Genomic DNA, 72,089 nt, shown 5'->3' with positions numbered 1-72,089 from the left:
ACACTATTCCAACTCACCATCTGAAGACCACTAACAATGAAAGTTCAGAATTCTCTTTTCTTCCTTTTAAAATAAATCATATGCAAAACTAAATTTACTATAACTTTCTTGGTAATGCACAACTAGCTAAAAAAATTTAAGGTAGAGTTAGCTTCACAAGTTTACATTTATTCAATTCTTGGCCTTTTCCGATGATGCTAACAGGAATAGAAATGGAGTATATAGCAATTTCAAAATGCTTATTTTCTGGAAAGCTGAGATTGCTGGGTTACGAGATGTGAACTGGACATGCTGGAATAAATGAAAAAAAATTTATATTCAAAAGAGTTTCATATTATAAAAAGCTATAAAAAAACAAAATGAAAACTATTCATGAAATGTTCAGTGTTAAATAGCACAAAGTACAGAATAATACATTGGATATGACCCCAATTTTCAAAAAAGGAAAAGCTACTTCTACAAACACATCTAACCTGTTTTTGTATTTGTGTGTGTGTGTGTGTGTGTGTGTGTGTAAAGCATATATATGTATATAGAAACATATACATTCAAACAAAACTAACATAAATTTATTTTCTCTGGAAAGCAAGATAGCAGTATTGGGGGAATGAGGGATATTTTCATGGTTTATTTTATGTATAATTGTATGGTTTTAATTTATCTCTTAAAAATGCCTTCCATTTGTTATTAGAGAGGAAGAGTATATGCCATAAAGTTGTGCTTTCACTGAAGATGTTATACTAAAGCATATGTTACAGTCTTGAAAATGTAGCCAGTACTTGAAAACTCCCAGAGTTTTCAGAGAGAAACAACGTTATTAAAATGAAATATTAAATCTTATGGGAATACTCTTATATACTATAGATGGCAATGTGAATATGTATAAATATGTATGTTTATGTATGTAAATATGTATGTTTTCTGGGAAAACAATTTAATATTAGATATTAAGCACTTGAAATTTTAAAAATTATTCTGCCTCCATTTGAGGAGAATAAATTGAAAGTACTCCAAAGCATATAATGAGTTGGCAAGGATATTAAGTATTCATATTCAGGGTGGACTGGATACAAAGTCATAAATATTCACTGCACTGTTATTTATTATAACCAAACACTGTAAACAATCTAAATTTCCTGCAGTAGGCAGATGGTTAAATAAATTGTAGTTAAGTCTCCACAAAGTCTTTTAAACCAGTATTTATTGACATGAGAACAAGGTCATGAAAAAACAATTTTGTTTTTTAACAGGCTTGCAAATGATAGTCACAAAATGCTATGTCTTTTATAAATATATACTCATATGTAGGAAAATATGGGAAGAACATATAATAAGTTGTTACTAGCTTTTATCCCTGGGTGGCAGTGAGTTATATGTGGTTTTTAATTTATTTTGAAAACAAATTGGTGATCTCTAATTAGAGAAGATGAGATTGTATTTCTTTTGTCATCAAAAAATCAGAAAAGAATGTTTTTCAAAAGGGGGAAATTATAATACATTTCCCATAGGATTTATTTTCAATTCATAAAGATTAATAGATTTTTAAGGCATATATTGTCTTGAATCATATGCTTTTCATGAAGTTCTTAAGGATCAACATTATTTTCCATATTTATTCAGAAGATAAATGTTATGACTGATGATATTTATGTAGAAAAATAATTTTTCTTTACTATTTAGCAAAAAGGAGCTATTTTTCATCATCCACAGAAGAGAAAGACAGTAAATCTCAGGTATTTTACAATATCAGGTCAATGCAGCACATTTTTCTATCAAAGAATGCACCAAACTGTGAGAATGTATAAGCCCTGCAAATGCTTCTATAGAAAAATGCCAATAGCTTCTACTCATAAAATGAGAGAGAATGACGCATTGTCATGAATGATGAGAAGAGGGAAGTACTATGTCACTAGAATGACATTTTTAGAATCTCAACTGCATAGAAAGAGAGATGTCAGAATAGACTTTTTTTGTTGATGTTTATAAGAATTTATAGTCTTGGACGTCACGTATGTTATTTTATTACATTAATTTTTGAAGCCCATTCACATAATCAGAAAACATTTCATGATATTTATTAACAACTGCCTTGTGCCAGGCACTGTCCTAAGCCTTGGGAATACAAATTTAATTGGCTCTAGAGAAACTCACAGTCAAGAAGACCTTATTGCACCTATGTTCAAAGAGGATTCAAAGCAATTACAGAAAAGAAACACAAGGCAATTTTAATACCTGTGCCTGCCTTTGTTACCAGGAAACAATTAGATTTAAAGCATCATAAATATACCCATATCCTGAATCAGGTCTTGTTCTTTCTCCTTGAGTCTCATCTAGCATCTTGATATAAGTGGATTTGTTGATACAAAACAATAAGCAAGGTAAACTAAATTTGGTGGCTGGTATGTGAAGGAGGCAATTCCCACTTCATGCATCCAATTATCAGAATGTCCATCACCTCAGTTACAAATGTTAGAAGGTTGGACTGCATAGGAGCTTTGTGGGCTGAACAGCATGCCCCATGTAAGACTTGACTCAAGGGAGCATCGTGGAATTTCTTATTTAAAATCAGCTATTATTATTGCAATATCTATTGTCCATTCTTTTACCAATTTACAGAGAAACAAATATAATTTATCAATAGATGTATGAAAAGTCTTTCTAGCTCTTCAATATAAAAATAAAGCAAAATAAGATTATTATCATATTAGTAAACATTTAAAACACTCCAATAACCAGTGTTGGTGATGGTAGGAGAGCTATTTATTTTCATATACTGTGAATGGGTTTGCAAATTGATAAAACTTTTCTTTGCAGAGCTGGTTGACAGTGACTCTCTCATTCAAGTGGAACTTCTACACATCCCATCACTAGGATGGCTCTGTTTTCCTTGTGCTCTCATCTCTGATCTGTTTTATCATTGCTATCTGCCCTATTTGCTACTTTTAGAGCCCAAAATGTTGACAAATTCCTTAACATCATAGGAGAGAGTACACTTAATTCCTTTTGCTGTGGAAGTTACTTTTATCCCAATAGGATATTCTGCGTTTGGAGTCATTTGGGGGTACCTCCAGAGTGTTCCTTATCTCACTTTGATTCTATTCCCTATTTATATAATCAGTACATTTGTTTCAGCCACTCTTGACAATGATCATATCAGATTGTAGTAGGAGAAAACATTTTTTTCTTCTCTCCAGCTCCAAACAATTTCATTGCCTCGGAGTTGAGAGGGGCCTGGCATTTCCACTCGTGCTCCTGGGTTCAAGCTAAAGTTATTTCCCATGTGACTTGGGCTCTCTATAGCAGACATGTGGGCCTCCTCCCTGAGGACAGGAAGACCTTACAGACAATGGGACACCAAGAGATAGAGAGTGGAGCCTGCATTGTCTTTGCTGTGCTGTTTCTCAGAATGCTTTTGTATTGGTGATCAGCTGCAGAAAGACAGAAATTCAGTGCTTGGGGAGAGAGAATCTTAGCAGATCCTGAGAACTTGACAAAACTCAAGGTGAAGAGGATGAATCTAAGCCAGCACATTTACCGAGAGGTCCCAGAGTGTCACTGGGGCAGACGGTGCTCTGATCTGAGCCCATGTGCAGGGTAGTGAGGGTACAGGCGAACACAGTGATGGCAGAAGCAAAATCGGTACGTTTCTCTGAATGGGTTGCAGGCACCAGTCCTATAAGACAGGAGGATGCTAAGCCTCAGGGCACATGAGAAAGAAATCTGACCAGTGGAGAGGCACATATAACTTTGACAATGTGTGAGTTGTTTCAAAGATAAAAGTATTACTCATAGTTATGGTGATGTTTGCTTTCAAACTTGGTATCATTATAAGAGAGATGAGTCCAGGATTTTGACAGTCAAAATTCTCCTGATCAAAAGGACCCGTAAACATTAAAACTGTCAAAGGCAATGACTGTTTTTCAGCTGATCTTGGTTCAATAACAGAGTTTATTTCTAGATAAAAGTAAAGACTATTCTCTCCTACCAAGGGAGCAAGTGGTTCTACTGTGCTTTGGTAGATCACGCAGAAAGCAGGTCCTGATCTGAGAAACATACTTCTCAAAAGACACTGACATAGCAGCGTATGTCCCTAGAAGGGCTAGCATGGGAAATGCAGGCTAGGCTTCATCATGTGGCATGTGGTTATTGCTTTGGTACTTTTAAGCAGATTGCTGAAGAATTGTTATGTGGAAGAGATACTATATGCATATATATTATGTAAACAAAAAATATAGCTATATGTACACCATGAATGTGTGTGTGCATGGTGTGTATAAAGAACATAAAATGTAACTGTAACACCAAAACACAAATCCATCTTTATTATTCAGTACTCACCTGCTTTCTGCTATTCCCAGCTGCAGGGGAGGCTGGGAAAGGAGCTTTCGGTGATGGAAACTGGGATTCCCATGATGGTTTAGACCAGTCACAATTCATCCACCAAGGCTGTCATTTTACTACTACCACTTAAAAAAAAGCAAGCTGTGCTCTGAGATGTAGGAAGAAGGGCAAGAGTGGGTGGTTGCCTGCTGTTAACTCTGCCTATGCTCTACATTGGTTTTTTTTGCCTGATTTCACTTTTTCTCTCCAGTGCCTCATGAAATCCTCAAGGGGAAGACTTGGTCTTGAGAAAATGTTGGCCAACTAAGCCAAGTGTCCAGCACACAGTCAGAAATATTGATGATTACAGGGATGAATAAGTTAATAAAAATGTGTATTGATGCCAGGATCTTTTTCAAAACCTCTGAATCACTTCTAGGAAAAGTTTGCAAGCTGCCTGAGCAACTGTCACATGCTCTGCTCCCAGCTGCCAGTCTTTTTCCATGCTACTGCCTCTACCTGGAATGCCTTTGCTTAGCGGATCTCACTGATGGCCCACTCTGAACGGTCATGTGCCATCTACATCTATCACACCCTGCTCTTCGTTCTTCCCAGCCACCTCTTTGTTAAGCTCACTCTGGCTGACCCAAACAAAATGTGTGGGCTTTCTTTCTGGGCTACTCTGTTCCTTGCCCTTCGTGTGCTTTGCTGTGTCCTGATGTTTATCCCCTGCTGAACTCTAAGCTGTTTGAGGGAAGGGTTAGAGGGATCCCTAACATTTAGTATAGGGCCTGACACACAGTAGGAGTTTGAGAATGATATTTTAAAATCACATACTTGGCTAAGTATGAGCAACCAGTTTGAAAATCCTGGATGCTACGAGTACTAGGAAAGAGAGGTTCAGAAGAGTTGTACTTCCCTCAGAAAGGCACAAGAGTCACAGATTTATTACCTTTTTCAAATCTATATTTTTGTGATTGAAATATATTTTTTCCCAGCTTCAAGACCTTGTCATCATCAACCATATTTTTTTAGAGAAACACTGTTAAAATTTATGTTGCTAAAGCTACCACCTTTAGCTTGAGCCAAATTTTATGAAAAGCTTAATTGTCTTTACTTTGATTTTTTCATGCTTATTTAAATTTGTAGAGGAGTTTCTATTCTCTCATATTACCAAAGTCTAAACAACAATTTTTCTAAAGAGGAATGCCTCCGGGCCAGTTGGTACAGCAATTATCAATTATATTTGACTTCATTTAATTGTTTGCAAAATTAGCTTTTTAAAGTACCGTTTAATTCTCTTTCCAGTCTCACTTCTCAAGAAGGTAATTAATGAACTAACTATAATTACATGTGAATGATAAAGCATAGGGAACTTTTAAATTAAATCATCACTGAACTTTTCTATGCTATCTATCATTGGAACCCAGGTATTGCAGGGTACTGCCTATGTGAGAGAATTCAGGGCTCTCCCGTTCATGTGCCACCCCACTCATTTGTCACTGCTTGCAGTCACATGTCTATCTCACGTATTAATGTCCTCAAATGTCTCACCTGAGTTAATTTCTGAAGCCTATGGGTAATCAGGAATGTATTTGAATATGCTCTAGGAACCACAAAAAAATAAATGTCAGTATTGATCTGTCCAGACCCTGTGAAATAAGTAACCCATGACCCTGAAGCTCAACCCCTGGTGAGAAAAATGTGTCCAGAGGCTGTCTGCACTCATTTCATACCTCACTTACACTTGCATCTGCAGCCCAGACCTCAGAGCTCACATTGAGATATAGAACTTTAAGAAATAAAAAAAAGGAGCTTCTCTCTAGAATATTGAGCAACCCACTAAAAATTATCTGTGAATCTGGCTTCTGAAGGGTTCCAGATATACGAAAAGATATTTTCATTTATGGCAGCATTAAAAAAATGGAATTTATTAGGTATTGTTTCTTTTTTATTGCAAATAGTAGCTACTATTTTAGAATTGATAAATACAGAAAAGCACAAAAATGTTCCAATGTTCAATAATCCAATCACCAGAGCTAATATTTAATAATTTTTTGAAATATATATATTTGCCTGTGTGTGTACATATAATGTATATGTACATACATTACTACATATAGATCACATTATTCATATGTATGCATTTCTAATGGTGTTTTTTAAACATATTTTAATGGCTATGGAATATTTCATCCAGATATGCCACAGTTGATATAATCAATCACTTATCGTTAGATATAGAGGTTTTAAACTTTTCACTATTTTGAAAATGTTTATTAAGTAACACTTTTGCCTATATTCTAATTATTTCCTAAATATCAAATTTTAGAACTCGTAGGTCTAGCTAAGGAGTTTGTCAGTTTTATTTATCTTAAAAAAAAAAAAAACCTTCTTAGTTTAATTGCTTTTTTTTCTATTGTGTTTGTATTCTTTGTTTCATTTATTTCTACTCTAATCTTTCATTTTCCTTTAGTCTGCAATTTTTGGTTTTGGTTAATTCCTTTTCTGCTTCCTTGAGGTATAAAGTAAGGTTGCTTAATTGAGCTGTTTCTTTTTTAACGTGGATATTTATCACTATAAACTACCCTCTCAATATTGCTTTTGCTGCATCCTCTAAGTTTTAATATGTTTTATTTTCTTTTTCATTTTTCTCAAAGTATTCTTTAATTTCTTTTCTGATTCCTTCTTTGAACCAATATCCGTTCAAGAATGTACTGTTTAGTTTCCACATATTGCGAATTTTCCAATTGTCTTTCTGCTAGTGATTTCTAGTTTCATTCCATTGTGGTTGGAAAAGATAGTTTATGGTATAAACCTTTTTAAACTTGTTGAGACTTGTTTTATGAACTATAATATGACCTATCCTGGATAATGTTCTGTGTGCTGTTGAAAAGAACATGTATTCTGCTGTTTCTGTGTGGAACGCAGGGTATATGTGGGCTAGATCCATTTGGTGTGTAGTATAGTCCACTATTTTATTGATTTTCTCCCTAAATGTTCTATCCTTTGTAAGTAGGGTATTGAAGTCCCTTCTTTTAGTATATTGCTGTCTATTCCCCTCTTCAGATCTGTCAATGTTTGTTTTATATATTTAGCTACAGGGATGTTGGGTGTTTATAGGTTTATGATTATTCTATCTTTCTGATAAATTGAGGCTTTTATCATTATACATGATGATATATATACATATATCATTGTGATATTGTGATTATTTTTTACTTAGAATCTATTTTGTCTGATAGAAATATAGCTGCCTCTGCTTTCTTTTTCTTACCATTTGCATGGAATATCTTTTTCTGTCCCTTTCCTTTCCACCTATGTGTGTGTGTCTTTAATTCTAAAGTGAGTCTTTTATAGACAGTGTATAGTTGGATTTTTTTTAAATCATTCAGCTACCCTCTGATTTTTTATTAGACAGTTTAATCCACTTACACTTAAAGTAACTATTGATAAAGACTATTGCCATTTTGTTCATTTTTTTTCTATTTCATTTGTGATTCTTTTGTCTTTTTTTTTTACTTGTTACCTTTCTTTGTGATTTGTTGATTTTTTTTTTTTAGTTATATGCTTTAATTTCTTTCTCTTTTCTTTTGTGTGTCATCTATAGGTATTCTTTTGTGGTTACCATGTGACTTATACAAAACATCTTGAGCAACAACAGTCTGTTTTAAGCTGATAATAATTTAACTTCAATTGCATATAAAAACTCTATACTTGTATACTTTTACATCTCCCTCCTGTACTTTATGTTATTTAAGTAACACTCTACACCTTTTTATATTATACATCCATCAACAAAGTTTTATAGTTATTCTTAGTACTTTTGTCTGTTAATTTTTATACCAGAGTACAATATGGTATATTATATAGTGTATATTTTACCTAGCTAAAACTGGAGGACGTTATGCCAAGTGAAATAAGCCAGTTACAGCAGGACAAATTCTGCATAAATCTACTCAAAAGGCAGTAAACAAAGCCAGACTCAAAGAAATGGAAAATAGGATGGTAGTTATGAGGGGCTGGAGGTAGCCCCCTATGAGGGAGGGAGAAATGGGAGTTGTGCTTCAGTGGATATAAGGTTTTAGTTATGCAAGATAAAGTACATAAATTAGAGATCTGTTGTAAAAAAAAAAAAAGGACACAAGGAAACATGTCTGGAGGTAATGGAAATGTCTATTACTTCGTGGCGATAGTTTCACAAATGTATGTATATACTCAAACACATCAAATTATATGCATTAAATATGTGCAGGGTTCTTGTATATCAGTTATACCTTCATAAAGCTGTTTAAAAAATAAAATTAATGCTGGTAGGTGTATTAGTTTTCTGTCACCTTTAAAAGTATTACCACAATTTAAACAGCTTAAGACAAAACTTGTTCATTAAATCACAGTTCTATGGGGCAAAAATCTTGGCATAGTGTGGCTGGTTTACCTGCTTAGGTTTTCACAAGGCTGAAATCTCCCTCCATGTCTGCTTGCTGTGCTGTCATCTGGATCCTGAGGTTCTCTTCTGAACTCATATTTGAGTCAGAATTCAATTCCCTGCAGCTGTAGGATTAAAGTTTCTGTTTCTTTGATGGCTGTCAAAGAGAGGCCACTTTTCCTAGTTCTTGTCACATGACCCTTTCAATCTTTAAAACATGAAATGGACAGTCTCACTATGTTATTCTGCTAGCACTTCCACGACAAAACACCATAGAAAGAGTGACTTAGACAACAGAAATTTATTATCTCACGATCTGGAGGCTGGAAGTTTAAGATCAAGGTGCTTTTTGGGTTGTTTTCCAGTGAGGCATCTCTTCCTGGATTGTACATGGCTGCTTTTCTGTTGTGGTTTCACATGGCCTTTCCTCTGTGTCTGTGCAGGTCTTGGGAGAAAGGGTCTCTGGTGGCTCTTTCTCTTCTTATAAAGACACTAGTTATATTGAATTAAAGGCCCCATATTTATGACCACATTCAATCCTTATTATCTCCTGAGAGGCCTTATCTCTAAATACAGTCACCATAGGGGTTAGGGTTTCAACATATGAATTTGGAGGGGAAAGGGAGTGATCACTGCACTGTCAAATTCCCTCATGCTTTGAATTGTTTCATGAGAGAAAATGTAGATATAATAAGGGCACATCTGATTAGGTCAGACCCACTAAGAATAATCTTCCTGTCTTATAGTCAAGTGATTGGGACCTTAGTTACACCTGGAAAAACCCTTTGGAGTAGCACCTAGACTACTTTCAAACTGAGAAACTGGAAATTCATAGTGTAAATGCAGAAGTTATGTTACATTGGGGAAGGGAGGAACCTTGGGGGTCTTCTGAGAATTTGGCCTACCACACTGAGTCAAAGCCTATTGCCATGGGGCACTGTTGTGAAACTTTAGAGTTAGGAGTGAGCTTGGACATTCAATGTCTGCTCTGCCACTAACCGTGCAAGTCACGTTACCTCCCTGGACTTCAGTTTTCTTGTCTGGAAAACAAATCTAATGACGACTGTAGTTCTGACTTTCTGACCCGATCTGTTACTTTTTAGGAAGCAAGAAGCCCCTTTTTGTGTTGCTTACCAGCTTTCTTTTCCTTTGCACTTTGGCCGACACTTGTCATTTACTGCTAGATACTGACAGAAGTGGCAATTTCCTCAAAGTTTAAAAAAGAATGACTACACAAAGGTGAAAAAAGTAGAGCTTAATTTTCTTCTTCTTAAAAGCCTCACAATGGTGAGCATTCCCAGGGCACTTGTAACGTGTCCACGACTCAAAATGTGCCCCTCTAGCTTCTTTAGATGGTAGTAGCTCATGTCCATGAGGCTGTATTTCAACACTAGATGACAGGCATTTGGGGAGATTTTAGTATTTTTTAGTATTGTCCTTGTCATTTAATAGGTCCCTTCAAAAGAGCAGAACACAGCATGATAGTACAGAATCCTATCCCAAGAATGTCTGATCTCTTGCTTTCATATTGAATGACTACTACATAGCTCCTAGGGGGTTCATAATGCCTGTTTTCCCATTCTAATTTATCAGCACCACCTCTGCTTTTCCTTTATGTGCCACCACTCCCCTGCAGTGCTCACCAATGCATTGTCAACAGCTATTTTTGCATTTACACAGAACTGGCAGTCATCCTGACTGCCCAACGCAAAAGAAAAACAAATTCACCTCCATCTTCCTTATCAGCTTGTAGTGATTCCTGATTTTTTTTAAAAAAACCTCTTTAGCTTTGTAAACAAATAAAGTGTGCATTATGCATTACATTATCCAGTTGTACATTTCCTCAAGTTCTTTTAGGAGCATAGGGACTTCTACATATTTCAATGGACTCTGAGCACTTGTCTATGATAGGAGATTATATTTGGGACCAGTACAGAGAAAAATGTTTATGATGCTTCACTTGCTTTATTTTTTAAGGTGAGTAATTGGCATTTGATTATTCCAGTGCACAATCATAATTTCCATCTTAACATTTGCATTTTATTCCTGGTTTCATTTGCCAAGTGTAGCAGGTGACAATAATAATGATATATGCTAACTTCTAATGGGTATTTACTAGGTGTCAGGTACGGAACTAAAGCATTTTACACATATTATCTCATTTACTCCTAAAAAAAGCACAATTAAGTGGGTATTGTGATTATCCTATTTTAGGAAACTAAACATAGAGAGCCTAAGTAACCATGTCCAGCTTACAGAAATAATAAGTTGTAAAGATAATAGATGAATCAATTATTTCTGTGACCAGAGATTGTTCTCTGTTGGAATACATTATGAAATATTTTAATAGATCTTTGGGCTTTGTTTTTGCCTAGAAACATAATGTGGGATGGTAGACAGAGCAAGGCTAAGGTTCTCCACAAGATTGTATTCAAATTCCATTTCAGTCACTTACTAGTTCTGTGTCTAAAGTACTTACTCTCTGTACTTGGTTTTCTTATCTCTCAATGAGGAATAAAACATTCTATGATGGGTATATTGTTTTTGTTTCACATGACATATTAGTCAATTAAGAGTAGCTCTCTGGATCTCTGTACTGAGATGGATACTATTGCCACTTCAATGAGAAACTATTGTGGTAGATTAGTGATGTCCATGGTGGATACTGAATTGGGTAGAGTCATCATGGGTACTACATATTTGCTATCCCTACTTCGTCTGGTGCATAATGGAACCTAACAGTTAGAAGGTAAAGATTTCCTTCTCCTATTATCAGGTTTTCTAATTCCATAAGGGTATATTTAGAATGCAATTCAGCATTTAAGCTTCTTGTATTTGTCAAACATTGAATTAGCTGCAATGTGAAATAAGATGAAGTGTCATCACTGTTCCAAGAGTTCGTGTTTGAGTCTAACTGTGGGATGGAAGAAGAGAGAAAAAAGTCAAGTGATGGCTAACTCTAGCTGAGGAATAGAATCATAAAAATGCAAAAGTTCTCAATCCATTATTATATATCAGAGTAATCTCTTACACCATAAGTTTAGAACTTGCATAGAAATTAATAGGTAAAGTGTCAGCAGCAAAGCATAATCTGACAGGTAAGAATTAATTTACTGTCCTCGAAAATTTTCAGCACACATAAACTCTGTATTATCTCTACTTTCTCCTAATTTATTTCCCCAGCTGCTTGTCTTATCCTCAAATACTGACTCAGGATACATGAACCGAGATTTCCTAGAGAAAGAATCAGACAAAAAAATCCCCAAATAAACATGCATACAAGATTTCATTTGTCTTAGGTCCAGCCTTGGCCTAAAACAGGCCTCACTCTCCTCTGTTCTATGGGAGTGGGCATCCACCTTGTGCTCTGGTTAGCCCATGTGCAGGTACAAGAATCTTGGCAGGACAACTGACAGATGGGCTTAGAACGACATTTCCAAGCACCTTCCAGAGGAACTCTTAGGCTCTCTATCTAGTGCCCCAAGAGCAACAGTACTTTATCTGCCACTTCTTCACCCTGGTGGGATTGAGCACCAGCTCAGCTCTCTTTTCTAAAATGTGATTTTTTTTCAAGTGGTTGTTAAATTATTGGGATGTATGTTCCCAGGGTGAATGAAGCAGGTCACATTCTAGACTCCAAGTATGTTAGGAGAGGAAGGTAGTGTCTTTTCTTCAGACTAGTATTTTCTTTCCAAGGACTATATAGGCACTAGATAGTCTTGAATATGTATAGTGGCTTCACCTGACCAGAGGTAGATAGGTAGATAAGTTATCATTCATCAGCTCTGGAAAAGTCAAATCCCCTATCAGAACTGTTACTGACCCTTGAACAATGAGGATTTGAACTGCACAGGTCTGCTTATATGCAGATTTTTTTTTTTTCATACACTACAGGGCTGTCACTATATTTTTTCTCAGGATTTTCCTAATAACATTTCCTTTTCTTTATTGTAGGAATATAGTATATAATACACGTAACATGCAAAATGGGTGTTAATTGACTATGTTGTCAGTAAGGCTTCTGCTGAGCAGTAGGCTATTAGTTGTTAAGTTTTTAGGGAATCAAAGGTTATATGCAGATTTTTGACTGCATATGGGGTCCTCAGCCCTAAGCCCTGCATTGTTCAAGGGTCAGCTGTACTAGTTTCAGCTTTTTTACCTAGGGGCTTGATGAAATAAGTTGGTTCTGAAGGACGGATATGCATGTGTTTGTGTACACATTTGTGTTTATGTGTGGTTTATGCATTCTTTACCTAGCATATCTCACTTGGTGTTTGGGTGTCTTGGTTCTTGGAGGCTATTATACTTGAAATGTATAATTGAAGAAATGAATGACTCTGGCTTTAATCTACATTAATTATAAAAACAGACATTGAGTTCTTTTGTAGTATTTTTAATTTTATGAATTACTATATTTATTTTAAGAGACTTTGCCCTATTAATGCATTTGAAGTTTTTCAGAGGAATACCGAGTTTTTCAGACATTTTGTTGTTTGTTATCAAGCCTTAATAATGCCACATTTCTTTCAAAGACTTGAAGAACAATGACAGCTTGGGTCTCTTGGAAATACCCATTCCCAATATGACCTCATTAACTTTCTTTTCCTGAGCTATGAATTACTTAAGTCTAACATAAAAGTACAAATGTCTTCACTTCAGAAATGTCATAAGGATGGTTAGATTACACACAAATATATACTAACATAACAATCTGGCTGTCCTTGGAATAACTTTGCCTGATTTTAGGCTCTAAGTATTCGCTGCAGTTAAAGAAGTTTATCTCTCAAATATTTATGTGCTTCAGTCCGTTTATGCACCCTTGCTCTAAGTGTTAGGGATACTGTGCAAACATATTATAAGCACATGTGTACACATACACACACACACTATTGAGCTGCCCATGTTAGGTTTTTAGTATTACCACAAACCTAGTGGCTTAAAACAAAGCATATATATCATCTCATGATTTCACAGAGTGGCTCAGTTGATTCTCTATTGAGAGCCCTACAAGGCCAAAATCAAGGTATCAGCAAGAGTACATCCCTTTCTGGAGGCTCCAAGGGAGAATCTACTTCTAAGCTCCTTCAGGTTGTTGAGAGAATGCAGTTCCATGTGGTTAAAGGAAGGAAGGAAGTCCCAGTTTCCTTGTTGATTGTTCCCTCTCCCCCTTCTAGGGACTTCTGGTATTCCCTTGTTGCCAACCCCTTTTGAAGCCAGGAAGGGCAGCCAGATTCCTCTTCATATTGTACATCTCTCCAACTTTCCTTGCTACCTCATTTCTCTTGCTCTGTTCTTCTGCTGCACCTTGTTCTTCAGCCTTCTCTTCTGCATTTAATGGCTCATGTGATTATGTCAGCACACCAGAAAATCTAGGCTAATGTTATTTAACAGTCAACTGATTAGTAATTTTATCTGCAAAGTCCCTTTACAATAGTGCCTAGCTTAGTGTTTAGTTGAATAATTATGGGGTCAGGATCTTGGAGGAACACTAGAATTTTGTGTCCCATACTGCCTATATTCTTTATGAAGTATTGAAGTTTTGTTTGCGGGTAGTTGTTTGACACAAAATGCATGCAACAATGAGAAATGACTTGCAAGATTTTTTCACTGCCATTTTTCATCATCAACAAGTATCTTAGAGGCATTGTTACATTTACTTATAATAAGTATACTAATAATGGCATTGTCAAGGTAAGCTCATCTATTTTTTCTGGTTCTCAAAAATAAAGTAATGAATGACAGTGAGTCAGTTTTAAAAAAAATAGAAGATATATAATGAATGATTAAGGGGAATACAGTGTATTGTGAAGCGATATCTGACTCAGACTGGATCTTAATTGTTCCAAAAGCTTTCCAAAGGAATTTTCTTTGCATGAGACTGAAGAATATTTGGAGAGTGAAATCAATGTACTGTGAATCATTAAAGAAGATATTTAACCCTATCTCATAGATATTTCTGATCTTAAATATTTCATGTGACAACTACTTCCTTAGGGGACCAGTGGTTAGAGGGGTGATTGTCATACTTCTGCTGAAAATTATCTCAAATTGTTCAAAATAGGTTTTGCCATATGAGTGGTCAAGATTATATATATCCTTGATAAGCCATACTCTAATTTGTCGTCTCTGTAAACATAATTTTGGGGGTTGGTAGAGGTGGTGGTGGGTAATGGTGTTAATTAAGACAATGAGAATGAAAGAGAGGGGGGGATATCTATGGTATGTTTGTGTGTGTGTATTAGATATATGTGCATAATGGAGTATTAGAATATTAAAAATGGAAAATGGAAAACATTTTGGATAAACCACACAATTAAAATGCAAAGCTAATTTAAGGGCAATGGTTATTTATAGTGGTTCAAATAAGTAAACTGTTGATTTTTTTTACATTTTTATAAGTTAGTTTTCACAGAAAATAATCTTGTGTATTTTGTAGGTTATAAAATAGACATAGTGTCTCTTATGTCAAGGAAAATATCTGGTTGCTAAATGTAGTCTCCCTTAAAGTATTTTCTTAGCCCTGTGAATATTTTTTCTCCTTTCAAATTGTATTAATAATATCCTATGATCAAAATATTTCACATCCCATAAAACTACTCAACATTTCCAGTGCTGGCATTGGTATTGTGAAAGAAACCTTCAAATTTACCATTCTGAAGAAAAAACTTAAATAATGGAAACTCAAGCTATCGATTTTTGTACATTTTTTTTATTACACAGAAAATAACCTGTGAAGTAAGGGCGTGTGTGTATCTGTGTGTGTGTGTGTGTGTGCGTGTGTGTGTGTGCACATGTGAGGGAGAAGGAGAGGGATGTGAATGTGGATGCATGTCAGGGTGCATCTAATATTAGAAGTGAAGTTATATATATATCAACATTTAAAATAAGTTATTGAGTGTCTATAATGTGGTTTTACGGGGCATGATTTTGAAAGAGAGACACGATCCCTGACCCTTGAGAATTAAAGAGTAATGGGGTGAAAAATAGCTTAGAATAAAAAAGCCTCGGTAAGGACACGTGTGTGAAAGCTTATAAAATCAACATCAGACTTACCAGTCTAAATTTTAGGAGCACATAAAAAATAATGTAACATAACATCACAATGTTTTTCCCTTTATTTTGATTACCTGTTTACTCTTTATTTTCCCTTAAATATAAGAAAGTATTCCAAAAATTTTTGTAGGCGCTTGTTTATGGAGAACACACGCATATATGAGATAAATCAGTTTACAGATGACCTTCAATTACTTTAACCAAGGCAATTATTTCAATTGACTTTTGAACAAATGTGAAATAATCATGAAACTGAACAATGGCCAGTGCCCATTACTGAAAGTTTCATTTGGCATTTGAAGATAATAAGGGGAATATAGAAGCCACTGACTCATTACGGTCAATTTAAATAAATGTCTTTTCAATTCTGTGTTTTCAGTGCTTATCCAGTCTCTGTAATGAATAGAACTTCTAATGGAAATAATGTGAATTAGTACAGAGGCTGAGACTGAATTAGCATCACACAATCTTTCATTGGTGAGCTTTCTAAGGAAATAACATGTGACACAAGCAGCATCAGGAATATTGTTTAGAGCTCCCACATAAAAATCTCAGGATGAGTTCAATTTATTTTCACAAGTCTTAATACCATCGAGGAAAACCAGCAATGCTTCAAGATGGGTTCAGGGAGTTGAAAGACCATGGTAAATATATAAGGGTAACTGCTTGTTTTTCCATGAAATGTTGCCTACATTATTTCATGTAGAATTACAGATTACAGAATTGTAATATGACTAACAAAGACCAACTGCCTACTGAAATCCTTTATCCTGATTTTTGAGAAGATATTCTGTATTTCCCCAGTCTTCCTTGCTGTTAAATATGGCTTATTTACAAATTCTTACCAGTGACTGAGTACTAGTGAACATCTTCCCTTCATAGACCATAAAACACCACAATAGACCTTCCATGCTGCTTTTTCTTCTCTGCCAACTGGATACTGCCGACTAGAGAAGGGGCCAAGGAAATGGTAGAGCCAGAGATGAAAGGAGGCTGTATCCCTGAATTACTTCAGGGAGGAAAGTCACCCTACTGAAGAGAATACACACAAGATTGTTACATGAACAAGTAATAATTTTATTTTTTAAGCTATTCAAATCTTAGAATCTATTTATTATCAATAAAATATTACCAATCAATCCTCATTCAATTCAGAAGAGTATCTTTTTCAAAGTCAATAAAATATTACCAATCAATCCTCATTCAATTCAGAAGAGTATCTCTTTTTCAAAGTTAATATTTTTACAATATATTAATTACATTCTGGAACTGAGAACTTATAAGATCATTAATCAAAAAGCAGGCCTAAAAAATGCAGCTCTAACTGGTAAGGAAAATTTTATTTAGTTAAGCCTAGATTTGTCTATTTGCAATATGTATAACTGGTTCCAAATTTTAAAAAATCAGTACAAATAGCTGTGACTACTTCAACATGATATTGTTTTTCTTATTTTGTCCCTGTTTTCAGGTAGAATAATACTGAATATTTTACCCATGAGTTAATATACTTTGAGCAGATCCTCTATCAAATGCTATAAGCACAGAGTGACCAAGGCAGTCATGACTATGCCTTCAGGAAGTTTGCAGTCCTAGAAAAGAGATATTAAAACAAGTAATTACTATTTGTTCTATCAGGGTTGGTGCAAAGAATAATTAGGTACCTAAAACTTGCCTGCTTTCATCACCTCATTAAAATCATAGATTACACAGACTACAAAGTAATAAATATTACCTAACCAACTACTACAATTCATAAGTGAGAGAACTGAAGCCTAATGAAGGTAGGGGTTAATCTTTCATTTAAAAATATATTTAAACAATGAAATCACAGTGCCCAAGTTATATCAATAGAAAACTTGGACACATTAAACTGAATTGTTAATATTGTTAATCTTTCATTTAAAAATATATTTAAACAATGAAATCACAGTGCCCAAGTTATATCAATAGAAAACTTGGACACATTAAACTGAAGCATGATTTTATACAAGCTCTATTTTATAAACATTGATAATTTCTCATTTCCTTAGTGAGATACTTTCATTTTATTAATAATTTGATTATCACATTATGTTTTGAAATGTCAAGTATGTAGGGTTTGACTCACAGTTGTTTAGAATTGATTGGAAAGTGCTTTGTGAATCACCTAGTTTTAGAGTCAGGCCATTATAGATCTAAGTTCCAGCTCTGGCATTAATTGGTCTGTTATTTTGGCCCATGTATATAACTTCTCCTTAACTCATTTTGTTATTAATCCATGGGGATATGCATTACATTGACTAGAAATGATTCTAATGATTTTCTTCTAAAATAAAAATGAGATAAAACTCTTTGGAAATCAGTTCAAAGAACAGGCTTATTTAGCTCATGTAATAGGAAGGCCAGACGTGAGTGGCTGCTGGCATCAGATCAGCATCATCAGCAATGATGTCATGGCCAATATTTCCATGATTATTTTCCCAGCCCCATGCTTCTTACCTCACTGTCCCCAGGTGGCTGCTATATCACTTGACATCATTTCTGCCTCCTGCAGAAATATGGAAAGAAGATAAAATTCTGCCTTACTTAGTGATTTTTTTTTCAAGAAGTGGTGCTGTATTCCATGTATCATAGTTCAGGCAGATGTTTTTTACCTGGTTCCTGGTAGCTATAAAGATAATGTGAACTTTAAACACTGTAACCTTGAGTGAAATCTCAGCTGTGTTGGCTGTGTTGGTAAAAGAAAAAGGAGGGGAAGGGATGGCTGCTGGAAAGTCAAATAGCAGTGTCTGAGATGTAGCTACTTGCCTTAGAGGCCAATATGAGAATTAAATGAGATAATGGGAGCAAAGTCCTTAGCAGAGTGCCCTGAACAGAATAAGCCTTTGCTACAGTGAGCTATTACTGTTATTCTCTACCCAGTACCATTGAATGCATCAAAATGCTATAATATATATTTTAATATTACGTAATATTATAAAATATTTATATAAAATGTTTCTGGTCATACCCTGTAGCGTATGGTAGGATTACACTTCCCTCTTGAAATATTATCAGTGAAATATGAGCAGAAGTGACGTGTTACTTCTGAAGCGAAACTTTAAAAGTCAATATGCAGCTTGCTGCACTGCCATTTCCTTCTTTGAAGACTGGCAACATTCTAGATGGTGGATACTGTGTGACCCTGGGTCCTGAGAGAGGAGGGCAACATGGAGCAGAATGACCAACTGCCCAACTGTGGCATGCCTGGAGCATGAGTGGGCAATAAAATTTGTGCTTTGAAGTCGCTAAGATTTTGGAGTTGTTTATTGGCCAAAGCATAGCCCAGCCTAAACTGATTAAGCAAAAGAATTTAATAAAATATATGTGCTAAACCAGCCTTGCTAATTTGGCCCATTACAAATGAGTTTATAGAGAATCAGGGGTTAATGATCTGCCTATTATCACACGAGTAGCAAGCAAAATAATTCAAATTTGTACCCTGGTTTTCTGTTTTCACAGGTCATTCTAGTGAGTACTGCTGGCTAGCTTTAGGATAGTAATTGAAATGGAAAAAATGATTTTAGTATGTGAATTCTCACTCTGTATTTTTCAATCTAGACCTTTTTGTCAGTCCTGGATTCAATATTTCATTCCTCAATGATAATTTCATGATGACAAGGCCTTTTAATATTGAACAGTAAGATAAAAATAATGAGAAATAAAGCAGCTTGAGATTTATGATTGTATTAACTTTCTTTACCTTTTTCTATATTCTCATACCTAGAGTAGAGGCCATTCTTCTTCATGTATGTGCTTTTTACAAAGTACTTTTAGAATATCATATTAATGATTTATATTATATAAACTATTTTCTTAAGTTTACACATGCTCTAATTTTTTTCAAATATGTGTAAGTTCTTTTTTTTTAAGATTTTATTTATTTAATCATAGACACAGAGAGAGAGGCAGAGACACAGGCAGAGGGAGAGGGAAAGTAGGCTCCATGCAGGGAGCCCGATGTGGGACTCGATCCCAGGTCTAGACACAGAGAGAGAGGCAGAGACACAGGCAGAGAGAGAAGCAGGCTCCATGCAGGGAGCCCGATGTGGGACTCGATCCCAGGTCTTCAGGATCACACCCCAGGCTGCAGGCGGCGCCAAACCGCTGCGCCACCGGGGCTGCCCACATGCTCTAATTTTTAAGTTATGCCCAACCATTAACCATCAATTTAAAAGTAAATTATTAGAATTATTATTTAAAAATTATATCTTAAATGACCAAGTTTTTCTTCTATAATCGCAAATAACAGGAAGCAAAATGGCAAAAGCAGCATTTATTTTCTATGCAGATAGAATATATTTTACCTTTTTTAGGGTGAGTAGAAACATTTACAAAGATTGAATGCCATTAGAGCCTTTTGAGTTTATGATTGCACACTGGACTTTAAAGAGTGGAACATTTAGGGTATTCTCAATGCACCGAATTACTTTTCATCATACCTGATTTAGGAAGTATTTTCTAGCTTCAAAGTCTTTAGAAGATACCCAATGCCTACTCCCTTAAAGAAAAAGGGAAACTATTTTAACTTTGATTGCAAATGATCTCTATTTGAGCAAGAGTCTTCAGGAAAAGAGAGAAACTGATCATTACTTTAGCAAACATGTTGAGAACCGTCTGTGTGCCAAACACTGTCCTAGGCTCTGAGGATATAAACACAAATTTGAGCTGGCTTGTAACCTCAAGTATGGCAGTTGGGAAAAATATGTAGAAACATAATTATTGTGCAATGTGTTAAGGGCTATCATGGAAGTGTATGCTTGGAGATAAAAGGAATACACATCTAGGTTTTATTGAGTCCTGGAAGGCTTCATGCAAAAGACAAAACGAGCTACCTTTTTCAAGATGTGTTGGTGACTGATGAACATGAAAGGAAAGGGCCTTTAGAGAAGATGTACATATCTTGGATTAAGATTTGGTGGTATATTAAAATACCATGTTCAGGAAACTAAGAAGGTAGTTATTTATGAGAATTAGAATTCATGTAGAAGAATTGTTAATGATAAGATTTAAGAGAAAGAATGGCAAATATAGGATACTCAGACTGTGGGAGGCATATTATGTTGTATGAGAATGGGTGTAATTTTGCCTACAGGTAGTAGAGATACATGCTTTTACATATTGTTGCCATGAACAGATTTGCCTTTCAGAAAGCTTACCAGGGCATTAATTAGTATGAAAGTTAGATTTGTAGAGAATGAGGTCTAGAGTCAATGGGGCCAGATGAAGTCTGTTCCAGAACTTCAGATGAGGTATAATGAGGGTAGAAATAGTAGATATGGAGAGGAAGTGTGGATCAAAGACATAAGTAAGAGATATAAGCAAAAATATCTTTATTGTTTTTCATGAGGAATGGAGAGAAGTTTTTAAGGATGAATCACATTTTTCTGATTTAGGTGACAGAGTGAGTGCTAAACCATCTACCAACACAGGAAATACAGAATGAGCCACACATTTGGGTCAAAAGAAGAATGAATTAAGTTTGGCACATATTGCAAACTGGGAATATACAGCAGGAAATTGATCATATAGATTCTAATAGTCTGACCAGCAATACACATAGGAGATTCACTGCTTTAAAGATGGTAATAGAATCTTTGCTTTTGTATATGATAACTAGTAAAGCATATAGAATGAGAAGAGAAAATATGGGGAAGACACGTCTCAAGTAACATAAAATGAGGAGATGATGTAGAAGACTAAGGAAGGTTAACAGGTAGGAGGGACCACAGCAAAGTGGATTCATACAAACTAAGGAAATTCCCACCATTAAATGTCAACAGTGTAAATGCCTCCCAGAGAGCCTGTTTGATAAGAGCTGAAGAGGGACCTGTGTACATAGCAAAAGGAAATCACAAATGCTGATACAAGAGCAGTTTTAGTGCAATGACTAGGGCAGAAACCTGGCAGTGTTGTGTTAGGGGAGAGGAAAATGAAAAAGTAGGTAATTCTCTTAATAGTTTTGTAGGGAAAGAACAAGGCAAGTTAGTGTTAAGTTGTTAGAAAGCTATGTAGGCTCATAAAAGTGTTATTTTACTTTTTATTTTTAGTAGAAGAGACTTGAACTTGCACATATGTGAAGAAAATAAATTGGGAGAGATAGGGTTTGAATTTTTAGTATTGCTGATGCAACAAGAAACATGAGGACTTAGAAGGGGATGGGACCTAAAGCTTAAATAAAAGGATGTGATAAAAGAAGAAAGAAATACAGTGAGTATGGAAACAGGTGATATGGCGGTAGAACATTTAAGACAGAAAGCATCATTACTTTCAATGATTTTACATGTAAAACCAAAAAGGAGTCATGTACTGATAGTAACTAAAAATAGGTTGTAGACCTAATTTAAATCCTGAAATGATAAACGTCCTAGAAGAACATAAGAGAAAATCCTTCTGACACAAAGTTAGGCAAAGATTTCCCAGATGCAACACCAAAAGCATGATCTGTAAAAGATGAAGCTGATAAATTGACTTAACTGAAATTAAATTTTTCTGCTCTGTGAAAGATACTAGGAAGAGAATAAAAACATAAGCCTCAGACTGAGGGACCACATTTGCCAATCACCTATTTGATAAAGCATTTGTGTAGAATATATAAACCACAATGAGATACCACCTCACACCAGTGAGAATGGGGAAAATTAACAAGGCAGGAAACAACAAATGTTGGAGAGGATGTGGAGAAAGGGGAACCCTCCTGCACTGTTGGTGGGAATGTGAACTGGTGCAGCCACTCTGGAAAACTGTGTGGAGGTTCCTCAAAGAGTTAAAAATAGACCTGCCCTACGACCCAGCAATTGCACTGTTTGGGATTTACCCCAAAGATTCTGATGCAGTGAAACAACGGGACACCTGCACCCCAATGTTTATAGCAGCAATGTCCACAATAGCCAAACTGTGGAAGGAGCCTCGGTGTCCATTGAAAGATGAATGGATAAAGAAGATGTGGTTTATGTATACAATGGAATATTACTCAGCCATTAGAAACGACAAATACCCACCATTTGCTTCAACGTGGATGGAACTGGAGGGTATTATGTTGAGTGAAGTAAGTCAATAGGAGAAGGACAAACATTATATGGTCTCATTCATTTGGGGAATATAAAAAATAGTGAAAGGGAATAAAGGGGAAAGGAGAAAAAATGTGTGGGAAATATCAGAAAGGGAGACAGAACATGAAAGACTCCTAACTCTGGGAAACGAACTAGGGGTGGTGGAAGGGGAGGTGGGCAGGGGCTGGGGGTGACTGGATGACGGGCACTGAGGTGGGCACTTGACGGGATGAGCACTGGGTGTTATTCTATACGTTGGCAAAATGAACACCAATAAAAAATAAATTTATATTAAAAAAGAGCTCTTATAACTCAGTAATGAGAAAACAAACAGCCCCATACAAGATGCAAAATATTTGAATAGACACTTTAATTTTGGAAATAAGCATATGAAAAGATGCTTAACACCACTGTCTTAACATAATGCAAATTAAAAAAATATAGTCACATGCTGATATATATATAACTATCAGAAAGTCTAAAATTAAAAAAAAAATTGACCATAGCAATTTTTGTTAAGGATATGGAATTCTTGACCTCTGACAGGAATGCAAAATGGTACAATGTTGGAAACAGTCTAGTAGTTTCTTAAAAACTAAACAAGTACCGTATGACCCAGTCTTTTTAATCTCAGGTATTTACACAAGATAAAAAATTGTTTAAAAAGTTGTAAATAAATGTTCATGGAAGTTTTATTTGTAATAGTCCCAACCAGAAAACAGAGCAAATATCCAGCAATATGTGAATAGATGAATTAACTGTGGTACATCCATTCAATGGAATATCAGCCAGTAATGAAAAGAAATGTATTGATACAGCAACAAAATGGGTGGATCTCAAAGAAATTATGCTGAATAAAAAAAAAAAAAATCCAGGCCTGAAAGAGCACATTTATATAGAATGCTAGAAAATTCAATCTAATCTATAGTGACAGAAAGATAGTCAGTTGTTGCCTGGTATTTGTTTGCTAGGGCTGCCCTAACAAAATACCTCAGACTGGATGGCTTAAACAACATCAATTTATTTTCTCTGGAGACTGGTTGATTTCATTCTGAGGTCTCTTCTTGGTTGACAGATGACTACCTTCTTCTTGTGTCCTCACATGGTCTTTATTTTGTGTGCATGTGACCTCTGTGTCTCTGTGTGTCCAAATTTCCTCTTCTTAAATAGGACACCGGTTCTAATGGCCTCACTGTAACTGAATCACCTCTTTGAAGGCCAGTGTCCAAATATGTTCTGTGGTTCTGCAGGTTAGGGTTTCAACATGTGAGTTGTGTTGGTGACAAAATTCAGCCTGAAGCACCTAGGGAAAAAGGATAGAGAGAGGGATTACACAGTGGCAGGAGGAAATTGGGTGGGTGGGTGGGGTGTTGGAAATGTTCATTGTCTTGGTTCTGATGATGGATTCATGACAGTATAGATATGTTTAAAATGATCAAATTATACACTTTAAATATATACAGTTTGTTATGCCTCAATTATAGATCATTAAACCTGTCAAAATATGTTAGGGGAGATGTGGCTTGAGTTTCTGTAAGAGGCATTACAGCACAAAAATAAGTTATATAAATATCACTTTAATATAGCAGGATATATTCCAAGCTAGATACCAGTTTATGTGGTAGATACCAGCTATTCTACTGAGTGGCTATTATGGGCAAACCTTTGTTAGTTGAAGGTATACAAATCTCCTTCTGAAATCAGAGATCTCACAACCTGATTATGCAGACATTGCATGATGTATGCAAACATGAAATGAGAAATTTTATTATAAATTAGTTCAACATATTTATTGTATGCCCAATCAATGAAAGCAATCACTGGAGCAAATTTTAAGAGAGATAAATTAATAAGACAGGGCTTTCGTGCTCAGGGACCGTAAGGTATAAGGACATGACTCCCTTTTATAAATTCCATGCAGGAGAACTCACTTAAGTTTAGATTAAATACATCCACAAATGCATAACTTCCTAAAGCAGCTCAGTCCAATTTAGGAACATGTCAATATCTATACTGCAATGGAGGAAAAAAGGCAAGAATCAATGAAAGTAGGCTGAACATAGATAATACAAATAGGGATGAATAATGGCTGAATTGTACCATAGATCATTTTGCTGAGTGACATTACCGTGGGCAGCATGGTCTCAACCCAGCACATCACACTGTTGAGAAATACTGCCATCGTAATCTGATGGGCTGTTATTTGTGGGATCAGTCTTAACAGCAAAATGGCAGACTATTACATGCCGAGAAGACTGATATTTTTTCTTGACAGGTTCAGTTCAAAAATAAATAAAAGCTAGGGGAGGTGCAGAGAGCACTTAGTGCTAGACAACACATTTATATCTCAGATTACTGAAGAAAGAGGGCACAGGTTGTGTTTTCCACTGTTTTCTCTATGTTAATTTAGTCTACTCTCCGTGTTAGTACAGACTGTGCATTGCTGACACTAGATGGTATTGTGGCTCCTTCAATTCAGCAGGCTTCCTGAGTGAGAGACACTTTTTTGTCTATGTCTAATTGGGGTGCTGCACAGGTATCTAATATGAGATCAGTACTTTCTAGAAAAAAATACAGCTCTTTGTTTATGAAATATGGTTTAATAAAATATAAGGCTAGCCTCTTTTCTGGTTTTAAACATAAGAGAATGTGTTTGTGACACTCATAGTCTATATATCCTCAAATACTATTATTTATATTTTGTCAATAAAATACTCCAGAGAATATAGGACAGAAGGACTCTAAAAGTGCAGATGAGAACAAAAATTGTGCTTTTGATGTTATCTTTTTAAAGGTTTATTTATTTACGTTAGAGAGAGAATGAGAAAGTGACAGTTGAGGGATGGACAGAGTGAAAGGGAGAGAGAGAGTCTTAAGGAGACTCCCACCCGAGTGTGGAGCTCCACGCAGGGCTCAATCTCATAACCCTGTTGTGAGGACCTCGGCTGAAACCAGAGTCTAATGCTTAACTGCCTGAGCCATTCAGGCACCCCTGTTGAAATGCTGCCAAAGAAGCTAAATCTTTCTCTAAAACAATACCATAGAAAGAGCAGTTGCTCATTTATTTCTGTTTTTTAAAGCTTAAAGAGCTCTTTAAATCCGAATTTTATCTTGTAAATGAATTAACTAGTATTTAAACGTAATGCCAAATTTTGAATACAAGACTGACCAAATAAGTTTATTATTGACCCGGATATTATTAAGAACATTTTGCAGCTGCATTATGTCCAAAAGTTAGTAACACCAAACCATTAATCTTTAGCCTAGAGATTTGATTTAGTTAGTTGTCCCCTTGATCTGGAAAACCCTTCTTGTTCATTTCCACTTCAAAAAATGTCTGCCCATAGTTCAAAGTCCAGTTTAATGTCACTTTCTCAATGCACCCACTCAGTATTCCCATCTAAGTGAATTTCTTCTGCTCCCATCATGCAAAATATATTTCTTGCAGCACTTAGTAAAGCCTGCTATGTCACAATTGCCTCAATAAATAGGTGTCTCCTCTATAAACACATAAGCATTTTAGAGCTAAGGTTAATACCTTGTTCACTTTGATTCAGTGTTCTTAATACAGGGTAAAGAGTAAGCTTTTATTAAACATTCACACATTGACCTTTTACTGTACAAAAATACACAAAAGATAGAAATCTTGAATCAAGCTCATGTTTAGACTTTGAGACTATAAAAATTAATCTTTACCCTGTGCTCATAGGTGAATATTTCTTTATAATGAAGGACCTGTTGCTTATTAGAAAAGGCTAGTTTACTTCCACACTCTTCAATATATTCAAGTGTAAGCTCCATGAAGTCAGGATTCTTTTGACCCTATTCAAAAATTCTATGTGTTTCTATGTGAAATGTTTTATTCCTTTCTGAATAAGCCTTTTTCAAGGGCAATTAAAAGTGACCATTTTCTAAGTGTTGCTAGGACACATATAGGAGATTCAGTTAGAGAACTAATTAAGCTTTTGGTGTAAATTAGTTCAGGCAGAAAGGAAAAAGGGGAGAGATTCCATCATTAAAAAAAAAAAAAGTATAATGTAGGAAATTGCCCTTTCTTGATTAGATGTTGTAGAGGAATAAGGTCCAGGAAAATGAGACCAGTTCTACAGCCAGATGCTGTGATAATTAACCAGAGCTTGATATTAGGACACCTAGAAGTTTTGGGTTGACATTGCAGCAATGCCTAATATTAATATAAATGAGATAGGAGTCAGCAAGTATTTGCCATTAAAGACCAGAGAACAAAAATTTTCAGATTTTCCAGCCATATGGTTTCAATTACACTGTCCAAATTTATGTCACTATTACAAAAGAGCTTTTGACGATAAATAAGTGAATAGGGTAGCTGATTTGGATTTTGGTCTGTATTTTGCCACCTCCTGGTAATAAAGTATAAATAAACATTTATAGTATTTTTAGCAAGTCTGCACAAAAGAGTGGATTTAAATGTGTTGATGGATGCTAAATTTTATTCAGAAAGTGCCTGTATTTTAATTTAGGCAATTACATACTACATTTATTTTAATTCTTACAAAGGTTTTATGAAATCTTTTTAAAATTGTCCAGTCTGGATTAACCTCTTCTCATTTCTTCCTATGATACCAAGCACCCTGCTGCCATAGTATGTTTTTATTGGTGTCCTCTTCATATATATATTTTTCTTTTTCTAAAATGTAAACTCCTTGAAATCAGTAATTATGTGTTATTCATCTTTGCTTACAAATTTTGAAATATAAAGACCATATTTTAATATCAAAGTATCCTGTGGAATCCCAAATGCTTACAATTACATTTTAACAACCATTTGAAAAGTACATAAAAACAAAAGATTACAAATCTAGAAATGTTTAAAACAAATTAATTAGTTATAATATCTAAAAAGCACTAGAAAAGGCAGAATATTATCTAGGAAACTATTTATTAAGTTCATAAATAATACTTGGTGCAATTATGAAATTCCCAAACTCCGCAGTTCCCCAGGGTTAAATCAAGCCCAAGGAGTGATAACTTCAAATACAGTGTCTTCCTCAATGACGGTAGGAAAGTGTTTCTGTAACACAATTTGCCACAATACCTGTCTATCTGTAGTAAGACTTCATAAATACTTAAATATTTCTAAATATCTAGCCAAAATAAGTAATGAAAGATGAGGCAATATATACGTACAAAAGTGTTTCCATAAAAATGAAAAAAAGTGAAAGTGTTAGAAATGTCAAAAGCCATTGCAAAAAAAAAAAAAAAAAAAGCCATTGCCGTGACTATAGAGTATTAAAGTGAGAGCAGGGGTATGGGTTAGAAGTACAAATATTGTTAAAATGTCTATAGTACACAAAGCAATCTACAGGCTTAATGCAATCTTTATCAAAATACCAACAGCATTTTTCACAGAACTGGAACAAACAATCCTAAAATTTGTATGGAACCATAAAAGACCTTGAATAGCCAAAGCAATCTTGAAAAAGAAAAACAGAACTGGAGGCATCACAGTCCCAGACTTCGAGTTAAATTACAAAACAGTAGTAATTAAAACAAGATGGTACTGGCATAAAAATCAATGGAAAAGAAGAAAAAAACCCAGAAATAAACACACAATTACATGGTCAATTAATCTTTGGCAAAGGACAAATGAAATACAATGAGAAAAAGACAGTCTCTTCAACAAATGATGTTGGGAAAACTGGATAGTCACATGCAAAAGAATGAAACCATACACAAAATAAACTAAAAAAGGATCAAAGACCTAACTGTGAGATTTGAAACCATAAAAATTCTTGAAGAGAGCACAGGCAGTAATGTCTCTGACATTGGCCATAGCAACATTTTTTTTAGCCATATCTCCTGAGGCAAGGGAAATAAATGCTAAAATAAGCTGTTGAGACTACATCAAAACAAAAAGTTGCTGCACAGTGAAGGAAATAATAAACAAAACTAAAACTAAATAATCAACTAAAACTAATAACTAATTCCTACTGAATGGGAGAAGATGTTTGCAAATGACATAGCCATTAAAAGGTTGGTATCCAAAATACATAAAGAACTGATACAACTCAACAACCAAAAAACAAATAATCCAATTAAAAATGGGCAGAAGCCATGAACAGACATTTCTCCAAAGAAGACATCCAGATGGCCAACAGACACATGAAATGTTTCTCAAAACATCACTCAGCATCTGGGAAATGCAAATCAAAACCATAATGAGATATCACTTCACACCTGTCAGAATGGCTAAAATAAAAAAAAAAAAACACACAAGTAAAAACAAGTGTTGGTGAGAATGTGGAGAAAGGGGAGCCCTCTTACACTGTTGGTAGAAATGCAACATGGTGCAGCCACTCTGCAAAACAATATGCATTTTCCTCGAAAAGTTATAAATAGAACTCCCCTATGATCCAGCAATCACATCACTGGGTATTTACCCAGAGAATACAAGAACACTAATTCAAAGGGATATATGAACCCCTATGTTCATAGTACCATTATTTACGATAGCCAAGATTTGGAAGCAGCCCAAGTGTCTGATGAATGGATAAAGAAGATGTGATATATATATGGAATGGAATATTATTCAACCATGAAAAGAATGAGATTTTTGCCAATTGTCACAATGGGTGGTTAGAGAGTATAATGCTAAGTGAAATAAGTCAGTCAGAGAAAGACAAATACCATATGATCCCCCTCGTATGTGGAATTTAAGAAACAAAAAAAATGAGCAAAGGAAAAATTTAAAGAAAAAAGGAGACAAACCAAGAAATAGGCTCTTAACTATAGACAAAAACTGATGATTACCAGAGGGAAGTTGGGTAGGGGGATGGGCTAGGTAGGTGATTGAAATTAAGAATACACTTATCACGATGGAAAAAAAATAAAGTGAGAACAGAGGTATGTTCAAAAACTTGCTTAAAAATACAAAAGCATTAAAATGTCACAGATCATGGTTAAGCAACCAAGAAAAGTGCAAAAGAAGTGCAGAATGCAAACCCTCAGTAAAAAAATTAGTTGAACTCAATGTGGGTGGAGAATAATGTCCAATGAAATCATGTATCTAAACTTGCATTGTGAAGTGTTGGAACCTTGGCAACTCCAGTTGAGGTATTTGGTATAAAAAGGACTCAGTGTATCCACCAGTGTGCTGAGTGGGGACCAAAATCAGTTGCTTAAGGGTTAAAATAATTTTAGACCATCTGAGATAGTAATTCTATTTTCTTTAAGTATGCAAGGTAACAATTTGAGTATGGGACTGGTAAACTAAATCCAGTAAATACTAATTTTATATAAATTCAGAATGATCTATGTGTTTCTTTTTCAATGTCGGTTGTTTAGAGAATCTAGCATTTTAATCTTGAAACTTCAATTTGAAATATGTCTTTGATATTACATTTGTTGTTTAGAGAATCTAACATTTTAATCTTGAAACTTCAATTTGAAATATGTCATTGATATTATATTTGTGATGTGAAGTTAGAAAAGATAAAGAAAACCTGACTAAATATATCAACTATTGAACGTATACAATAAATTGTTTTATTTACTTTACACTTCACTTATTAGATTTATAAGGTTTGATTAAATGTTTTGCTTCTTTGGGTTATGTTCTATCTGATGTTCCAAGCACTTAAGGATGAAGGAGATTAGGAGTACACTTATGTTGAGCAGCACTGAGTAATATATGAATCCTATATTGTTGTGCTGGAAACAAATGTAACACTGTGTTCACTACACTGGGATTAAAACGATAAAAAACAAACAAAATAGAGAATCTTAAAAAAAATCAAAGTTTTTAAAAGAGGAAAAATCAACTATTTTAAATCTATAACTTTGTAAAGAAACCCCTCTCTTTCAATGGAAACTCTCTGAGCCTGGGGGAATAGGGGAAATGAGGTGATGTTGGTCAAAGGATACATACTTTCAGTTATAAGATAAGTAAGTTCTGGAGATCTAATGAATGGAATAGTGATAATGGTTAACAGTACTGCAGTGTTTACTTGAAATTTGCTGAGACAGTAGGTCTTAAGTCTTCTCACCACACATATAAAAAAGTATATGTGAGGTGGTAGATATGTTAATTAACTTGACTGTGGTAATAATTTCATAGTGTATGTTTATTAAATCATGTGATACCTTTAAAAAAAGGTCATGTCCTACAACCTGAATATATACAATTTTTGTCAATCATATCTCAATAAAGCTGGAAAAAAAAACATATTAGCATTTACTAACCCATATTATCTCCTTACAAGTAGCTAAGCACAGATGAAACAGGACATTTTCAATTTTCTCAATAGTATTTTGAGGTATCTGTTGCCATTACCTTTTCCCTTTACGGAAGAGAAACTAAGGCTTATGATGATTAAGTAGCTTGGCTAAAGTTATATAACTAGAAGGTGGTAAATAAAAGAGGGAATAAAATAAGACCTTAGGGAAAGGGCAAATGCTTAAAATTTCTCATTCTTCCAGTAGACATTTTCTAGAAAATGTTTAAATGGAACATATTGAGCTTTCAAAAATGGTAGCAAAAGAAACTGTTTTTTCCTAGAAATTCTAAAGAGAAGAAGGATTTATAAGCCTGAATTTCAAAACCACTTTTTGTTTTTTGGTAATTGTTACTTATTATTTCAGAGGAAAGGAAAGTCTGTGTTAACATACAGAGTGGTTTTGTCAGTTTAAGAGTCATGTTAAGATATATAAATTATTGTAGACAGTTTACTCCAAATATTTTCTAATAAAGGAACTAATAACCCAGAATGAATGTACAGTTTGTATTGCATATAAACAAATATCCTACTTTCCTCAGATATTCCATAGTGATGAGAATTATATAGGTAAAGTTAATTTTTAAAAACAGATTCATATACGACAAATGATGACATTCACTTTGCCCCTTTTTCATCTCACCTCTAATGTTACATATACACACATACTATAGTTGATCAGCATAGATATGAATATAAGAAATTTTAGCTGCATAGGTGTGCATGTCCTGCTATATTTGCCCTCAAAATTGATTTGTAAACAGAACACAAAGGAAGACCACACAGTGCTATGAATAAAGATGACGTGCAACGATTGTTTGGCTCCCCTGAGATAGAGTAAGAACTTTCAAGTCATCAGTCAACAAGTGTTTATTGAGTTCCCAGAGTTCTCTTACAAATGTAAGAAATAGAAAAGATCAATAATGCCATCTACCCAGTCCTACAACAGTTCCAGGATAAAAAATTCTGAAAAATACATACCTCTGTCACATGATTTTTTTCCTAGAAATTTACTTCCTTTTTTTTCCAAAGATCAATTACAAACTCTCTCTAAAGTAAGCACACATGTTTATTCATAGCAACAACATCTGTTAAAAAAATGATCTCAGTTGTATGAAGATTTTTCTTCAAGTAAAATGAGGAAAGGTAGGATTGAAAGAGCATATTGGAAAAAATTCTAGAAAGCATAAATGGACTCTCCAGATGTAGGGAAATGAAGGCAAAGGCAGAGGAATGAGATGCCCTAAGAGAGCATTAAAGATACACAACTGAGAGAGATACAGAGCCCTTAGCAAGGCTGGCAGACCACCGGGCACAAGGCATTTGATGTCATCTTTGTTTGATCACTAGCTGACCACTAAGCGAACCAAGCAAGGGTTGCGTTGGCCACACATTACTAACAGTACAGACTTCACAGGATTAATTCAGAAGAGTCACTAACCAAGCCAACAGCAGCATCACTACCAACAACAAGCAGAAAAAAAAATACCAAAACCTGGGAAGCAGAGGGTCTGATTTACAGTATACTCAACAAAAACTCATGAGAAATGAAAAGAAACAGGGAAGTACACTGACTCTTCTTTAAAAAAAAAAAATAGGCTATTCAAGGAAGGAAATGAGTTCAGACCCTTTTCAGAAAGGAGAGACTCTTCTTACACTGGCAGAGACTTGAACATGACTGAGATTCTTAAATTTTTATAGAAAACAGATGCAGGAACTATTGTGAAAACCCTAAGCAGTTGTTTATTTAAAATCATTAGGCTGTTAGTCTGGAAATATTCATTAAAAAGGGATATTTAGGGGGATCCCTGGGTGGCTCAGTGGTTTGGTGCCTGCCTTAGGCCCAGGGCGTGATCCTGGAGACCCGGGATTGAGTCCCACATCAGGTTCCCTGCGTGGAGCCTGCTTCTCCCTCTGCCTTTGTCTCTGCCTCTCTCTCTCTCTCTCTCTCTGTGTGTGTGTGTGTGTGTGTGTGCATGTCTCATGAATAAATAAATAAAATCTTAAAAAAAATAAAATAAAAAATAAAAAGGGTTTTTAAAAATAAGGGATATAGAAAGGGGAAAACAAATCTATTAGAATTTAGTGCATGATGGTATATGTAACTTAGTGTTGACTGCAATTTTGGCACTTCTATATATTTTATTTTACCTGCTGTTATCTCTCATAAAAGATTGTATATAAAATTTATCTGAATCAGCATTTAGGGAATACAATCATTTAGCAAGAAAATTCACTAAACTGACACGATGTATCATATAAAAACATAACACTCCCAAATAGATTAAAGAAAACTGGGAAGGAACATTTTTCTTTAAAAAAAAAATTTATCTATTTATTAGAGAGAAAACACTCAGGGGTCAGGGGCAGAGGAAGAGAGAGAGAGAATCTCAAGTAGACGTTCCACTGAGCACAGAGCCTAATATGGGGCTTGATCCCAAGACCCTGAGATCATGATCTGAGCCAAAACCAGGAGTCAGATACTCAACTAAGTGAGCCACCTAGGTGCCCAAGGAAAGGAAATTTTAAAAAATCTTAACTTTAATACCTTTTTTAAAAAAGTCCAAGGAAAATCTTTTATAATAAGTGAAAATTTCAAATAATGAAAATCTTATTATAACTGCTCCAAATATCTGTGAAGTATCTGTGATGTACTTTTCTTTTTTATTTAAAATTCCAGCTGTGAAGAGAAGATTGCTTTGTCTTACAATGAGTGAAAAGTATGATTAACTCCAGTAATTCTAAATATATTCACTACTTTGAGTTGTTTAATCTTGAGAAGTCTGAGTCCCCGAGAGTGTGTGTGAATGTGTGCATGTGTAAACATGTGTGTGTTTTTATAGTCTAGGTTTGATATTGATGCCTCTGAGATTAAGTCTCTTTTGATTAGGATTTTTCACATGTGACTTACATTTTACCACATCCTTAAAAAATTTGCAACAAGTATAATGGGATTTTGGAGTTCAAGATGAATCAATCTTCTTGTCCAAATATTTCACATAAAAAAATGAAGAGATCCAAATTATTTAAATCATCTTATCTAAATCACCATCAGATATTAGCTTACTTGACACTGAAATCCATATATTTTGAGCTCAGAGTTAATGAATCTTGATCATAATATAAATATGTCTTGGTTAGAGGTCTTGAAACTTTACTGACTTGGAAGCTCACATTCCCTTTGTTTGGGGGCCATCTGATTTTTAACTCTTAGTCATGGTCAAGTCAGGAAAGGGAAGCCATTCCAGTTATGTTAAAGAAAGAATTTAATATAGGAGGTTGTCAAAATACATATTGGATACCTAAGTAGCCAAAAGAGATTACAGGGGTAGCAGCAGAAAAAAATCTATCAGCTTTTAGGCTGAGAGAACAAAGTTGAGGTCCAACCAGTATTGTTGCCTTAGAAGCTCAGAACCTGGGTCTCACACTCTAAGTATGGATGTTGTCTTGCATGTGGTTTGTATAGCTGAAAGGGTGGAATGAAGTTCTTTTGAGGAGTCTGAGAAAATGCTGGAAATTGGAACCATCCTCTAACATAAGAGCTCACCACCACTACCAGGGTAAAAGTTCATGGCTGACATGAGGCTGGCAGTAGTAATGGGCAACCAGGCCCAAGATCTTTCTTCTCCCTCTGTCCTACTGGCTCCTTCTAGTGCTTTCTGTTGGCCCAGCCTAGCAGACTACCAGCCAGCAAAGAAGAAATGTGATTCTGACTCCCAGCCTGGCATCACGTGATAGAATATTAAATGATTGGTTTGGAACAGAAAGATGATTGTTTTTATGACACCAACATTTTAGTTTAATATTGACATTACCCTCACTGCATAAACCTACTAAAATTATATAATTCTGTTATGACTTAGGATTTTTATAGGATTTATTTATAAAGTAATACAATCCAATACTATTCTTGAACAGGCTTAAAATTTTATTCTTATGAATCTGTTTTATGTAGGTCAAATCTTTCATTGGTAAGCTAATAGTGTTCTGATTATAAAGTAATACACAATTGTGTTTATAATGATTCTTTTAAACAAAAATCCTTTATTTAAACATGTGAAGAAGCAAAACATGGATTTCTCAGTGCTGGTGGTAGATCCTTGCCTTTTGAGACTCTTAACATACATGAGAATTAGATCTGTAGTCTTTGTTAATTGCTTTGATCTAAAAGAATAGTATAACCTCTTATCCCCTAGAAAAAGCCAAATGGTTACAGCCTAGACAAAGTCCTTAAGTGAACCGCCCCCCCATCCCAATAAATATCCCAATAAATATATCCCAATAAAGGGTTCTGCATCTAATTCCAACATGTGTGTGGTTAAAGGGGAGATTTCCCACAGCATCAAGCCATTCTTTGACACCAGCTGGGTGTCATACAATTCAAATCAATTCTGATGCTATTTCCATGCAGATAGCATCAGATTCCACTGGATAAGAGCCCAGTCATGCAACACTGCCCTGTACTTCAAATGCCAATCACCAGTCCAGCCAGTTACCTCGGATTCTGACCGAATGGCTTTAAAATAGAGGTTCCCATGACTTCCTCCTTGGGTTTGGGTTAATTTGCTAAAGTGGCTCACAGAACTTGGGAAGCCAGTTTACTTACTGGATTACTGGTTTATTACAGAGGATATTAAAGGATAAGAATCGACAGCCAGATAAAGTGATGCACAGAGCAAGGTCCTGAACAAGGGATTTTTGTGGAGTTTGAGGACTGGCATGTGGAAGCAATCTGGTTTACCAACCTGGAAGCTCTCTGAATCCCATCCTTTTGGGTTTTTGTGGAGGCTTCGTTACATATGCATGGTTGATTAACTCATTGACAATTGATTGAACCTCCAGCCCTTCTCCCGACCCAGAGGTGAGTTGGGCTGGGACTGATCTTTCTAACCCTCTAAACACATGGTTGGCTCCTCTGGCAACCAACCCCCATCCTTAGCTTACCTCCCTGCTTTCCAAAAGCCACCTCATTAATACAATAAGATGCACCTTTCTAATTCTCATTACCTAGGGATTCCAGTAGTTTTAGTAACTCTGTGCCAGAAAAGAAACCCAAGACTAAATGATGCCAGAAAGGCTAGATTGACTGCCTTTCTAAGTATTTATGTGTCAGAAGAGATGTAATCTAGAATTTGGAGATATCTCTGGGTCATAAAAGCTGGAGACTCCTAAGGCTACCTAGATCCCACCAAGAAACTTTATTTACACAGTGAATGACTGGAGTAAGGAGAAGCCCCTTTTAGGAGAGGAGCAGAACAATAGTCTCCTTCCCCTTTTTAAGAAGAGAAAGATGATTTACCCTATTGACCCACTGATCATTGTCCAGCTACATGCATAGGGTACTTGCCCTGGCTTTCGTTGCATACTTTAAGGGTGAGGCTTAGTGCAAAGGGATTAACACACTTATCATTTACCATGAGGCATTTAATGAGAAATCTTTCTCTGACTCAAAGCACCTTGTATGCCCATGTACAATAAAATTAATGAATATAAACATTAAAAACCCAGCAATATGACCCACTAGGCAAAATCATCCTTTCACCATCCAACTTAATTACCTAAAAAATTTAGAGCCTAATAGTCATTCAGATTTATTCTCTGTAACAGTTCATAAAATCCATGTAGATAGGGGAAAAAATGCCTAACTATAATGGCCTCTTTTGTTTTCTCTTTTGAGATTGCTCAATGTGATTCTGACATTTTGTAGTAATATTTTTGTTGTTATTTTTGCTTTTTCTTTGAGATGAAATAATTCATTAGCTAACTGTGGAGGTGTCTTAACTGTCTAGGGGAGAAAATATATACTCTTGGATGGCGTGGCAAAGGAAAGCAGATGTATACAGACAGGTGGGGAGGTGAACAGTTATGACAAGGTGTTACCAGTTTGTGAATCTAAGTGAGAGATAAGCTTAAATTCTTAGTACATTTTGCAACTCTTTTTCAATTAGTTGAAACTATTTGTACTGCCTATTTGTACCTTTCTCAAATCAGATACTGATTTTTTTTTAATCCAATAAATATCTACTAAACTCCTACTATATTTCAGGGTCTGTACTAGTTACAAGACATACAACTATGAGCAAAACAAGCAAAATCTCCTCTGTTGAGCAAAAGAATAAATGCAAAACAAATAAATATGCTGTATAGTAGCTTCTTACAAAGTTTTTGAAGGAGAAAACTTCAAAGGAAAGATATGAAGTTGCATTTGCAGAAGGTCCTGAAACAAATGAGGTGCAATATGGTTCTCTGGGAAAGAACATTCCAGGTAGAGGGAAACTGCATGTGGAAAAGCCCAAGACCTTAAACTTTTAGATAAGACCTATGCATTCCCTGCATTCATTTCTCCTTTTTTCTTTTATCCATAACGTCACTCCTCTATCTTTACTCTTCTTTCTTGAAACTCTTTTTTCCTCAGGCTCCTTTTGTTGGCAAATGACTGCAATAGGTTAAGGGTTGTACATATCCATGAACTAATGGTTTAGGATTGGATTACACACTCCATGCCTCAGGACATGGGTAAAGGAGAGGTGCCAAGGGGGATCATCAGTTAAGTTACCAACTCTTGATTTTGGCTCAGATCATGATCTCAGTGTCATGTGATTGAGCCCCACATCAGGCTCTAAGCTCAGAAGGAGTTTGCTTGAGATTCTTTCCATTTCCCTCTCCCTCTCTCTTTGCCTCTTCCCCTGCTTGTGTGCTCTCAATCTCTCTCTCTAAAATAAACAAATAAATCATAAAAAAAAAGATATAGGTGGAGGAGACTGCATGAAGTGCAGAATCTGAAAATCAGAAAGTGGATGATATCCCACTGGGAAATCAGTGTAAAGTTTACAAAAATGGATGACAAACCCCTGGAAGCCAAAACTAATGGTTTATTAAATTGTCCTTAGAATTCCCAGTTTTTCTCAAAATATAGTAATGTGAAGGAAAAATATGCAGTATGAGTAAATTCTTTTCAAAAATAGTTTTCCAAAATATGTGTCACATAGAAAGAAACTTGTTGGTATAAATACAGGATTTTTTAAGGTTCTATTTAGGATATAATAAATGGGGAAGCCAAGAAGATTTTTCAAGTCATGGCAGCAAAATGGGAATCTAGTGTTATAAATAAGACACTGAGCATAATTTCTACTCATGACTGCCGTACTACCACTTTACTAGAAAAGTCACATAAACACTTAATTACTCATCTAGGTTAGTAGCGTGTAAATATTATGTACAGTGGGAAATTCAGGTAATGATTTTTGACCATAAATATAGTACATGCATTAGAGTCTAGAAAGCTTTCCTGTTGTAAATTTCACCCTACAAACCTGTTTCTCCTTAGATCTCTTACTTTTCTTATTCATCAATCAGATGAGCAGTGAGAGAGCCAATCTATCACACTAATGTTACTGAGTGAGTAAGGGTTGGTGTCTATAAGGGGAGGAACTTGCCAAGTCATTCCCCCAGAGCTCTGACTTCAAACTGTTGTAGATAATTTGCTCAGAATGAATAAGACAGGTAAGTGATAAAAAGATTTTGTTGCTGTTGTTTTCATAAGTAAAATATTTTGTAGGGAAGACATCCTTTCTCCTCTTTTCCTTCCTCTACCAATGATTTTGGAAGTTCAATTACCTAAGAAATGTGACAGAGAGAGCTTCTGATTATTTTCACTTCACACTCATTTCTCTTTACTGAAGATCATATGATCAATGATAAATGATGGGGAAAAAATGGGAAAAACACTACTGAATGGGAAGAAGTCAATGTGTCCACCCCCCTTCTTACCTCCCTTCCTATTCCTTTATGTGGCTTGCCATAGTTGATATGTGCTACTTTTCTCTGCTACTGCCACTTCTACATTATTAAGGAATTAATTGGGCTAGTTCTACCTCTGCAAAGTAAGTGAGCCATTGCCTGGTGGGTGGCCAGGACTAATGCATAAGACAACTGAGGGAATAAAAATAAGTAGAAAGATAATGGATGCATCAAACCCAAGATCTGTTTTCTAGCTCTGTTTTACCAATGATTAAGCTGCTATTTTTGTCTTAAAACTTCTGTATTTCTTTTTAGAGTTCAGAATTTATAAGGGAAAACAATGAATTTAATCATCATTTTCATACATCTAACAATTTTGTGTGTTTTATCACCTATTTTGAGTGATGGATATCTTTTAGTATGGTAATATGTAGTACATAGTAGTAGAAGCAATTATCACAGTCATTGTTAATAGCTTAGTATGTCCCATATATTGTGATAAGTACTGTGTATGCATAAATTTATTTGATACTATAATAATTTTATGAAATTTGAATATGCAAATGGAAATGTATTTTAACTACATTAAGTAGCATGTATTTCCAGGGCTTACTATTGTAGTCACTAATTTAGTGACCCATAAAAATGAGAGCATGGATTTTAATTTAAGTAAGTAGCAATAAAAGTAGGGTAAATTTAAGGATATTGTTATGAAGTCATCAGGAGTTACGTTTCGAAAGTTGAAGGGTGATTGTCAGAATTTAGCAGGAAATGGATATGTAGTAATTTCCATGTGTGTGTGTGCACATGCATGTGTGTGTGTGGGGGGAGATGTCAAAGGATTGAATATAGAGATGTGGAGGCCAAGTTTTGAAATAGGCATTAAATGGATAACAGTGAGTTCAAGGAGAAAATAAAAGCTAGCAGGAAGGAAACATTAAAGGGAATTAGGACCACGATGTGTCTTTTTAAATGATGGAAAAGGCATTCTTTTTAGCTTATGCAATTTATATGTCAAGAACAAGCACTTTTCTATTTGAATCTCTTAAAGTCACATACCTATGATTCAGTGATCTTATTTAAGAAGTAATGTGTGTTGTTTTGATAAAAGAAGCATGGATTTGGGTAATGCCATAAGAACTCTGAGAATGGGTTTTGAGTCCTGTGTTGAGATGGAAGGAAAATGTTTGAAATAATTTTTTGTCTGTTAGTGGGAGAAAGTTATTACAAATAAGGTTATCTCTGAACCTGAGGAAAACGGGGTGTGACAAGGGAAGTTTTCACTTTTTTTGAGGGGTAGGGGGAAATTTTCATTTTTAAAAATAAATTAACAAAGAATTAAACAGGCAATGAACAAATATCAACATAGGAGGACAAAAATATTAAAAGAGTAATTGGATATTCAGGTTTTATTTAAAGACAAAAAGCAGAGTATCTGAAAGCAACGAATGATTCCATCAGCCATCTTTCACTGAACCCATCTATATGATTATAGAGTTTAGAAACTGTGGTTTAGAAGTAAAAGAAAAACAAATAAATACTTAATGATAAAGATATAAGGTCGATGAACTTTGTTTTGTTATTTTGCCTATTTCCATAGAAATATTTGCAAGAATTTGTCTTTCTGTTTCTCTGATGTACTTTGGGAATTGGCAACTAGGTCAAAGGTAGAGGAAAATATATTCTATATTTTTTAAGAAAGGTTTTTTTTTTAGTTATTCCCCAGAGGTACCATTCATTGAAACCTGCTTCAGGTCAGAGATCCTTGCTAAGAAATCCTATGTTTGTACATGCTAGCTTTGCTGGTTGCTGATTTTTAAAAATTATTAAAACTTATATTTGAAAATAAGTACACACAAGTTTAATCTTTGCTTTTTATAATTTTTGCAAGATTGACCAATCCTATGTGGTTTTGTGGGCTTTTTCAAAATTAAAAATAATTTTTATCAATTGAAATGTAGCTTTCCAATGCTATTTCTGTATATACATTTTTTCATTATGTTAAGATTTTAATTTTTGTGTGTGAATTTTTAAATCTAATTAGCCAATAATTTTCTATATTTCTTTTGGTTTTTAAAAATTATTTTTATATAATATTCAGTATCTCTTTACTTCATTTTTAAACCATGCATTGCCTACCTTTTGTTCCTTGTAATCTTATTGTGCCTCCATGTAACTTATTTTTTAGCACAGTACATGTTGTTTGAGTTGGTAGGTTGCCTTAAGGTCATAATTAGAATATTCTTGTGGAATACAGCAGAACAATGATTATATCTCAGTTCTAATCAATAAGGTTTCTTTTTTCCTTTCAATTACTAAATTGGCTTAATAACTTAATTAGAGGCAGACTCTGAGTAATCCTGTGTGCCATTAACTTGTTCACATTTGGCAAGCAAGACTAATACTGCTATCTACATTTTCCAGATGGAAAACATTTTTATTTTCTTTGATAGTCAAAACTCAAACAATAGTAAACAGCCTATATCCAAGACATCTTCTTTCAAAAAGTCACTCTAACTCTATAAAGATAGAATCCCTCACTTTGTGTTTTCTCCTAGAACCCCTGCTTTCTCATTGCAAAATTAACGATATCCCATCTTATATCATCAACTGCATGCATGTCTGTCTTGATCCACTAGATTATAATTTTAATGAGGTCAGAATTCATACCTCTTTTCATCTTGTTATCTCTCAGACAGCTATCATCTGCCTCTTGCATTGTAAGTACTTGGTAATTTTTTGTTAAATGAATGGTGTATTGATTGACCCAGAACACAGAGACTTGGTTCACCAAAGCTTTGGTCTAGGGCTCTATTATACCCTGACACCTCTCTGTTCCTTAGACTTTTAGTAATGCCTCATAGAGGTGTTGTGGGATTTAGAATAAAAGACTAGATTTTGAGAACTTTGCATAACAATTTTTAACTGCATGATCTTATGAAAGTGGTTTAATTTTTGAGAAACTCAGTACCTGTATCTATTAAAGAGGGATATTGGCTTTCCTTATAATGATTTGTAAGCATCAAATAAATTAGTGAATGTTAAAAAAAATAAAAAATAAATAAATTAGTGAATGTTATAAATTTGATATGTTTTAAGAACATTAGGCTTAATGTTTTTAAATGAATATTAGTTAATGACAGCTAAATTAAATTTCAGAGTTTTAATAGTTTTATATGGATCAGTCATGAGAGCTGGATTTTTGAGGTATGTCTATTCTGTGGTATTTATACCTGTACATCAAGATTTTTTTTTTAAGATTTTATTTATTTATTCATGAGAGACACAGAAAGAGAGAGAGACAAAGACACATAAGAGGGAGAAGCAGGCTCCATGCAGGGAGCCCAATGTGGGACTCAATCCCAGGACTCCAGGTTAATGCCCTGAGCTGAAGGCAGATGCTCAACTGCTGAGCCACCCAGGCGTCCCTACATCAAGATTTTTAAAGATATAATCATTATCCATTGGGTTCTAGATTGCCAAATATTATAATATCTTTGTGCCCAGGAAGAAGCTATGAACAAGATACCAAAAGCCAAGAATATTCATGATGAAATAATCTCTCCTCTTTTTAATCCTTGTTTATATCTGCTGTGGAGACCTTGGGGGTTGAAAGAGGAACATCTCATGCACACACATGCCTCTGGGTTTGGAGGCATAGGAATATGGAGCTTCTCTGACAGCTTCATTTTTTAATCACTTAGGTGCAGTTCCAGAGGGCTAATTTAAATTCAAAATTTCACCCAGAAGAAATTCTTAGCTGGAATAATATCGTTTTTTGTTGATTAATATGATAATGGCTAAATGAAACAAAGGCAGACATTAGAATTCCAACAGAGATTAAGATGTATAAACAAAAATTATGCTCATTAATCTCTATCGTCCAATTTTGATGGATGCAATTTGACAAGTTGGTATGGCTGATTTGGCTGTTCACTCTTCCAGCTCACCTGTGCATGGATATCCATTTTGTAACTTTATAATTAGCATATAGGAAGAGTGTTCACAGGTAGAAAAATATCACTTCATATAGGGTATCAAGTTCCTAGTTATAGTTATGTACCCTTACCTTGTTAGAATTATCTTTAGATTCATATATAGTGATATTAAGCCTGGTGGTTCAATTCAATAGGCTTACTGCAAACTCATAAATGTTAGAAGTTTAATATATATATATATATATATATATATATATATATATTTCTTTTTACATTCCTTCTATAACAGTCCTATATCTACCACTCCTTCTCAAACCCCAACTCTTAAAATACCACACCCAAGCAAATCTATTTCATAGATGAAAGCCAAGTATGCAAAAGGGAAAAATAGAAAAAGTTCATCAATATGTTTGCACACATTCCCTCTGTAAAAGGTGCAGTGAAGATAGTGAAAAATCTGCACTATGCTCTATCCTGCAGAAATAAGCACTTGTTTCTCATGTCTTCAAGTGTTTTTCCCTGGAATACTAGAGTATTTCTCTCTTTTCCACTTTAAAAAAGAAAAAAAAAACCCTGAAGATTAGCCTTTGTAGGGAGCCTCCCTCAAGTGTCCCAGACTCTCCTTCAACAACCCCCCTTCTTAATTCCTGAATTTGTCTTCTAGACCCTCTTTTTCTTCAGTTAAACCTTTTGTTCTTTTCTGCATCCCTCTTTGGTGTGGGTAGATATTTTATATTTCTTACCACTCTGGAATTTCATGTAGTTTAGGAAAAGTGTCTGTCCTCAGGGGGTCACTGTAAAAAGCATGATCCAATATCCCCTCTAGTCATGGCATCAGTGATTGCCACTTTTATACCTTGACCTTAATTATGAAAGAGCATGTGCTATGAACCAAATTTTGTCTCTCCAAAATTCATATGTTGAAGCTTTAAACCCCCAAAGTGATAGTATTTGGAGATGGGGCCCTTGGGAGATATTTAGGCTTAGATGAGGCCATGAGGGTTGGGGTCTTCATGATGAGATTAGTGCCCTCATAACAAAAGACTCCAGGGAGCAATGCTCACTATCTCCCTCCAATCACAGACACCAAGGAAGGGCTGCAATGAGAAAGGGGCTGTCTGCAGGCCAGACAGAGAACCCTCGCTAGAACCTGACCATGGTGGCACCCTGACCTTAGACTTCCAACTTCCAGAAATGCGAGAAGATAAATTCTTGTTTTTTAAACCAGCCAATCTATGGTAATTTGTGATGGCAGTCCAAGCCAACTTTCCAGTGCCCAATATCTAACACCTTAAATAGTTCTGTATAGTTTCAAATTTAGTTTTAAATAAAACATTGAAATGTATAGATACATTAATATTTTGTCATTAATTATTTTTTATTTTTATTTTTTATTTTTATTTTTTTATTTTATTTTTTTGTCATTAATTATTTAAAGATGATATGTATAAGGGCCATTATTAAACATATCTCAATTATCTATAATAATTCAAAATACTAAAATTCAATATTTCAGACAGTGAAACAATTCTGATTATTTCGTCCTTTATGCATTCACTTTCTCAGAAGTCAAAATTTTTGTTCTTTTAGAAGAAAATACTTAATATTTAATATAAATATTTGTTAATATTAAATATCCATTATGAAAATATTTTGATTATTCTTAGTGTACACACTTTTAGAAAATATTTATTTTATGATAGAAACTTGCAAATTACCTTGAATCTCAAGCAAATGAAAATTTTATTTGAAAATATAAACATTTATTTAAAATATTTTAATACTTTGTTGCCTTACTGCTGCTCAAACTATTGTTACTTCTTCAGTTTGTTGCTGCTGTTACTTAAAGAGGACCTCATCTATCAAATATTATTTTAAGTATGATTAATTTTAAAATGATGGGCATCTGGGTAGCTCAGTGGTTGAGCATCTGCCTTCAGCTTAGGTCATGATTCTGGGATCCTGGGATCCTGGGATCGAGTCCTGCATCAGGCTCTCCACAGGGAGCCTGCTTCTCCCTCTGCCTATGTCTCTCTCTGTGTCTCTCATGAATAAATAAATAAAATCTTAAAAAAATAATTTTAAAATGACAAGTAAGCATGGTAGATTGGACAGTCCTGACATTTTGTAGTATAAAATAGTTGCTTGAATTCATAGTACTTTTATTCTTTTTTAAAATTAATAAAGGACTGCAGTATTACCTCATGAGTATAATTGTGTACACAATTTTATTTTATATTTCCACGGTGGGCTGAAACACCCAGAACGATGTCTGACCACATACATATCTGGAGCATCGCTAAGTTGATATATAAAATCAGCCATCATACTATGTCTGCTTTTCACTACACTACCCTGACGCTCTAGATCATATATGATTATGTAACATGGTAATTGCTGATATGGTGGACTACAAAATGAAATAATTGCCATAGGTTGATGTATACGTTGAAGAGTCATTGACTTCTGTGGTGCTCAAATTCAGTTACCACAAGGAAGGAGAACTCCCACTTCATCTCTCTGATGGAAAGCTCCTTCTCTGACCACAGGATACATTGTCTTTCACTTCACATTGCTTCAGGCAATTCACTCCTACACTTGCAAAGTGAAACTTGCCCACCTTTGTAAAATCAAAGAAAGATTCAGGCTATGAGAATGCAGAGTATCTCTTCTGACCCTTCTGTTTAATGGAGGCAGAATCCTGAAAACAGGTGAAAAGGGGAGTTGAGACCCTTGAAAATTCACCAACCTTGGTAAGGACTCTCTCACCAAGTCTGGATCTGGATTCAGCTGGGTGCCAATGACACGAATGCATAGTATAGAAAAATACTCCACTGTTCTGTCTCCCAAATGCCACAGGCTTTAATAATTTAAGTTGTTCTAGCATTCCTTCTGCTTCCACACTTATAAAAAGGGTTTGGGCTATTTTTTGTATATGTGTTAACATACCATTTTTATGGTCCCACATTGTATAATCCACATATCCATGCTTACATTTTTAAAGCCAAAAATTCACAAAGGAATCTGTGCTTAATGTATTGATATTAGCAAGATAGACATTGGACTGAATTCTGAGAGACACACTGTCATGGTGAAGATCATTATGTTACAATACATATACTGTCGTGGAGGCGGAGAAAAAGCAAGGCCATTCCACCTCAAGTTTAGCGTTAGCACAAGTACAGCCATCCCAGGCCCCTGTGAATAAGGGGCCTGAAATACTTCAGTTACAGGAAGAAAACAGCTTACAGCTTAATGTCCTAGAAAGCCCCATATTAGAATAAGAACAGAGCCCAAGCCAAGGGCATGAAGCCCCTATTAGAATAAGAACAGAGCTCAATGCCCTTGAAAGCCCCATATCAAAATGTAAACAGAACTTGAGAAATTCCTCCACCCCTTCTGGAGGTCCCCTAGACCAGCCTATAAAAAACTAAGCTGAAACCCACCTCGGGGTCCAAGTCCCTGCTCCGCTCTGTCGGGTATACTTGGACCCAAGCTCGAGCTTGTAAATAAACCCTTGTGGGTTTGCATCGGTGTCGGCCCCTTGGTGGTTTCTCAGATTCGCGATCTTGGGCACAACACTCTGTAACGGGATTTTTACTTTATTGTTTTGTCTGAAAGGAAAGCATTTGATATCCAATGGGAAATAGTATTACATTAGCTTTATTGTCAGGGTACTATCAAAGATTTAGTAACTATTTCTCAGGATATATGGATACTTTGTACCTAGGTATAAGAATTTTAGTTGATAACTAAACAATTTCTATTTTCATAATTTCCAAACAGAACACATTTCCAGAAGGCACATTCCAAGTGGGTAAAAAAGTCCTTGTTAAGAGAGATCATAGGGAAGCACTGATTTTTTTTTTTATTGGCGTGATTTTTTAAAGTTTTTATTCAAATTCCAGTTAGTTAATATACAGTGTAATATTAGTTTCAGGTGTATAATATGATTCAACATTTCCATATAACATATGGTGCTCAGGAAGCACTGTATGTTAACTTCTGAAATTGTTGTATGTTATAGGAAAAATTTCCAAAATGAAAGTAAAAGTGTTATATATATTATAACATCTAGAGTATTGATAAAAGGAGGGGTATATCATGGAAATTAGGCCAAACATAGTTTTACTATATGCCCATTTCAATGAAGTGTATATTAAAAGCAATAGAAGTTTTTGTGAATTATATTTTCTGAATAGAAGTATCAGCAAGTGAAGGGAAATCTGTTTTTTTAAAAAACAGTAACTATATTTTCAAATATAACTCCTTAACTAAAGGAGCCAACAGCCTAATCTCTTATATAACACATTAATTCAAAACAGAGAGGTGAAGTTATGTTAAGGTGAAAGAAAGTTAAGATATCTATTCAGATGGAGCATGACCATCCACTTTCTTTTGTCACTTGAACTGATCAAAAGTGGCCTTTATACAAGAAGATGACATAGTAGAAGAGCAGTTGAGTTATAGCTGTGTGCTCTTTGGCCCAAAGGAAGCTTTGTATGATGGCGAATTCTTATACCACACCTGCCTACTCATTTCTAAACTCCAAGAAATTCAAGCCCATCTCTGGCATTTTAACACTTAACATTAATGGAGAAAATCAAATTATTCTCACATTTATGGCTTTTAATTACAATCTGGCCTTTGATGTTTGCAATCTCTATATCCTTTTTATTACCTCCTTTTCTCTTTTCCCACTTGGGATATTCCAAACTTTGATGTCAAAGTACAAGTTACCCATCCGTCATTCATCCTCAGAAGTGTGAATGCTTCTCAAAAACAATGTCATCTAAAAAGTCTAAGAGACTTTTTAGAAAAAATGATGTAGCTATGGGCATCAAACACTGTTTTTTTTCTCCTTTCTGATGGCAAGTCTTTTAAGCATGGAGTGCTTCTCTATGCTGTGGGGTAAATGGGCCAGAGTAACAGTATCCCATTGGTCCTTGTCTGAACCTCTTCAGGCCATCCTGCAGCCCTGTGCAAAATCCTCATCCAAAGAATCACTCACATGTGCTCTCAGACTAGCCCAGTCAGGTACCATACGGCATCTGTCAGATACTGCTTTTGTTACCTGTGCTAGGAAATGTCTGCCCACCAGGCATCTCTGCTTCTCCTGGGCCCCAGTGCCACAGCCATTATGCACTGCTGTGTTGGCAATGTGTCAGCCAATTGCTGGGCACTTCTGCTGCTTTCATTCAATACCACCACGCTTGCCAAGCCTTGCTGACATCACCTGCCAGGCACATCCATGGACCACCTGGCACTATGGCCTCTGCCATTTCTTTCTGAGAGCTGCTGGAAAATAATGCTCAAAATTTAAACATACAAAGCGGTCTGTGAAAACATGGGGGGCAATGAACCTCATTGCATACCTCAATATTATACTCTGATAGTGGGGGTCCCAAAGTTCTTAGTTTGTACTGAGATTTATGGAAATTTGTTCATTTCTTACTCAAACCCCTGTTATTGCCTAAGTCCTAGATATGAATTCATGGAAATTTAGAGATGGTCAGATTTGAGTGACTAAACTTACAAGAATGATTTGATGTATGAGGGATAATGAAAAAAGAATGAATAAATTCATTAACTGCTTGCTTTGGGTCAGGATTCTCAGGAAGCCCTGGGACAAGGATTTGTGATCAAGTAATTTAAATGTTCCAGGGAGCTAACATTAAGGGAGTGCAGAAAACAGAACCAGAAAGGGGAAGAGGCCAAAGAAAGGTGTGATTCAGGTAGTCTCAGCCTCAGTATGAGCCCATGGGAAGCTGGGATGTGTAAAGTATGGTTTTTCCTAAGAGGAGCTGGGATTTCATATCTTCCATTAGTCATTGACTAAGGCTGCCCTGGGGTTAGCTTGGGGGAAGTCAACTCCCAAGGCATTTTTAGCTGTCTGAGTAGGCAAAATGGCTTCAGCAGCCTGGGGCAGTCACTGGGGTCATTGGAGTCACAGATGCTGGACATGAGAAGCAAAAGCATATAAAATCCATGGCAGGTGTGCACAGAAGGGGTAAACAGTATCCCAGGGGATTGTGGCCCAGCACTGACAGGGTTAACACACTCATCCATTAGTAGGTGGCTGTCTTTGTTTCCTAATCTGAGAACAAAAGAATCCTGAAGCCAACAGGGTCATAAAAGGCCCAACAGCTTTTAGAATTTCATATGCATTAGAGTTCAAAGGAGACCATTTTTTTTGGGGGGGGGGGGGAAACTAAACATGATATAAAGTATTTTCTAAGATTCATTTCATAAAGTCATATATTTCAGAAACTGAAAGAACCTTAATGACTATGGACAACCTCCCACTAGCTTGAGATCTCCCCTCTTGCAAATATCTAGGCAAGCAGCACTGTCTAGATGTTGAACAAGTCACTAATAGGATAGTTATAGTAGCTGTCTTTGTTAGTCTCTTTTATATTGTTTTTGTAATAGTTATTTAACTTGCAAAACATTTCAAACATATACAAAGAAAAGGAAGTGATATAACACATTCTCATAGTCTCATCATTACTATAAATAGACATTAACATTTGGTCAAAATTGGTTGAGGGGTGCCTGGGAGGCTCAGTCAGTTGAGCATCCAACTCTTGATTTTAGCTCAGGTCGTGATCTCAGGGTCCTGAGTTTGAGCCCCACCTTTGGCTCTGCACTGGGTATGATTCTGCTTAGGATTCTTTCTCTCCCTCTTCCTTTGCTCCTCCCTCCCACTCACAATCATTCTCTCCTCTTTGTCTAAATAAATAAATAAATAAATAAATAAATAAATAAATTGGTTGACCTATTTTTTCTGTATCATGAAAGAAAATGTTACAAATTCACCTGCAATTTCAGACTCTACCTTTACTCATTCTTCCAGTAATTACCTCCCCTACAGAAAGAATCACTCTCTGAAGGCAGGTATTTTTCCTTAACTTTTGTGTGTGTAATTTTGCTACCTTTGTATCTAGAGATATGCACACTTGACTATTATCTCAGTGCATGTATCCTTTTGCTACTAACTTGTTTCACTCAACATTCTTTTTTAGATTTATTCTTTTGATATATATATATATATAATTTATTCATTTGAGCAGTATATAGTGTGGTGGGTATTTCGTAATATTTACTGAGTAAGGGGCAGTCATGTTGTGTTCCTATTTTATTGTTTTGTTAAACAAAACAGTGCCATTGGAATTTTACACCTAAGCAAAATTTTCCTATAGCGGTTATGGCATTGTAAGATTGTGATGTATGCACATCTTCCAATTTTCTAGGTTTATTTTTTTACAAATATATTTTAAAGGAACTCATTCATAAAAATAATTTATGAGTCATCTCCAACATATCATAATGTTTACTTTAAAATACTTTATTCCTCAATGATTTGGTGGCAAGCCTCACCTCTAAAGGGTTAGTAGGTAGTTATTCCCATTTCACAGATTAGAAGGCTGAGGCTCATAGAAATTAGATCATTTGTCTAAGACCACAGAGCTTGGTTCCAAGGTCAGTCATTTTATACCTGGCACTCAGAGCTTAATACAATCTGATGGCATTTAGTTTTTGAGAATTATGTTACAACAAACCTTGTTTATACCAGTTCAAGGTATGAATAGCATCTTCAATTTTCTTTCCAACCCCCTCGCATTATATCAGCAATCTTGGCCCTTATATGGGATTCAAATGGAACTCTTCGTTTTTGCCATCTTTCTTGTTTTCTGACTTCATAGGCAAAGTCATGTGGCTGGGACAGGATTTAAAAACAGCCACATTACAGCCTATCTAGAGACAATAAGGTATAGGATCTCAAGTCTAGATTCAATTCTTAGTTCTGTCATCATTATCAATGTGACTCTATACAAATTATTTAATTTCAATTCCCTCATCTGTAAAATAGGGGTTATAACAGCACCCACTGCACAGAATTGTTGTGATTAAATGAATCACAGGGTGCAAGAGAAGAGTGCTTGCCATACAGTAGGTGTCATGTGTTTGTTTAATATCATTATTATTCCAATTTCACAATATTGTGATTAGGTCATACATATTTAGGCATAGGTCTTCTAGGGGATGATGCTGGTCTATACTCTCCAGCCTGTACATCAGGATCATATTTGTAAAATGGCTGACAAGTCTTCCCCCAAAGCTTCTTCCTCATGGACTTTTTTAAAGCCAACTATGTGGAGTTGAGATGACAGTTATGACACAAGAGTATGAATGAAATAGTTTCCCAAATAGTCACCCCAAGTTAAAGTAATATCTAGTAAACACAGACAAACTCAGAAAAAAAAAATGCAATATGGTTCTGCTACTTGGGAACCAGTGCAATGCTTAACCAGACATTGGAATTATGTTCTAGTGCTGACCTATTCCATGACTGTCTCTGTGAGGTATGGATTGAAACAACTGATGAAGTTTCCAGGGAAATGTAGATGGAATTGAATTTTCATGTATGGTTTAATAATGAAGATAAAAACAAAAACACACATCTAATCACATATCCTTGCAAACTTTCCTTTCTTCACAGACAATGCTTCCTATTCATCACCCAATCCCCTGCAATTTGGCTTCTTTCTTCATGGCTCTTTTCCAGTAAAACATAAAAGAAAACAAACAACTCTGAAAGCATTAACAATTAAACTGAACCAACTGATCATTTGAGTGACAGGTTTTTGTGGTAATGAAGGGATAGGCAGCACATAGTTAAAATAATGAGCTGTTTCTGTCCTCATTTACTTGATATTTGGGTGCCATTAAACACTGCTGGTCATCTCCTCCGTAGGGCTCCCTGGCCACTTGTTTCATCTTATTTGAGATTTCATCTTCATCTGCCTAACAAGTATACTGTTCGCTCACAGTTTTTTTTTTTTTTTTTTAATAAGTAGGGTTTATTCCAGGCAAACACGGTCAGTTTTTATTATAGGAAATATTAGGAAATCATTCTGTGAAATTTATTACACTGAAAGATTAAGGAGCAAAAGCCATGTGGTTATTTCAGAAGATAGCAAAATAATAGTTTACAAAAGTCAATGACCACCCATGTTTAAAAAACAGAAATTCATAGCAAACCAGAGCATACAATCTGCTTAGACTTTTTACCTTTTATACTGCCAAATCCTATAGATATTCAATGTAACTTATGTGTTCAATACTTGTCTCATTAAAAAAAAAATTAACAAATCACACACATATGATCAAGTTATATGATCTAATTTATTGCATAATTTTTTCCAGCTCTCTACTTTCATGTCTAGGTTGGCACAGTCTTTGTGACAAGATCAGAAATAATACAAACTTCTTCCAAATGTGTAAAGATAATTGGAATGAATAAATATGATCTGTATAAATTATTTCCTTTTTGATTTTTAACACATATCTGTATACTAATTAGAATTCAGGGCCCATGGAGCATTTGCATCCTCCCAAATATTGTAAGTCATCAAATTTCAGTAGCTTTACACACATCAATAATTAGATTGAATAATTTCATTGTGAAAAACCTGAAAATAGTAAATGCTATGGTTCTGGCATACAGCATTAAAGTCATTCTTAAAAACTTGAATATTTTTGGCACATGGAGGACTGCACTAGAATATCCAGAATATGAAGATAGAATAAGGAAAAGGACACCTGAAAGTGAAAATTTTTGGCAATATAATCATAACCCTGAAAGCTGAGGAGACAGCTTACACATGTTAATAGAGGTGGAAAATGACTAATCTCCATGTTAAAGAAGACATGGTTTAAATGTCACTAACATAAAATGAAACTATTTCCAATTGCTCTGTCACTTTCCTAGCACATTGAAATGATACCTGTGGAATTTGTCACCGTTTTTCAGTCCTATCCAGGAGATGGGTGAGTGCACTCTAGAAGACCAGCAGCTCTTACCTTGACAGAAATGTCCTAAGAATAAAGAAAGCTAATTTTCTTGGCTTAGGTGGCTTACTGGAGATAAATTTTCTTTTTTTTTTCTTTGTGGAGATATATTTACTTATTCTGCTGTCTTTGTGTGTATGTGTTTTGACATCTTCTAGTATCCTTATATTTTTACTTCTTTATCAAGTTTATCAAGGATTTTCCCTGTGGTCACCATGAGGCTTACATAAACTTAAACTTACTGCATCCTATTTTAAACTGAGAACAACTTAACTTCAATAGAATTCATATATTTTACACTTGTACTCCTCCCCCTCACATTTTAGGTTGTTGCCATTACAATTTACACGTTTTTATATTGTGTAACTAATAACAGATGATTGTATTTATGGTTAATTTTGCTATGTTTGATTTCTTTTAACTTTTAAACTGCAGCGTGAGTTAAGCAACACTATTACCATATTGCAGAATCTAATTATGACTCTATTTACCATTAGGAGTGAGATTTATGTGACTTCTTTGTGTTTTTATGATGTTAATTAGCGTTCTTTTATTTATACTCAAAGAACTCCATTTAGCAATTTCTTGTAAGACAGGTCTGGTGGTATGAACTGCCTCAGCTTTTGTTTGTCTGGGGAGTCTTTATCCTAATCCCACCTTCATTTCTGAAGGACAGCTTTGCTGGGTATAATATTCTTGGTTGACAGTTATTTTCTTTCAATATTTTGAATATGTTATCCCATTCTCTCTCGGCCTGAAACATTTCTTCTTTTCCCCCAAAGATTTCACTTATTTATTTATTTGAGAGAGAAGAAATGGGGGGGGGGGTGAGGAGCAAAGGGAGAGGAAAAGCAGACTCCATGCTGAGTACAGAGCCCCATGTAGGATTTGATCCCATGACCCTGAGATTATGACCTATGCCAAAATCAAGATTTGGATGCTTAACTGACTGAGCCACCCAGGCTCCTCTGGCCTGAAAAATTTCTGTTGAGAATCTACCTACAATCTAATGGGGGTTCCCATATATGTATGTAACTTCTCTCTTTTGTCTTTTTGCTCTTAAAATTTCTGTCTTTGTCTTTGGACCATTGAATTATAATATGCCTCTCTGCAGCCCTGTTTGGCCCCATGAATCTGGATGTCTACTTCTTTCCCCAGGTTTTGGAAGTATTTAGCCGTAACTGCTTTAAATATATACTTTCTGTCTCTTTCTCTTTCTAATGTCCTTTAGAAAGTTCCATAATGCAACAATTGTTTTTTTTCATTGTGCCTGAAATTCCTATAGGTTTTCTTCATTCTTTTTCTTTTTGATTCTCTGACTAGGTATTTTTCAAGGACCTAGGCTCCACTTCACTGATTTCTTTTTTCTGCATGGTCAAGTCTACTTTTAAACTCTCTATGGAATACTTCAGATCAGTTATTGTTTTTTGAACTCTAGGATTTCTGTTTTGTTTGGATGGTTGATATTTCTTTGTCAAACTTGTCATTTTGTTCATGCATTATTCTCCTGAGTTTGCTTAGTTCTCTATGTTTCACTAGAATTAACTAAACTTCCTTAAAACATACTTGCTCAGGAGGAGGCAGGGCAAGCTGGCGGAGGAGTAGGGTCTTCAACACACCTAGTCCCACCAACTTACCTAGATAACTTTCAAACCATCATGAACACCTACAAATTTGACCTGAGATTTAAAGAGAGGACAGGTAGAATGTTTCAGAGAGAAGGGTTTTCGCTTCTAACAAGGTAGGAAAGTGGAAAAAAACAAAATAAAAAAGAACCAAGTGGGGGAGGGGCCCTACGAGAAGCCGGGTAAGGCCCAGGGTGAGAGTGTCCAGGAGGGAAAGCCCAGCCCCGGAGAAGCGAGAACTTTAACAAATCCACACCGAATCTTCCCGGAGGGAAAGGCACTCAGCAGGAACTTGGGCAGGATCCCAGGAGGGGCAGTGGAGCCTCCAGTCTCCCGAGGTCACTAACAGAGGAAGTGTGCCCCGGGGACAGCACCCCACACACCGCAGGCCGAGCTCGGTAAAGGGCTGGAGCGACAGGGCGGGACCTCGGGAGCAGCTCAGGTGGCGGCTCTGGGCAGAAGGGGCTGCGCGGCCCAGGAGCGCAATTCCAGCAGCGTAGCCCAGGATCCTGCGCTCCCCCCAGCACAGGCAGAGGACACAGGACAGTGAGGATGCTCCTGTCGCCGGGCCCCCCTGAGCTGTGCAGATCAGCACCCTCTGCCCCAGGAGCATCCAGGCCAGTGTGTACTGGAAGCTACAGTAGTTACTGGGGGAGCTGACTCCAGGGCTGGAGAGCTGGCCACCACCAGTGTGGTTATTCCTCATTGACTCACCCTATGCCTCAGAAGGGCAGAGCTGCCAAGGAGCAGGGGCCTCATGGAGTAAACAGCTCCCACTGAGCCTGGCACCTGGAAGGGGACAGGGCAGCTCCCCCAGGTGCACACACCTGAGGGTTAGCACAGCAGCCCCTCCCGCCAGAAGACCAGCTGAAAGGACAGGGGAAGAGCAAGTTCTTGACCGAGCAAGGCTGGAAAGCTCCAGGGGAAGTCAAGGGATTTACAGTATATAGAACTACAGGGTACCCCTCCAATTTTTTTTTCCTTTTTCCAGTACAACTCGTTTTTATATCAGACTATAAATTTCCAATTTTTTTTTCTTTTCCCACTTTAACTACAATATTTTACCACCTCTTCATTTTTAAGTTTCTTCCCTTTTGACTTTCATGTTTCTACAATTACAAGTCTTAGATGTATTTTGCAATTCTAGATTCCCTTCAACAACTCAACTTAATTCTGGCAGATATACAAGATATGCTTTTTTTGTTTTGTGTTTTTTTGTTTCCTCTGCCTCATTTTGTTCTACAATGGTGGAAGTTAATACCTTCTAAAACAAGACCAACAGGCATCCAGAACCAAGTGGTCAGTGCTGGTTCATTCTGTGAGATTATATTCTCTCTCTTCCCATTCTGCCCCCTTCTTTTATCTCATTTATGTTTTGGTGGTCAATGTGGGGCTCTCTACAAGTATTGCTGGTTTATATAAATTTGGGCTGAGCATCTTCTAACATACAGAACTTAATATACTAGAACCAAGAGGATCACCATTGAGAACCCCACAGGTACACTGCATTCTCCCTCCACTACAGGTTCTTCACCACCACCATCTCCCAGTCCCACCCCCTTTTTTTCACCTCTTATTTTTTTATCTTTTTTTCCCCATCTTTACTTTTGCTTTTCTCTTCTTTTTTTTTTCTCTTTTCTTTTTTTCTTCTTCTTTGGGATTCCTGGCCTTTTATTTTTTACTACTTTGCTTTAAACTTTGTTTTTCACTTCAGTGGTCCTTTTGTTTTACTGTGTTCTGATCTTTGTTTTTATTTCTGGTCTCTGACCCTGTCAGAATCACCTAGGGTGAAATTTACTTAGGTTGTGGTTGATATTCTTGGCTCAGCCTGCTCATACAGCCACTCTGCACTGAGCAAAATGACTAGAATAACTTACCACAAAAGAAAGAATCAGAAACAGTCCTCTTTGCCACAGAGTTACAGAATTTAGATTACAATTCAATTTCAGAAAGCCAATTCAGAAGCACAATAATAAAGCTACTGTGGCTCTGGAAAAAAGCATAAAGGATTCAAGAGACTTCATGACTGCAGAAATTAGATCCAATCAAGCTTAAATTAAAAATCTATTAAATGAGATGGAATCTAAACTGGAGAGCCTAATGATGAGGGTTAATGAGGTGGAAGAAAGAGTAAGTGACATAGAAGACAAGCTGATGGCAAGGAAGGAAGCTGAGGAAAAAAGAGAAAAACAATGAAAAGACCATGAAGAAAGGTTAAGGGAAATAAATGATTACCTCAGGAGGAAAAATCTAGGTATAATTGGGGTTCCAGAGAGTGCCGAGAGGGCCAGAAGGCCAGAAAGCATATTTGAACATTTCATAGCTGAGAACTTCCCTAATTTGGGGAGGGGAACAGGCATTCAGATCCAGGAGATAGAGAGATTTCCCCCCAAAAATCAATAAAAACCTTTCAACACCTCAACATTTAATAGTAAAACTTGCAAATTCCAAAGATAAAGGGAAAATCCTTAAATCAGCAAGAGACAAGAGATCCCTAACTTATATGAGGAGAAGTATTAGATTAATACTCCACAGAGACCTGGCAGGCCAGAAAGGGCTGGCAGGATATATAACAGGGTCCTAAATGAGAAGAACATGCGGCCAAGAATACTATACCCATCAAGGCTCTCATTCAGAAGAGAAGGAGAGATAAAGAGCTTCCAAGATAGGCAGAAACTGAAAGAATATGTGACCACCAAACCAGCTCTGCAAGAAATATTAAGGGAGACCCTATTAAAGAAAGAGGAAGCCCAAATAAATAATCCACAAAAACAGGGACTGAATAGGTATTATGATGACACTAAATTCATATCTTTCAATAGTAACTCTGAACATGAATGGGCTAAATGATCCCATCAAAAGACGCAGGGTTTCAGGCTGGATAAAAAAGCAAGACCCATCTATTTGCTGTCTACAAGAGACTCATTTTAGACCTAAGGACACCTCCACCTGAAAAGGTTGGAGAACCATTTACCATTCAAATGGTCTTCAAAAGAAAGGTGGAGTAGCAATCCTCATATCAGATAAATTAAAGTTTATCCCAAAGACTGTAGTAAGAGATGAAGAGGGACACTATATCATACTTAGAGGGTCTATCCAACAAGAAAACCTAACACTCATGTATATTTATGCCCCTAATGTGGGAGTTGCCAAGTATATCAATCAATTAATCACCACAGTAAAGACATACTTAGGTAATAATACACTAATAGTAGAAGACATCAAAATAGCACTTTCTGCAGTTGACATATACTCTAAGCACAACATCACCAAAGAAACAAGAGCTTTAAATGATACACTGGCCGGATGGATTTCTCAGATATATACAGAATTTGCATCTGAATGCAACTGAATACACATCCTTCTCAAGTGCACATGGAACTTTCTCCAGAATAGATCACATACCAGGTCACAAATCAGGTCTAAACTGATACCAAAAGATTGGGATTGTCCCCTGCATATTTTCAGACCAGAATGCTTTGAAATTCACAAGAAGAAATTGCAATCACAAGAAGAAATTTGGAAGCAACTCAAACATGTGGAGGTTAAAGAGCATCCTGCTAAAAGATGAATGGGTCAATCAGGAAATTGGTGAAGATTTAAAAAGATTCATGGAAACTAATGAGAATGAGGATACAATCATTCAAAATCTTTGGGATACAGCAAAAGCAGTCCTAAGAGGGAGATACTTTGCAATGCAAGCATCCCTCAAAAATTTTGAAAAAACTCAAATACACAAGGTAAACTTGCACCTAAAGGAATGGAGAAAGAACAGCAAATAAAACCTACACCAAGCAGAAGAAGAGGGATAAAAAAGATTTGAGCAGAGCTCAATGAAATAGAGACCAGAAGAATTGTAGAACAGATCAACAAAACCAGGAGTTGGTTCTTTGAAAGAATTAATAAGATAGATAAACCATTAGCCAGCCTTATTAAAAGAAAAAAGACTCAAATTAATAAAATCATGAATGAAAGAGGAAAGATCACAACCAATACGAAGCATATACAAATGATTTTAAAAATGTATTCTGAGCATCTATGCTAACAAATTAAGCAATCTAGAAGAAATGGATGCACTTCTGGAAAACCACAAATTACCAAAACTGGACCAGGAAGAAATAGAAAACCTGAACAGGCCAATAACCAGGAAGGAAATTGAAGCAGTCATCAAAAACCTCTCAAGACACAAAAGTCCAGGGCCAGATGGATTCCCAGGGGAATTCTATCAAACGTTTAAAGAAGAAATAATGCCTATTCTACTAAAGTTGTTTCAAAGGATAGAAAGGGACGGAATACTTTCCAACTCATTTTATGAGGCCATCATCACCTTGATTCCAAAACCAGACAAAGACCCCACCAAGAAGGAGAATTATAGACCAATGTCACTGACGAATAAGGATGCAAAAATTCTCAATAAGATACTAGCCAATAGCATCCAACAGTACATTAAGAAGATTATTCACCATGACCAAGAGGGATTTAATCCCAGGATGCAAGGTGGATTCAACACTTATAAAACAATCAACATGATAGATCACTTCAAAAGAGAAAAAACAAGAACCATATGATCCTCTCAATAGATGTAGGGAAAGCTTTTGACTAAATACAGCATCCATTCCTAATAAAAACTCTTCAGAGTATGGGAATAGAGGGAACATTCCTTAGCATCTTAAAAGCCATACGAAAAGCCCACCACAAATATCATTCTCAATGCAGAAACACTGAGAGCCTTTCCCCTAAGATCAAGAACACGACGGGGATGTCCACTCTTACCACTACTATTCAACATAGTACTAGAAGTCCTAGCCTCAGCAATCAGGCAACAAAAAGATATAAAAGGCATTCAAATTGGCAAGAAGAAGTCAAACTCTCCCTCTTCACAGTTGACATGATACTGTACATAGAAAACCCAAAAGACTCCACCCAAGATTGCTAGAACTCATATAGCAATTCGGCAGTGTGGCAGGATACAAAATGAATACCCAAAAATCACTGGCATTTCTATACACTAACAATGAGACTGAAGAAAGAGAAATTAAGGAGTCAATCCCATTTACAATTGCACCCAAAAGCATTAGATACCTAGGAATAAACCTAACCAAAGAGGTAAAACATCTATACCATAAAAACTACAGAACACTTCTGAAAGAAATTGAGGAAGACACAAAGAGATTGAAAGATATTCCATGCTCATGGACTGAAAGAATTAATATTGTGAAAATGTCAATTCTACCCAGGGCAATTTACACGTTCAATGCAATCCCTGTCAAAATATCACGGGCTTTCTTCAGAGAGTTGGAACAAATCATCTTAAGATTTGTGTAGAATCAGAAAAGACCCTGAGGGATCCCTGGGTGGTGCAGCGGTTTAGCGCCTGCCTTTGGCCCAGGGCGCTATCCTAGAGACCTGGGATCGAATCCCACATTGGGCTCCCAGTGCATGGAGCCTGCTTCTCCCTCTGCCTGTGTTTCTGCCTCTCTCTCTCTCTCTCTGTGTGTGACTATCATTAAAAAAAAAAAAAAAGAAAGAAAAGAAAAACAAAGAAAAGAAAAGACCCTGAATAGCCAGGGGAATATTGAAAAAGGAAACCAAAACCAGGACATCAGAATACCAGATTTCAAGTTGTATTACAAAGCTGTGATCATCAACACAGTGTGGTACTGGCACAAAAACAGACACAAATCAATGGAACAGAATAGAGAACCAGAAAGGGGCCCTCAACTCTGGTCAACTAATATTTGACAAAGCAGGAAAGACTATCCACTGCAAAAAGGACAGTCTCTTCAGTAAATGGTGCTGAGAAAATTAGACAGCCTCATGCAGAAGAATGAAACTAGGCCATTCTCTTACACTATACACAAAGATAAACTCAAAATGCATGAAAGATCTAAATGTGAGACAAGAATCGATAAAATCCTAGAGAAGACCACAGGCAACACCTTTTTTGAACTTGGCCACAGCAACTTCTTGCAAGATACATCTATGAAGGCAAGGGAAACAAAAGCAAAAATGAACTATTGGGACTTAATCAAGATAAAAAGCTTCTGCACAGCAAAAGAAACAGTCAACAAAAGTAAAAGACAACCTACAGAATGGGAGAAGACATTTGTAAATGACCTATCAGACAAAGGGCTAGTACCCAAGATCTATAAAGAACTTATTAAACTCAACAGTGAAGAAACAATCCAATCATGAAATGGGCAGAAGACATGAACAGAAATTTCACCAAAGAAGGCATAGACATGGCTTACAAGCCCATGAGAAATTGCCCTGCATACCTTGCCATCAATAAAATACAAATCAAAACCACAATGAGATACTACCTCACACCAGTGAGAATGGTGAAAATTAACAAGACAGGAACCAACAAATGTTGGAGAGGATGTGGAGAAAGGGGAACCCTCCTGCACTGGTGGTGGCAATGTGAACTGGGGCAGTCATTCTGAAAAACTGTGTAGAGGTTCACTCAAAGAGTTAAAAATAGAGCTACCCTATGACCGCAGTTGCACTACTGGGGATTTACCCCAAAGATACCAATGCAGGAAATGCTGGGACACCTGCACCCCGATATTTATAGCAGCAATGTCTCCAATAGCCAAACTGTGGAAGGATCCTCAGTGTCCATCGAAAGATGAATGGATTAAGAAGATGTGGTCTATGTATACAATGGAATATTACTCAGCCATTAGAAACGACAAATATCCACTATTTGCTTCAACATGGATGGAACTGCAGGGCATTATGCTGAGTGAAGTAAATCAATCAGATAAGGACAATCATTATATGGTTTCACTCATATGGGGAATATAAAAAATAGTGAAAGGGATTACAGGGTAAAGTAGAGAAAATCTGCGGGAAATATCAGAGAGGGTGACAGAACATGAGAGACACCTAACTCTGGGCTATGAACAAGGGGTAGTGAAAGGGGAGGTGGGTGGGGGGTTAGGTAACTGGGTGATGGGCACTGAGGGGGGCACTTGATGGGATGAGCACTGGGTGTTATACTGTATGTTGGAAATCGAACTCTAATAAAAATATACAAAAAAAAAAGGTACTCAGAATTTTTTGTTTGACCATTTGTAGATCTCCATTTCTTTAGTCTCATTTTTTGGAGCCTCATTAATTTCCTTTGGTGGTGTCATACTTGCCTGATTTTTCATGACCCTTGATTTTTTACATTGGTATCTGTGCATTTGAGTACTGGGTTCCTCTTCGAGACTTTATAGGTTTGCTTTGGCAGAGACAGTTCTTCACTAGTCAGCTCAGATTGGGTTTCTGGGTATGTCTGCTAATAATGTTTTTGATGGGGTCTACTCTTATGGTCAATTTTGGGATGAGGTAACTGTTTTAGCTCTGAGAATAGGGATGGGGGCCAGTATACCGTTGGCTGAGAACACGTGAATAGAACTGTGGGCTTGATTCCCTACCCAAGTGAGGCTGTAGGATGGGCTCCATGGGTGCCTAAATTCTCTGGTGATGTTATTAGATGTTTGGGTCTGAGTACTCTAATCAGCATTAGTGAGGCTATGAATTAGCCTCACTGCGGCAGGGTAGCAGGCCAAGCCCCACGGCATATATATCTCGTTGTATGGGGGTAAGATCAGGCCTGAGTGCACACTGAATTCTCTGGTTAGGTGTAGCTACTTGTTTTGCTCTGAATACAGGGGAAGCTTCAGGCTATGTTCTCTGTTCAAGTGCCACTGTATGTAGGGGGACTGAAAGGGCTATAGCAGCCTCCTACATATTCTGGTTAGGTTTCCAGGTCAGACGGGCTGAAGGCTGTATTTGATGATGAGAGGGACTACAGATTAGATTTCCTGCCTGGGTGTGATGAGAGAAGCTTCTAAAACTGGTGAAGTTCTTTGTTGTCTTAACTCAAGCTGACCCAGAAATTCCCTAGCCAAATAAGGCCACTAGTTTTGATTTGCAAACTATCAGCTATCTTCCTTTTATTTGGCTCACGCAGTATTGGGTCACATAGTTTTTAGGTACTCTTGCCAGAAATCCTGGTTAGACGGGGCCAGAAGACATTCTGTACAGTCAGTGGGACCGTGTCCAAGTCCTCTTGCCTAGGCAGGAGGGAGAGGGGCTGCCTCCAAGCTACTCTCAATTTCTCAAATAGTCTCTGGTTCAAAGAGGCTGGGAGCTACCCTCAGCCTTGACTATGAGTTAATTCCCCTGCCTGTGCATAGCAGGGGAAACATCCATGCCTAGCAGTGGCTTTGCTCTGGGAACAAACAGCTCTCATTACCCATTTCTCTGCTCAAGAGCCACTAGGCCACACAACTTCTAGAAGTTGTCACCAGCCCTACTGGTCAGGTGGGGCTGGAAGGTAATCTCCCCAGTGGTTGGGACTGACAGTGACTCAGCACCTTGCCTGGATGTGAGCAAACTGGGCTCTATGGCCAGCAAAACTTGTCATTTGAGGATCCAAATCAGGCAGATCTATGCTCCACAAGTTCCCTGGTCAGAGAATGCCCCCAACTTGGTTCTGTGGATGAGCAAAATTACTACATGGGCACTGTAGGCATGAACTTTGTCTGCCAAGATCTGTGTACTGGTTGTTGTAAGCCTTTCGTCTCTTTTCCATCATAGTCAGATTCCCAGTGAAAATCCTGCAATCCCTGTGGTGCAAATTCAGCGTAGGGCTCCCACAAATGACCCCAGTGCTGAGGAAGGCTAGTCATCCTCCCTGGGTTCTCTTTTCCCACTGGAGGAAATTTACCACATGAAGCTATGCTGTCCTGGAGGAAACGCAATGTGGTCAGTGTGTAGCTGCTCCTTCTACCTTTCTAATGGAGTTTTTTCTTGATCTCTGAGGTATTGGGGGGAGGGTGTCAGCTTCATTCTCATGTTCTAGGATCCTCTCAGTTGTGTCTTGTCCTTCAATAGATGTTAGTTGTTGTTCTTGTGAGGGAAAGTGAAGTCAGGAATAATCTGTGTCACCATCTTGGTGATGTCACTCATTAACCCTCATTCCTATTAACTCTTCACTTATCATAAGTGATCTCATTTACCTCCCTGGCTTAACTACCATTTACATGCTGACAAATTTGAAATAGTTGTCTATAGTCTTGATCTCTCTGATAGAATAGAGATGAGTGTGAGCCTTTCCAATAAACTACATATGTTGAAAAATCCTTAAAAGTTTAACTTAAGATATAATTACTTCTGATTTGTTTTTGTATCTTTCCCAGTGCAACACAAACTACTTCTAATGTTAAGGACTTAGAAGGTACTCAATATGTATTAGATGAATGAGTTTAATTTCTTAAAATCTTATAAAATGCAAAAGCTGCTACTCTGCCTGCTTGAATTATTAAGTATAAATTTATTAATGTTAAGTATAAATTTTAAGAAAAATAGCTCCAAAAAAAAGAAAAAATAGCTCCTCATAAATTGAAAAACTTTCATTATTGTTTATAAAATATAGCAAGGGAGGTCTGTGTGCCTCTGAAGAACACACCATGTATTCCCAACAAGTTCTCAGAACTGTAATTCATTATCCAGCTGTTCTGTGTTTTATGTAAATTACTTTTCCTGGAAAAACTTTCAGCTATAATCAATCAGTCATTCAAAAGATCAGTTAGTGCAGATGCATTGATAATGCTCCCAGTAAAGTCAACCAACGTTCCACATCTCTGTTTGCATTACTGATCTGTGATCCTGAAAATTATTTCATGTTTGTTGTACCTTGTTCTTTGTAATTTTAAAATAAGGCCTTAACTTATACTATAAAGATTATATAAGATTCCTTTCTAAGGAAAAGAGAAATTTTATTGCTAGTTAAGTAAATTATATGATTTGAGATGATTTGCTATAAATTATGAACCAATGGGATTCCAATAATAATATTGGTCCAGTGACAATGATATGCTAGGTGATTTCTCATTTTTGTTCCCAATGATTCCTAGCAATAACCAATAAAGTAGATATTATTATCCTTGTTTTGGAAATGAGGAAACTGCACAAGGAGTCTGAGAAGAAATAGAACAGAGGGAGAGTGTGTAACTAGTGATGTAGGAAAAGAGCTGAGAACCAGAATAAAATGGTTGCAGGGAAAGTGGAGTATTAAAGAGCTTCTTGAAAAAAAGTGCTCCATGAAGTCAAATGTCAAAGAGAAATTATGTAAGGCAAGATATGGAATTGACTCTTATCTTTGGTAATTAAAGAGTTCTGGTGAACTTGGTAAAATTCATTGTAGTGAAAAGACAAAGAAAGGGACCAGGGTGCTATAGGCGGAGGAGTAAGAGCAAGGAGGCTGATGAGCAAATGTGCACTATCTGCAGAAACCTGATGCAAACCTTAGAATAATTGTTCAAGAAACACAGGTCTCAAGAAGGTTTCTGTTGCAGTTGTTGTTTCTTTGCTTTTTAAGTTAGTTTTAAAAGTGATATTACCTAGGAAATTTAGGTGATGATTATAAGCAGGAACGAGGAGAAGGGGAGAACTGAAGACCTGAGAAGTAGATATGATGATGGCAAAGGACCTGAAGGTGGTGAAAGGTATGGAAGCCCAGAGAAAGGTATGGAAGGTGGTGAAAGGTATGGAAGCCCAGAGAAAGGTGAAAGGTATGATCCCCAGAGAAAGGGATCAATTTCAGTCAGGTTCACAAGCAAAGTATAAAATGTCAGCAGCAGATAGAGACAAATATATTTTTTTAAAGTAGTTTGGGAGTAAATTGGAAAGCTGAATTCTCTTAGGGACAAAAAAGAAGGCCCAGTCCCCTGGAATTCCACTTCCCTGGGGCTTAGAGTCTGATGAATCTGAACATGCCTGTGCTAAGACTTCAGCAAATGAGGATATTAGGCAATCTGCAACAGGATTTTCAGATAATCAAGGGGTGCTCCCAGCCAGTTAGATGCAGCCTTGGCAAGAAAATTGTGCAGGAAAGGGTTAATTCAGCAGGCCTGGATTGCTGTGAACCTACTCATTCCAGAGAAAGTCTTGTCTTTAGCACTGGCACCTGGCTAGGTCCTGGGAGATAAGCTCTGAGCCCTGGAATATGCTGCATAAGAAGAGTGTTTTTGTATGTCAGATAAATGTGATGAGATAAGCTAATTCCAACATGATTTATCATGAGCACCTGTTTTTGCTCTGGGGAGTTGGGGTTTGAGTATCTGAGGTCAGCCATATGAGTGCTGCCTGCACCCCCATTAAAAATTCTAGGCACTAAGAGGTAGGAGGGTTTCCCTCATTTGGTAACACTTTGCCCTTGTTGTCAGTGCATCCTTGCTGGGAGAGTTAAATGTGTCCTCATACAATTCCTTTGGGAGGGGACACCTGGAAATTTACTCCTAGTTTCTCCCTGACTTCACCTCTTCTGCCTTTTCCCTTTGCTGATTTTTATCTCTATCTTTTCCCTGTAATAAAATGTTACCTGAGTTTTGTGAGTTCTAGCAAAAAAGGTGGCTTAGAGGACCATGACCCACAAGTCAAATTATGTACTACTTTTAAGAAGGTGTCTGTGTTTATAGTTTAGTCATTTTTTTACTCTTTATTTATTTATGCATAGAATGTCCACTATGGTTTAAGCACTGTATTATATATAGAATATATAGTCATGAGCCTGTGTCCGTAGGGTAGGTTCACAGAGTTTGGAAGAGCCATAGAGGAAACTACTTAAGAGAAAACTAACAATCTCAGGTAAGATAAGTGCTAAATAGTAAATACAAATAAAATTACCAATGGACAGACAGACTAAAGAGTTGGGGGCACTGGGTCTCCATGGGGAGAGATATTTGCTGGAAGCCTCATGGGAAGATCAGATGGTAGAAAAACAAACTTAAGGATCTTGACGGTGGCAATGAATTTAGCATATTTTTTGGAATAGAGAAAAACCAAACTGAGTTGAGAATAAATGAATGAGAGGGAAATTGATAAGAATTCAAGTGATAGCTTAGAAAATATTATATGTAGTCTAAAACTATATACTTTTTCAAGATTCTGTATTGACACGGATAAACTCTCTGACTTCAGCATATTAGGAAATTTTTACTCTAACTTTTTTTTTTTTACCTTAAACACTTGTCTTTTCATTCATTGATATTTTATTGTGGTGTTTTAATTTGATATAGTAACTATTAATCATAGCTACCATGTTAACCAATTGTAGTTGAATTAAAAACACGTGGAAAGTACAATGTATCTGAACATATGTCTTTATTTTAATATTTTCTACAGTGGCAAAAATGATTTGAATTTGTAGTAGTGTTCCATAGAATTATAATAATAATTCTCAAAATCTCTATGGTAAATACTTTCTACCCAATTGAAAGCAATTAAGGGATATATAAATAGGATATAAGAAATCATCTAGAAGCTTTTCACATTGAATTACTGTCTTGTTTAAATAGTTCTTGATATAGACACTCATTAATGACATTCCTCTTTCCTCGAGCACCTGTTCCTGGTAAAAACAAGGGCTATATTGATTTGCTGCAATTTATCTTCTCCTAGGATTTTTGTCTTGACAGTGTGAGAAGATTAATTGGAATTAATGGCATTTGCACAGCTAATTAAAGTCACTCTTCCTAAAGTCAAATCAATTCTTTTAATCAGAGGAGTGACAAAGCTTTGCTTACTTGTTATAGTCTGCATATAAATGTTCCCTGGATGAATCAGAATCTTTGCAAGCATTAGGTATAGAAATACAGTAACTACTTGGGTTGGCTAGGAATTTCTCTGGCACTTAGTAATTTGCAAACTATCACTGCCACTTATGCGTACACTATGAATGTTTTAATTAAATGCAATTCAATAGAATTTACGTGTATTTTAAATATAGTTTATCTTTGAAACTCCTTGCAGTGGTTGGCATCCACATACAAAAATCCCCAGGATAATTCTTAGGCAAAGTTCATATAGTACAGGAAGAAGGAGAGGGTTAGTAATTATTTGGTTAATTTGGGCATCATATTGATGTTTAGTTTGCATTGTCTGATTTTATCATATCAAATTCTACCAACTCCTTTCTCCACATTGGCGATATATTTATAGGAATCATGTTCATCAAAGACTGAATAATTCAGACAAAAAGAAGACATATTTCCGAGGAAAAGTTTAGAGAGATGCATGGATATTTTTGTCTCTCTTGTTGTTCACTATCAATGCAACACTCGTATAGCATCAAACATAGGCATGAAGTGAAGGGATAGGGGACTTGCACATTCTTTTCCTCCATTACATCAGAAGTAATATCTTAACAACCCAGACAAGAGTGGAGAACATGGTGAATGTGTGAAAAAACAAAGCAGAGTAGTATTTGGGATCAGCAAAAGATATTTGTAATATAAGTGGCAGTAATCTTTGCTCTTTGTGATGGTGTAAACATTAAACACTAATCCATGGCTGTGCTTTTGCATTGGATACTTAGAGTTTACTCTCCTGGCCTGGCCACTGACCCCAGTCATAGCTATAATGTCCCCAACAGGCTTCCACTTCTTTAGCCCTAAGTACCTTGCCTCCAATGTTTAGAGAGCCTTGTGTTTCCCGTCCAGAAGTTTCTCTGACTCCAACTCCAAAAGTCAGGAAACTATTGCCTTGTGGATCAACTCTTAAATAATGGAGGACGAGAAGTGGTATATGAATCTCTAATATGCTCTATAGTTTCTTAAGAATGTTGTGGTTGGATCAAACACTCTTGTTGGTCACAGACATAGCCAATTAGGTAGTCTATTTTTGTATTGGCTATGCTATTTACTTACTTTGTTCCTTTCACCTTCTTGGTCCCTCACTCATGCTTCCTGAGACCACTGTCTAATTATTTTACCTCTACATAATCCCTTATTTCATATTCTTATGCTCGTAGGATATGGGCTATACCAATTGTGATGTCTGTACACGTTACTCTAATATTGCAATGAAGATAAAATCTCTGAGAAATAGTGTGGAGTAATACTAAATGTAAGAACCGATTGAGGAACATAAGATTTTAGAACCTATAGTATACTAAAATTTTGGGGGCTGGGGTAAAGTGAGAGGAGAGGACATTTCAACACATGAACATGTGAAAATCAATAATACATTGCCTTTTGAGAAATTATTATTCTTAATGCATTAATTTTGAATCTATTCAAGTGGTCTATTAATGATGAGGACATAATTCATGCATATTTTGGATTGATAATGATGAGAGATGAATAATGAACTTAGAATAAGATGATCTTCAGTTAGAGAAGCATTACTAAAATGCATATAATATCCTCTTTACATATGTCTCATGACATTTTGGAAATTGAAGTGAATTTTTTTTCATTTCAAAGTGACCTATACATCTAGGAAATATATAAGCATACACAGCTAAATGTCTAGCCTATAGATGTGTCTAATAAATACTTATTTAAATATTTTTAAAAGATTTATGTACTTATTTTAGAGAGAAAGATAGTGGGGTGATGGGCAGAGGGAGAGAATATTCAAGCAGACTCCCTGCCCAGTGTGGAGCCTAATGTAGGACTTGATCACATGACACATGAGATCATGACCTGAGCCAAAACCAAGAGTCCAATGCTTAAATGACTGAGCCACCCCTTATTTAACTAAATATTTAAGATTAAATGTGATCAGGGTACTTGGGTGGCTCATTTGGGTAAGTGTTTGACTTTTTTAAAAAAAGGTTTTATTTATTTATTTGAGAGTGAGAGCAAATGAGAACATGAGTGGGGGGTGGGGCAGAGGGAGAGGGAGAGCTCTCCCCACTGAGCAGAGATCATGAACACAGGGTTTGACCTTAGGACCCCAAGATCATGACCTGAGCCCAAGACAGACACTTAACAACTGAATCACCCAGGCACCCCTAAGTATTCAATTCTTTATCTCAGCTCAGGTCTGGATCTCAGGTTCATGAGTTTGAGCCCTGTATTGGGCTCCATGCTGGGTATAGAGTCTACTTAAAAAAAAAAAAAAAAAAAAAGACTATATATAATCTAACATCCATAATAACTATGCCTCCTCACATTATCACCTCAGTTGTTTCAGCCCAGCTCATTACATTTCAGCAAGTTCATAAAGTTTGTGACCCCGTGTTGCAATTTTATCTCATCTAGCTATTTGAAATGAGTGATCAGAGATTTAGAAACTCTCTTTCTGTCCTGGAAATGATGAGAAGTCTGTCAGTTATTAAATAGAATCCTTAACTTTCTAAATCAGGATGGTTAGAAAGAGTTGCTGCTTTTCCTCACTGAAAGGATAAAGCTAAAAGAAAAAACCTGAAATAGCAGTCAAGATCCAAATTCTGTAGAAGTTATCAAAGACATCTCAGTTCTCTTCCTGAGCTCATCCACTTTGTTCCTTCTTTGGAATTTCAGATATATTTTTGAAGATTTGAACTGTGGGAGGGATATAAAAAAATGCCAAGTTTAAAAAAATAAGTAAAAAACACAACCCCAAAAGACTTTGTGATATGTTACATTGATTAAAACTCTCAATGAAAGACAGCAATTACTGGAGATATTTTTTTAATTGATATATTTATAGAGCGGTGCCTGATAAGGCATAACTTTATGTCTAACTACTTCCATGTCTATAGATACTTAAATATTTGCCAAGGCTTTTCAGAGCTGACTTCTATGGATAGTAGAAATTTCCTAATAATGGAAGGAAACATAGGACCTTCTTCTTTAGATAAATACAAATATCAAGGTATAGGAGTGATAAGACTGTAGATTTTACATCAGAATGTCCTGAGATGGAATAGGTTTCTTTAACATTGTGATCTATACAACCTTCTTTATCTATAAACTAGGAAAAGTAATTCCCATCTATAACTCCAGTGAACAGTTGAGACATGTAAAATGTCTGGCCCAATGCTTGACAAGAGGAAATCTCAACAACGAGAAAAATCTCAATGTGAACTTTTTTCTTTCCTAAGGAATTTGTAGGCGATCAGGAGCCATGAACAGATTTGAGCAAATTAGTGACAAAGAAGTATTTGAAATTGGGATGTCAGGCTGTGTTTTATAACCTGAGTTGGAATCAAGAGACGTTAAAGGACACTGGAGTACAGCAGACACAATGAAAGCTGCTTGGGTTAGGTGGTAACCATGCCAATTTTGGGAATGGATGGAAACGAGATATGAAATAATGAAATTAAAGTACTTTATTGAGACTTTTGGGGAAGGCCAAGCCAGTGCTTCTTACTTGCCACCATCTTTACTCTGGAGCCTGCGTTTGCCAGTTTCTGTAATGATAAAAACGGTCTTTGTGAAATCAATTATAATGATACATTTTTTTTCTTGTTTTGGTTATTTCTAGATTCTAAAACATGTTTTCGCTTCAGAAAATAGAGATACTTTTTTTTTAAAGGGGTGAGAGTGGGACACATTTTTTTTTTTTTAAAGATTTTATTTATGAGAGGCACAGAGCATGCAAGAGAAAGGCAGAGACACAGGCAGAGGGAGAAGCAAGCTCCATGCAGGGAGCCTGATGTGATCCGGGGTTTCCAGGATCACAACCTGAGCTAAGGCGGCGCTAAGCTGAGCCACCCAGGCTGCCCCAAAATGGAGATACTTTATTTATGTAGTGAAATATTTCTTCCCATACACACATTTCCTGGGTAATATTTCAGTCAAATTATAAGCCAGTTTAGTGGATTAATATGTATTTCCTTTCTTGGAAATTGATACAGTGGGTCTTGTTAAGAAGGCTTCTTGTGAGGATTCATTTTAAATTAACTTTCCCCTGTTGATCAGATTCTGTTGATTTTCCACTATACTCTCTTACCTTCCAACCAGAGTGCTTTCTGGTGTTCTGCCAATGTCCATTGGTCAGTTGGGACTATGCTTTTTGCCAGTTCTTTCTCATCATCCCTCATTAAAATAATCCTACTTATGAGGTTTTTGTCTCTGTGATATTTCTCCCAGAAACCGGAGTTGCCTGTACGTGATTGTCTAATCTTGGATCCTATCAGTTGTTTCCAGTGAAATAAGTACTTTGCTGTTATTAAGACTTTAGCATTTCACTTCATTCTTTAGAACTCTTATGTTTTAATATAAATTCACATTTAATTTGTTTCCCATTAACACTCCCAGGAATCATCCAGTAATAAGGTTTTCTGTCTTCTCTGCTCATTGAATATCTATTACTATTTATGCATCCCTGGAGATAGTAGTTTGCAGCCTTCCCAGAAGAATTATACTTTGTTATTTTGGGCTCAGAGTTCTGAGACTTTTTCATCTATTTTGATTCTGCTTTTCTCAATTACAGATTTTTCAACAGTTCCAGACTTAATATTGTTGAAAATACTACGTGCATGTGTTCCTTCCTACAGTTCATGCTAGTGCTGTGACATAGAACCAAAGGGAATGCAGCCTGTAGGCTTTATCCAGAGGTCTCCTGGATATATTACTTTTTACTTGTCATCACCTATTGTTTTTTTAAGTGTTTTGAATGAAACAGCTTTCTGCTTTAATACTATGTGACCAAACACTGAGCAAAAAGAGGCAGGTGGGAAAATAATGTTAGTTATTAATAATATAATAATAATGTAGTTGATTTTCTTGGTTGATTATAATAGCTAATAATGATAACATTAGTAACATACGTGCATTGAGGTCATAACATTTGCTCTGTTACAAGTGCTTCATATGTATTACTTTAGTTTAGACTCACAATACTTGTGGAGGTTAATGATTCTTCTTATCTCCTTTTTTACTGACTGGTGACCAGTAAAACTGAACTTCTGAAAGATTTTAAGTTCTCAAGGTCATATAGCCAGTAAATGGGAGATCCGAGAGTTTAACTTCACTCCTTTCTTTTCCTTTCTTCTTTTCTTTTCTCTTTTTAAAGATTTATTTATCTAAGAGAGA

This window comes from Canis lupus, chromosome 11, assembly GCF_011100685.1.
Source record: "Canis lupus familiaris isolate Mischka breed German Shepherd chromosome 11, alternate assembly UU_Cfam_GSD_1.0, whole genome shotgun sequence".
Classification (NCBI taxonomy): domain Eukaryota; kingdom Metazoa; phylum Chordata; class Mammalia; order Carnivora; family Canidae; genus Canis; species Canis lupus.
The sequence above is the reverse complement of the archived record's forward strand: the minus strand, read 5'-3'. Positions refer to the sequence as shown.